This window comes from Talpa europaea, assembly GCF_964194135.1.
Source record: "Talpa europaea genome assembly, chromosome: 3".
Taxonomy (NCBI): Eukaryota; Metazoa; Chordata; class Mammalia; order Eulipotyphla; family Talpidae; genus Talpa; species Talpa europaea.
The window spans coordinates 48,943,554-49,015,642 of record NC_140069.1 but is presented as its reverse complement, the minus strand read 5'-3'; the positions used below and the strand labels follow the sequence as shown (position 1 = coordinate 49,015,642).

General features: G+C 36.4%; 2 protein-coding genes across 2 annotated transcripts in view; both read right to left on the bottom strand.

The window, feature by feature from the left end:
* The window catches only part of TRAM1 (translocation associated membrane protein 1), a gene marked incomplete at its 3' end in the record, with an annotated part of 25,225 nt that extends 1,198 nt beyond the window's left edge, over window positions 1–24,027 (bottom strand). The window contains exons 1-10 of the mRNA XM_084229554.1: window positions 23,651–24,027; window positions 16,296–16,359; window positions 14,677–14,798; window positions 14,438–14,554; window positions 12,843–12,901; window positions 11,440–11,524; window positions 6,896–6,966; window positions 6,681–6,785; window positions 5,774–5,917; window positions 5,278–5,438 (exon numbers count right to left, since the gene is read on the bottom strand). Coding sequence (XP_084085680.1) covers window positions 5,278–5,438; window positions 5,774–5,917; window positions 6,681–6,785; window positions 6,896–6,966; window positions 11,440–11,524; window positions 12,843–12,901; window positions 14,438–14,554; window positions 14,677–14,798; window positions 16,296–16,359; window positions 23,651–23,773 — 1,051 coding nt within the window. The 5' untranslated portion in view covers window positions 23,774–24,027. The remainder of the gene's footprint in view (window positions 1–5,277; window positions 5,439–5,773; window positions 5,918–6,680; window positions 6,786–6,895; window positions 6,967–11,439; window positions 11,525–12,842; window positions 12,902–14,437; window positions 14,555–14,676; window positions 14,799–16,295; window positions 16,360–23,650) is intronic.
* A 15,020-nt stretch (window positions 24,028–39,047) lies between these two features.
* LACTB2 (lactamase beta 2) lies at window positions 39,048–66,636 on the bottom strand (the record flags this gene model as incomplete). Its single annotated transcript, XM_084230027.1, has 7 exons — window positions 39,048–39,091; window positions 39,695–39,776; window positions 42,806–42,954; window positions 45,184–45,362; window positions 54,664–54,790; window positions 58,115–58,278; window positions 66,515–66,636. 7 exons carry the CDS (start codon window positions 66,634–66,636, stop codon window positions 39,048–39,050), a joined length of 867 nt encoding a protein of 288 aa, XP_084086153.1.
* Between the last annotated feature and the right edge of the window lie 5,453 nt (window positions 66,637–72,089).

The window sequence follows — 72,089 nt, the reverse complement described above, 5'->3', positions numbered from 1 at the left end:
AATATTAAAAAGTTGGTGTTTAAGACAATGGCTTTTATGTTTAAGTATATCAAGGCCACCTTTAAGCTATGATGGAATAACTGATGTCACACTAACCCTCATAGAAGGGAACTACAAAGATAATTGTTTAAAGGTACTAGAATATAACCAAGGCAGATATGTGTTATTTTTTCCCCAAGGTATTTGCTAACTACTAAATGTGCATGCACTAAGCAAGACTCAGAGAAGTCAAATCCCTAATAAACTACAAAGCTAAAGGGAGAACTGGGAAGCCTCACAATGATGGGGAGACAAAAACCTGAATTCAGGGCCTGTCAAGCAAAGAAAATCCTTATAAATGCTGTCATAGGAATGAGGGCAAGTTAGATCAGATTTGACGAAATATAAATACACCATATTAAATCCAGAGTATTTGCCAATTCATCCAGTGCCAAACTAAGACCAAAAAAAAAAAAAAAAAAAAAATCCTCCGGTGATCCAGATTGGGAGTTATCACACAGGGATGTTAAAAGAACGATGATTAATAAAAATAAGTGAAAAGAGGGCCTCCCCTGGTGGCGCAGCAGTTGAGCGCTGGGTTGCGAAGCTGCCTGCAGCCTCCGCAGCGCCAGTTCAATCCCCGGCTGCCGGAGAGGATTCCACATGGCGCGCAGACCTCTCCTGTCGCCCGCTGCTCCCCTCAGCAGTGTATTTCATCTGTCTGCCTGCTCTGCTCTCCGCTCTGACTTTGGTGAATTCTCTCACCCTCCCGCGCTTCTGACTGTACCCAGTGCTTATATAAATAAATAAATCTTAAAAAAAAAAAAAAGAAGATAATTAAATGGAGAATGGAAATCTTAAACCCTATAACTAGAAAACACAGTACCTGAAAACAAGAATGTATTATGTGAATTTAAAAGCAGATTAGGAACAATAGAAGAGATTAGTGAACTGGAAAAATTGGTAGAAATTGAGAGGAAAAAAAAGAATAGCAAATACAGAAAGCATGGAAAGCTGTGAGAGATAGTGTGTAAAAAGGCTTACCACACATATTGGAGTCCTAGAAGGACAGGAGAAAGAGAATGGAGCAGAAACAATAGTTGAGAAAATAACGGTCGAAAGTTTTCCAAAGATGATAAAAGAAAACAAACTATACAATACAGAGTAGGACGAAAACCAAGAAAATCATACCCAGGTATGTCATGGTACAACTGCCAAAAAATAAGGACAATATTATCAGGCAGGATGGAAAAAAAAAAAAAAAATCCAACCATATGGTGCTTAGAAGAGACAATTAATACTTAAGGACAAAGAAAGGTTTAAAGTAGAAAAATACAGGAAAAGATACACCATGATAACATTTTACTAAAATTAAGTTGGTATAGCTGTAAAATAAATTCAATAATAAAAAAGGACAAATTCAATAGGAATTTATGACAACCTTAAATTACTATATACCTACAACATATTTTTGAAACATTTAGAAGCAAATATGTATAAGCTACAAACATCAATACTTCTTGCAGGACCAGCTGAACAATCAAAAATCTTTTTCTACCAAATAGCAAAGATACACACACACACAAAAAAAAAAACCAGTAAAATTTTAAAAAATTTGACCTGATCCCTATTGTATATAATACCCAGGAAATGCAGAATACACATCCTTTTTAAGTCCAAATGGAACACTTAACAAAACCAAATACATCCTGAGCCAAAATGAAGTCTCAACAAATTCTGAAGAATTGAAATCATTCACAGTATGTTCATAAACCACAGTAGAATAAAGCTAGAAAGCAGCGATCAAAAAGAAAAAGAGAAAATGTCCAAATATTTGTAAATAAAGCAGAGCACTTATAAATAATCTATCAGTCAAAGAAGAAATCACAACTGGAATTAAAAAGACATCAAAACTTGTAAAATACAGCTAAAGTGGTGCTGAAAAAGCAAGTTTGCCCTAACTGCAAGTAATTTACCAAATGGAAGGAAAATCAATGATTTAAAAGCCATCTTAAGAAGATAAACCACAAATAACAAAACAGCAAATTAAACCTAAAGAAAGGGAAATAAAAACAGGAATCAATGATAAGACTGGAAAATCAACACAAAAAGAGAAATGCTGGTTTGTGGCTGGTAGAAAAAAAAAAAACCCAAAACTGAGGCATAAATCACTAATACAGGAAATGAAAAATGGAAAAATCACTAATGGTCCCCTTTTTTTTTTAATAAAAGATTGATTTATTTATACAAGAACCAGGGTACAGGGCAGATGTGCAGCAGAAGGGTGAGGGGATTCACCAGAGATAGAGTGGGAACAGAACAGGCAGACTGACTGAAATACACTGCTGAGGGGAGCAGCAGGCAAGACAAGAGAGGTCTGCCGCGTCTTGTGGGTTGCTCTGTGGCTGATGGGGATCAAATCAGCACTGCAGAGGCTGCGGACAGCTTTGGAGCGCTGCACTCAACCGCCTGCACCACCAGGGAGGTCCGAATCACTTATGTTCTATACTACAGTAAGATATTATGAAAACTTTACATCCATACATTTGCAAATTTAGGTGAAATGAACAAATTTCTTTAAAAAAGTAACTTACCAAAACAGATAAAATAGAAATGTACTTTAATAAATCCATTGTCTACTAAATAGTGTAAATCTATACTTAAAAACCTTACCATAAAGAAGACTCTAGGTGAGATGGTTTCACTGGTAAATTCTTCCAAACAAATAAGAAATAATCCTGATATTATACAAAGGACGAAACTCTGCAACACTTTTTATAAAGCTCATATAACCTTGATATCAAAATCTACCGAGGATGTTACAAATATCCATGGCCTAATTACAGGCCAATCTTTAACAAACATAGATGTAAAAATCCTAACAAAATACCCGGGAAAAAACAAACAAACAAACAAACAAACAAAAAACAAACCCCAGTTCAGCAAAAGTGATGTTTTATCATTATCTGTTTAGATTTATGCCAGGAATACAAGATTGGTATTACATTTGAAAACCAAAACATTACACACATACATACACACACAGTAAAAAAAATATTAAAAAACCTTTATGAATACAGAAGCAAAAATTCTCAAAATACTAGCAAACCAAATCAGTCAACATCTAAATAGGATTACATATATCATGACCAAGTGACATTTACGCGAGGAATGCTTTTGTTGGCCTAATAGTCAAAGATCAACTAACATAATCCATGATATCAACAGAATACAGGACAAAAACTATTTGATGATCTCAGCAGACATAGAAAAAGCCAATGACAAAATCTAATATACTTTCATGATAAAAATACAAACTAGCAATAAAAGGGAACTTTCTTAATCTGTTAAAGGCCATTTGGGAAAACCCAAGATGCTTAATGGTGAAAGACTGACTGTTTTCCCCACTAAGATCAGGAAACAAAATGAGAATGTTGCTCTCATCACTTCTATTCAACTTTGTTCTGAGTGTTTGAGCTAAGGCAATTTGAGAAGAAAATGAAATGAAAGGCATCCTGATTGGTTAGGAAGATCACTGTAGATGATCTGATCCTATACACTGAATATGCAAAGGAATCCAACACAAACAAACCATTATAAAATAAAAAATTAAAAAACAAGTTAAGTTCAGTAATGTTGAAGGATACAAGATCAAATGCAAAAATCAACTGCATTTTTATGCACTGACAACGAACAACCCAAAAATGAAATTAAGAAGGTAATTCTATTTACAAAAGCATTGAAAAATAATAAAATACTTAGGAATAAATTTAGCATCAGAAATATGACTTATACGCCGAAAACAATAAAATTTAATGGAAATAAGTAATGACACCCCAAAATGGAAAGCATACATTTTCATACTGCCCAAGGAAACCCACAGATTCAATGTAATCTGAAAAGCCCAACTGACATTTTCTCAGAAATTGACAAGCTGATTCTAAATTCATATGGAAATCTAAGCGACCTAAAACATGAAACATATTTCCTGATTTCAAAACTTATTATAAAGGTTATCATTATCAATATAGCATGGCACTGGCAAAAGAATAGACATACAGATTAACAGAACCAGGAAAATCAACAAATTTTTACTTTTTTGATCAACAGGTTTTCAATAAAAGTACCAAGTATTTTCTCAAATTGCTCAAGACTATTCATAGAGAATCTTTTCAACAAATGGTTCAGGGACAACTGGATACCAACACACAAAAGTTTAGCAGTTCCCCCCTCCCCACCAAATGTTAAAAATTATCGTATCACTTAACAAATCCATTCCTAGGTATATACCCAAGACAGAAAAAAAAAAAAACCAAAAAGAGGTGTTCAAACAAAAATGAGTACATGAAAACTTACAATAGCTTTATTCGTAACAGCGAAAAAGTAGACATAACTCAAATGTTCATAAACTAATAAAAGGATACGATGGAATATTATCTAATAGGCAAGTGGTTGTCAGGAACAGTGGGAAGGAAGGGGACAGGAAATGGCAGGACATGGGTCCTTTCTTTTTCAGGTGTTCTAGAATCACACAGTAGTTTGCCAACTTTGTGTATATACTTTAAAAACACTCAGACATACACTTTAATTCTCCCTGAATTGACCTATAGATTCAATGTGATTTCAATCTATGATCCCAGCAGGGCTATTTTTTTTTGTGGAAATTGATCAAGCTATAGTAAAACATACGGGAAGCAAAAAATCAAGAATCAGGACATAAACAATGAGATACAAAATTTAGAAGAAGCAAACCAGAATTGACATTTTTAAAAACATAACTTCCTTGTGTAATGGTTCCTAGTGTAACACTGAACAGAAGTCAAAAAAATTATCACATTGTGTTTTCAATTAAAAGTTAAAAGGAGAAAAAAGGTTACTGCAGGCTCAAAGATGAAGGATCAAACAATCAGAAGTTACCAAAAAAAGCCATTTTATTTGGGACTAAAGGAAAGATGGGAAGGGGCTGTAAAGACGTACTCTCTTCCAAATATGAGTAAGGTACTTGAAAACATAAAATTATCACCCTCTAGGTTAGCTGTTCACACAAGGACCTGCACTGGTCTACAGTGGCCCAGGGTTAATAAACACGGAAAATTTGTGAGAGAGAAATTTCGTCTAAAGCTTCTGAGAGGAGTAATTGATGCTAGGGAATCACCAGCCTGAAGAATGGGGTAAGATTACTTAACCTAATTTTTCTAAACAATAGAATAAAAATTTCTTAATAAATTGTAAATTTTAGTAAGATTATAAATTTTTTTTTTCTTACTTCACATTTTTCACAGCTTACTGGATACAAACCTGTTCCTTTTCTAGAAGCTCTGCCTTTAGTCATTGTTGGTTTCTTCTTCACAGTTGGTGCCTGAGAAGTAGAATGTTCCCTCCACCTCCGAAGCTGAAAATTAATGAACTTCCACATCATGAATGCTTGAGTAATGCAAATGGATGCCAGAACAGCAATTCTGAGAAAATTAAGAAATAAGCCAAAAATTGATTGCATCAACACAATGCCATGGAATTAAGCTTTCTATCCCGCTTTGACAATATTAACTTAGTGCTAAATTACCACTGCTAACAAGATTATGTTAACACTATCACATTAATAATTAATCCCATAAGCTAAATAAATGCTTCAGTGCTTCAATTAAACATATGGAACTGCAACCGGAATGAAATCAAATCAAGTGAATATTATTACTACCCCCCATATTTATCCCTTTTTTAGATGGTTCACACCATAAACTGAATACATACTATATATCTGTACAAATAAGAAAAAGTGTTAAATTGACTATACCTTATAGCCAACACATTGAAGTTTCCAGTACTGAAATCCAGCTTTTGATTCTCAGCTCTTGCAAGGCCAAAGCCAACAGTGAGTACCGAAAGAATTAAAGTCAGAAGTCTTCCCAAAACAAAAAGAACCGCCCACAGAGAAAACCTAAGAAAAATATCAAAAACATAAAATTGCAACGACAAGAAGAGATTCCAAGAATCAGATTCCTATCAAGTAAATGCATATTAAAACACCATTTCTTGCTATTCTGCAGAAAGGATTCTGTGAAACGCTACATATTATATCATGCTCTTGGTTATACACAACAAGGTTCCAGAAAGTCCAGTAAAGAAATGTTCTGTTTAACTGATCCCTTTTGTTTGTATAACTATTGTTAGTGATCTTCAGAACTACTGTCGAATAGAATAATTTTGAAAAATAGTAGACAAAATAAAAACTGCTCTAATCAGGACATCCAATTTCCACATAAGAATCCTAGTTCTAGTTGTTTTTAAGACTTCACACTCTTCACAAGTCATACCACCTCAATTCTGTTTTCAGTCCTGTTTTCCTATCAAAATATTTTTTGTATCTTTCAGCCTAGCTAATCAATTAGTTCACTTTCTTCTCAAAATTCACTACCACATTACTTCTTTGAAAGAAAAACATGCAATTAACCATATAGATGTTATAACATAAAAGCCCATGGAACCTTCAGTATGACAAGTACAATATAACACTTTTCTAGTAAGAAAGACTCCATTTTAGAGAATAAAACAAGCTGAATTGCTAGTTTCATTTTATCGCTAGTTTCATTTTAAAACTGCTACTAACAGTTTATAAAGTAATATAATTTCCCACATCATGGACCTTGACAACTAACGCACTGACATTAATTACACAAAAAACAAAAGGCTACTCAACTTACCCTTTCTGATACTTTTCATCACTAAAGTAAAACAGGCGGGAAATGTGGAAAAGAAATTCAACAAAATAATGCAGCACCAAAAGAACAAGTCCTAGATGATTCAAGCTGTTAACAAAAAGAACAAATTTCGAATGCAAAGATTAATTATCAAGTAAGAGAGATTAGCATACTATCCACCCAGTCCACATACACACCCAAGAAAAATCCCAACTCACTTCAAAAGATAAGCTCCAGCAATGTGAAAGAGGTAAAGCCCAATGTAGACAAGCTGACGAGGAATATCTTCCTGTAAAGAACAAATTGCATTCCAGATTAAAACATACTGAAACATGTCCGTTCCTTGAAAATAGGGTGGTAGTGTAAAAAACATACTATTTTAAAAGTAGAAGACCCAAGGGCTGGTCTGCTCCTTACATTCTACTACCCTGCTCATGTACTTCTAACTACATGGCTGTTGCAAGTCACATAACCTCTCTTAGCTTAAGTTACACCTCATCTCTACTATGTGAATAAAACTGGGTTTGCACCAAATCCCTTTTGGTGCTAAGATCTATGGTTCTGCTTATAATAAACACTTATTAAATTTATTAAATGGTACCAATTGATAATCATAATGATGTCCTTCTAATACTAAAATTGCTGTTTATAAGCAGTACTATTTTAATACTAAAGTAGTAGTCATATGTTTTAGTTGATGTTTTTAGTTGCTTTCACTGTCAGCTATAGTCATTAAGCTGTAGATGAAAATTTTATCTTCTCATTTAGCATACCACCTAATTGTACATTCTTTCTCTTAATAACCTTGTAAGCCAAGCATCCTGAAAAATACAAAAGGTAATAGGGATATTATAGCATGATTTTTAAAATGAGAAGTTTTATCTAGTGAATCATCCAGCATCCTTGCTTTTACCATCCCTGTTTTAAGTCAAATTCCTCTGACATTTTTCAACCTTCTTGGGGTTACCAGTCACACTAGAGAGGTGTTTACTTGTCAGAGGCTAACAAAAAAGACCTGTCCATTACCATGGTCTCTAGTACTTACACTTTTGCACAGAGTATGGGAACAGGGCAGAACAGAGGAGGCTGAGTGAAATCTGGCCCTCTTAAGTGGGAGTATATTGTATCAGTTTACTGGCCACATTACAGATTTCAGTTAAGAAGTTGGCATGCCATCCATGAGCAGCTCATCACTACTGGAGAATCTAAAGTCTAGATGAATATAAAAGTGGCTAAAACTTTTTATTTCTCAAGGCATTTTCATATATCACCCAATGATTTTGTTATGTAAATAAGCTTTTTCTACCAGTAGCCAGAAATGACATTTTGCTTATTTGTTTAAGATTAACAAACATTTTTTATAGCTGACTGGAAGAAAACATGTAAATGAGTTACCAGAAAAGTTTTCCCAAGTTCTTACATACATATTTTTTCAACACATTACTTGGAAGCAACCAAGTTCTCACACATTCTTAATGCTAATGTTAAAGCAGTTTATGTAAGAATGAAATCATGGGATAATGACTTAAAATTCTGGTAGTATTATTTTTAAGAAAAATCTAATAATACAGTAAACGTAAATAGATTCTAAAATTACAATTAAGTTCAACTGACATTTTTGGTTGTTATTCCTGCATCTTTTTATTAAAAAGTTCAGTCACATACTTTAGCTTGTTTTCATTAAAAAAATAAAACACAAAACTTTTCTTAACTACACTGTACTAAAAAGCAAACTTTATTTAAACTGAGTATTACATGTATGCTCAAATATAAGGCAAAGATTTCTCCCTAAACCACAGATGGAACATCTCATATTTACATCTTCTTAAAGCTCTCATATTACAGGTATCTATATTGATTGTTTTATTTTCAACAAATTAATGTGAACAAATTATTTTATTTTTGAACAAAAAATATTTGGATAAGGTATGCAGCCTGAAAAAAACCTCAATGTCTTTTCTAAATGCTTACTGAGGAATCAGTATGACAGATGTAAAGATAATATACTTGGAAAAACTAAGATGACTCAAAAAGTGGCTCCTGGTATAAATGACAGATATTAACAACTAAGGTGCATATAAAAGTGTGTTCTTATTATTTAGGGTCAAAGAAGAAAACACAATATTTATGATTTAAAATATTTTACATGATATCCAATTATATGTATGTATAATTTAAATAAACTACTAAAACTAAAATATTTGGTTACTTCATTCACAAATCCCTAAAACCCAGTAAATTCAAGAAACTATATTTTGAATCTTCTCTTCGACAAAATGGAGGGCTAATTTTCTTAACGCATAACTATTATATATAATTAAAACATTCTCCCTAAAAGAAACTTAAAAAAGTCTAACACACCTCTTAAACTGCAACTAACAGTGTTCCTTTCTTCATTTGTCTGTAGGATTGGTTCAAAACAACCACTGTACTAGTTTCTTCCAGTAAAGAGTTCTTCCAAAAATAATTCTCATAGAGTAAATTTTAAGAAACTGTTTAACACATATGCAGCTGTTACTTTCAAATTATGTTAATTACTTGAAACAGTTACTTTCAACTGTCATATGTAGGTGTTAAAAATAGTTTCAGTTAAGTTCTAAATTATGCAAATTATTCCATAAAAATTAGATTGCATTTCTGGAGAAATGCCATCTGGCAGGAATTGATAAGAGTTTTGAGAGCCAAAATGAACAATTTAAAATGCCTCTTTTACATGGCCAGTGACCAAGATATAGACATACAGATTAATAATGAAACCCAGATGTAGTGCATGTGCATGAGTATATAAATATCTAAAGGAAGCTTTACATATTTGTGCCACGGTACAAAGACATGAAGAAAATATGATACTGTCAACAGAACTTTTTGCAGTGATGGAAATGTTCTATATCACTGCTATTCAAAATGATAGACATAAGCCATATGTGGCTAACAAGCACCTGTAATATAGGTGATGTGATCAAGAAAAAGACTTTTTACTTAATTTTTACTTAAGTAAAAATTTTTACTTTTTACTTAATTTTAAACATGGTCAGTGACTACCGTTTTGTACAGCGCCGCTCTAGAACAGCTATGGCTCACATCTGATGGTTACTGAATATGGGAGAATCTAGGGATTTTCCATTATCTTAACACAGTTCAAAGTTATAGGTTTCATGAATCTTCACCCTATACCTTACAACCAACTAAACTAGAAAAACATTTCACTTTAGAAACTAAATCAACAAAAAAAGGGCTTTCAAAATCCATAGCACATGAACCCTGATTTGGTGTTGCTTTCTAATTGTAGCACACGTAAACAATGACAGACACACCGGACACAGAAAACCATGGACACAAATCATGTTTTGCAAATCAAGCACTATACCTATTAATTATTTGCAGTATTTATAGAAATAAGCGTTTGCAGCTTTTGAGAAGGTAAACTGACCACTGAAAAATTTATTACATTTTTATGATGGAAAACTTTTCATAAGGGGATTGAAAAAAACCTGAAAAATGTAAATATACAATCAACAAATATAGTATGATGAAGCCCCATGTACTCATAACCCAGCTTCAACAGCTGTCATGGCAAAACTTGTTTCAGACATATCGCCACCCACGTATCATGTCATATATGGGAATTTAAAGCAATCTCCACCTCCCTCCCACAAAGTGGGAATAAAGGCACTTGATTAATGTATGAGGTAAAAGGCACTCCAGGAAAAAGAATCGATGTGCTATGATTAGAAAATCAGAGATTACTGGTATAAATAAAGTTAAAGGAGAGAGTAAAGGGAACCAGGAAAGAGGTGGCATAAAAACCCCTCGAGCCCAGGTGAGCAGCTTGATTTTAGCTAAAGCTATAGGGTCAAAGTATTGGTTTTAAAGGCGAAAGGATTAAATACAGGAAATGAAGTTGACATTAAAGGTTACTGCAGTTTTCCAGTAGTTTTTACTTACTTGTACAATGAAACAAACATTTTTCCCACATGTTAAATAGGGAATGCTCTACCCATTTCGAGAAAAGCTTCACTGGTGAATATTAAACTATGGTTAATTTATTTAGTTTTTAAAGATTTGTTTATTTATGAATACAAGAGCTGGGGTACAGGCCAGAGAGGGGTGTGTGTGTGTGTGGGGGGGGAGAGGATTCACCAGAGACAGAGTGGGAAACAAAACAGGCAGATTGACTGAAGTACACGGCTGAGGGGAGCAGCGGGCGAGTCAGGAGAGGTCTGTTGCGCCATGTGGGTTGCTCCCTGGCGGGCTGGGGGATTGAACTCGTGCTGCAGTGGCTGCGGACAGTTTCATAGGTTATGTCTATCCCTTGCACCACCAGGGAGGCCCTGGTTTAGTTCTTTAAATACTAAACTTTTGTTTGGGATTATATATAGAACTGTCAGTTCTAAAGTAATATGACTAATTCTTTGGTCTCACTTGTGAATTTGCTAAGAATATCAATACTTAAAACCAATATTACATTTTAAAATTTGTTTAAATTTTAATTTATTTTAAATTACCACTAATATAATTTTAAAACAAGCTTAATTATGTATCAAATGTAAAAGATCCTCCTCTAATCTAAAATCATGACAAGAAGCTTCTTTTAAGAAATACTTAAGTATATTTAGTCTTCCCGGAAAGAGGAGAAAGATGTGATGGGGAAGAATTGATGTGAGAAGGAAAGAGTGAGGTTATGTACAGAAATGTTTTAGAGCGACTTCACAAAAGGAGAAAAATGCTAAGACATTTCTAAAATTATAAAATCCCAGCTTACTTTTTTGGTTTTCTGGAAGTAGAGTTCGGGAAAAGAATGAAACCAGTAAGCCAACTGTGATATGTAGAAAAACTTCATTTGAAATCTGCACAACACAAAAAAGTAAAGATTACTTTCAAAGCACACTATTTTTAAAGAATTAAGTAAAAATAAACACTGGAAATAACACTGTGTTATTTTGGGCCCCTTTATAATACTCTGTGTACCTTTAAACAACTCTCCAACAGTCATTTCCCGTTCCCCTAGGATATTCCCAACATCAGTCAGTCCCTTTGGATTGAACAGAAGCAAGGACTTTATTTGCAGAACTCTGTTAACATGCAAGGTGACTGGCAGAAACCAGAGCCCCTTTGTCTATTAGCTAACTGACACTGATTACTATGTCAAGTTAGCGACTAAAAACAAGGAATAAAACTGAGGGAGTCAAGTCAGAGATCTATAAGGTTTCAGCAAAAGGAAAATGGGAAGGGCAAAAAAGACTGACACAAAAGTGAGGGTGCAGAGATAAACAATCGCCAGAAACTGGTATAATCCTGATTTCAAATATCCCCTGCCTTTTCCTTTTTTTTTTTCCCCCCTTCCCTCCTTCTCAGCTTTTTCTTAGGGAAATCTGGTAACTCTATCTGGTTGGAACACTAAGATAGCCCCAAGTAAATGGAGGCCAACCAGAACTGAAGAGAGGAATAAGGCATAAAAGGGTTCCTCTGATAATATATCTTAACCAGTCTAGAATCAATAGTGTTCTCTTTACATCACACCCTTCTGTGCTGCTTTCTTTTTATTCTCCCTATCCCTTCTCCTCCAGAAGTCTAAAATAGAAAACAGAAACCAATCTGAAAAATTAGGGGGAGGAAGAGATGATGAATGGTGCCCCATATAAATATGATGCTTATAATGTCATTTTTAAAAAATTTATTGACTTAATATAACTTAAAAAATAAGAATGACTCAGCTGAGTGGGTATTACTTCTGGACTTAAAGATATGCCATATCAAGGGTCATGTTATCCCCTTCATATATTTTCTCTAGTTTTCATGTCATAATGCATTTACCAAATACTGTCTAGGTGATACACCTGCAGCCTGGTACAATGAGGACTAGAAAAGAGATTGAGGCAAAGAAAAAGAGCAAAAGTATGGAGATGACAGAGCAATGGAAAGAAAGGGAAAACAGTACTAAATTAAAATTGTTAAAATCAGTTTTCTTCAGCTAATCAACATGTTGAAAAAATTATATACTTGAAAAAGGTACACAGGAATTCTTTGCTTATGGAGATGGGACTGTCAAAGACATACCTAGTGTATGGATTTGTATAAGATCCCAAAGTAAATAAGAATTAATTTTACTTTTAAGTGACATGACCATGGTCCATAACTCAGAAAAATCTGCTAACAATGACTTACGTCATCAGGTTATGAGGATAAGCCCGCCACAAGATAGTTGGGTCAGATATGTAATTTTCCTAAGAAAGATGATACAAAAATTAGCCGATGAGTATGCAAACTTTCTGGAAAATCAGGCAATATTTCAATTTTTTTGAACATTTATAATTTCCCACATCAAATTCCAAAGAGCCCACTCAAGTCAAACCTTAGTTGTTTCAGTTATTTTCAATTCAACTAAACTGTTTACTTTAGCAGAGTGAAAATCAATATGAGATAGAAAGTTAAAGAAGACATAACTCCTGGTCTTCCAAATTTTTTCAGTCTAGTAAAGTGAAAAATACATGTATGCAAACAAATATAAAACAACCTAAAAACAGTAACGGTGCATAGCAGAAAATACAATAGCTACGAAGAGATGAATTTTATCTTGGATAATCAGAGAAGGATTTCTGGAAAGATGTAATGCCTGACAGGACACAAAGAAGGATCAAAGACCAAGGTTATGTCCACAAATTAACTAAATTCTTTTTTTTTACATAACCAGATCGATTCAGTGAGAATTATTGTATATGTTTAAAAGAAATCTGAACCGACCAATCTTTAATAGCACCCCAAATTTATCTATCTTTTATATCCTGGAAAATTTACTTTGCATGTTTACATATTTATTCATCTCTAACATGGTAATTTAAAAAAAAAAATATGTCTACTCTTGGGAACTCATTACATAAGAAAATTCTGTCTGCATAGTCTTTCATTTTAATATATATTTGCAAAATTATAGATCAGTTTTTCTGCCCACTTGTTTCCAACTTTCTCATCAAAACAGAAATTTCCCTTATAGTATAAATGTATTCCATAATGTATTTATTAAAAATAATGCTGATTGTATATCTGACACTAACTCCATACTCTTTTTTTTTTAAAAAAAAAAAGAGTTTTATTCTGTAACGGGTTTATAATTGAGCAATAAAGTTTCTCTGTTACCTAATAATCAAAATTTGGTCAATAAATTATCATTCTAAAAAAAAAAATATGTTTCCTGATAAACTCAAAAGTATGTAAACTATGGAGACCATATAAACTTAGTACTAACACTAAAGTAGATAATGCCACCCTTCCCTCATTACACCCTTCCCTCATTAGAATGATACACTTAAAGGTTTTGACCGCCTTAACTAAAAAGGTATACAGCATTTTAAGTTGCTTGGAAAATACCTGGCCTACTTTTAAAGGGGGAAAGCCCTATAGTGTTCATATAACTTAGTAAAAGTATCAATGACATCTTTTTGTTAATATAGACATATCAGTAAAGGACTACAAAAAATTTTAAGAAAAAGTTCATATTGACCAAAAATGAATAAAGCTCTCTGAAACATTTAACAGTTTGACATTTTTGTTGAATAAAAGCTAACAAAAAGAAATTTAATGCTGAAACCTGATTTATACTAGTTCAAGAGCAGAATTCTAATCTTAGATAAGAGAGGTAAAAGAACAGGGATTTTCTAACATTCAGGATTTGCTTATGAACATTCAAAATAGGACATCACTTTCTGTTTTTAATATAATATAAATACTTTTGAATGATGATATTTAAGTATATACATACTTACAGATATTAGAATGAAGGTGCCCCAGATACAAGAAAAAAGGTAGAATGCACTAAGCTGACCAGACTCATTAAACTTGCTGTGCTTTGTTTTGGAGAAGTGCATTCGCCTATTAATTTTCTAAAAATAAAAGCAACCATTAGTAAATAAGAATATATTATAAAATATATTTAATATGTGACTATCATAGTGTAGAGAGCTAGTATTTCACAAAGTATAAATTTCTAAGATTGAATACTTACATCCAACACATACTCTTGAATTATGGCATGAATAATTATCGCCACTAACATGTAGAAGAAAACTGTAGCCAAATCTTTGATACCATAGTAATAAAGGGACGCTGATTCAGTAGCTTGTTCTTCTGAAGGCCAAAAAGGACAGGACACACATACACAAAAATATACATAAGATTATAAAAACAGCACTAAATACAACACAGTTATGGAAACAAACAAAAGAAGACTACCTTAATAAATAAGTTCTACATAAACACAGTAGGTAATTTGCTTTTGGACATCTTGAATCTTAGGAGCAATGAAAATTGAGACTATCAATAGCTCCAGAAATTACAAAGACTTGACACATGTTAGTTACAGCCACCAAAGACCAAAAAAAACAGGGACGGGCCATACTCAGATCCCTGGGAAGACTGTAAATTTCATTATCACCCCACAAGTAGAAATTAGACTATATTTAGGTTAATCAAACTTATACTTAGCATTTTTGCATGTCTTTTCAAACAACTTTTCGAGCTTTCTACTTTTAAATGAAACACATTATGATCCTCACAGAAAAACTGATTTAACTTACATTCGATTTAACTTTAATCTATAAACAGTAAAGAGAGAAATAAATAAGCAATTAAAATTGTTTTAATCCTTGAAATTGCTGTAATTTTTTCAGAACAAATCTTAATCAAATAAGGTTTGTGAATTGTGAATTGCTGTCACTTGTTCTGAAGCTATCTTTATGAGGACTATTTGGGTAAAAGCTTCTATTTCTCTCTGGCATATACAAAATTCAAAACAACTTTGTGGTTTTGAGTAATATGATATCTAAGTCACTAAATCAAATATTTACAAAAACTAAAGCTGGAAAAAAAAAAACCCAAATGATTGTTGTATAACTGATCTTATATTCTGAATAAAGAACACATTTATCGCCTGAATGTTAATATTTTATTAAGCAAATACCCCATCCTCCACCCATGCGAGTTAACTATATATATTATTATATTCAACTATGGTCAACTTATCTTAATACCTGATTTTCACACAGCAAAATTTAGAAATAAAATTTTCTAAAATAAAACCTGTAAGTGTAGTTATGATGAGATGTCCAGATAACTCCTAGAGCTTACTCGCACACTTTCTAGTAAAAATAACTGTCAGAGGTACAGTACAAGAATGTGAAAAAAAATAGACAGCCGTCTGCAGACGCTGCAGCATGGTTCAATTCCTGGCCGGCCGGGGAGATACCCACATGGTGCGGCAGACCTCTCCTGTCTTGCCTGCTCCTCTCCTCAGCAGTGCTTTCGGTCCGTCTGCCTGTTCTGCTCCCTACTCTGTTTCTGGTGAATTCTCTCACGCTCCCACGCCTCTGGCCTGTACACTAGTTCTTGTATAAATAAACAAAATCTTTAAAAAAAAAAATTCGGTTTTCATATAATGTAAGGTGAAGTTAACCCAAAACATCAAATCTTATCTTGTACTACAAAAAAATCACCAAAATAATGTTCAGTCTAAGCACAAATGAAATCTGTGAAAATTACCAAAGAACCTGCGTTCATGAAAATTTACAAGTTAGTTTACCTTAATTCTTCTACTTAAATAGAAAATTCTGAAAGGAAACTACATACCTGTTGTAGGGAGGGTAACATTGTATTGAAGAGTAACAAAAATAATAGAAGCTTTTGCTGTTATCTAGAAAGGAAAAAAAAAAAAGAGATCAAGTCAGTTTGTGAAATTATCCCAAATCCCAGATCAGAAGATAAAACCACTACAAGGTTTTCTCTGCAAATCTAAAACCAAGGGTACCCTAAGTTCCTATGATACCCTGACATGTACAAATGGAAATCCATATCACCAAGGAGTCACTGGGAGTTAACATAATTCATCAGAGCATTCTGAAGTTTAAATGAAATTGTGTAATTCATTCTGAACTTTAAGATTTCAAGAGACACTGCAGTTTCAGGAAACAGTGACTTCACATGTAATGACTGTCTACTCTAGACCTGTACAAAGAACACAAGGATCATTATGAAGAAAAATTTTAAATAATAATAATAAAAAAAAGGAAGCACAGGGCATGTGGTCTCTGTGCATGTTAATCTCCCATACACTGCGGCAGAGTTAAATGGTCAAACAAGTGTTTAACTGACCTGACTATTGGTAAAAGTGATTGGAACAGAAAAATGGAATACTTACTCAAGAAATAAAAACAAAGATGAATGTTACAACCTCTGATGACTACAAGCTCAGGTCAGGAATACAGGTAAACAAGCTATTATAACACTGTAGAATCAGTGCCAATGTGTACTCAAGATAAGTAACAAACTTTTTTGGTTTTTGCTTTTTTCCTGGGATAGGGAATAAGGAATGTTTTGGAAAGCGTTCTCAGAGGATGTGGTATGGGAGAGGTCTCTTGTTGGAAAATAGAAGTCCCCTAGGCTCACAAAGAGGGATAGAAAGAGCAGTACAGGTAGTCGAAATAGAAAGTACACAGATCAAACAGGAGCAAACACAAGAACTGGCACAGGCTACACATCAGGAAGTGGTTTTAGAAAAGCTTAGAAAAGTTACCATGTGCTGTAAAGGGCCTGGCTTGTTGAGCTAAGTAGATTTTATTTTAGCATAACTAGAACATTTTGAGGAGGGGGAGTTCATTTGTGCTTCTTAGAAAGATGGCTGGCCATGGCCTACTAAGTGGAAGTTTCTCAAGTTCCTCATGGATCTTGTCACACTGCAATCAGACTCATGTGTGATCACATTAACTCTTTCGCTAAGCCCACCATTCCTCCACACACTCCCTGAGGGATTCCTATTCTTTATAATAAAGAACATAATCTTTAGTGTGGATCATACAACAATCCATGGTCTGACCCTTCCCCTCTGCCTCTCCAGTCTCATCTCAGACCCTTTACTCCTGCTCCCTTGCCTCTTGTAATTCCTCCCACCAGAGTCTATACACAATGAAGTTCTATCTACAACTGCTGGAAAACCTTTCCACTTCAGGCTCTCTCAGGTCAAGCATATCTTTTCAAGGAAGCCTTCCCTGAATCTTAAGAGTAGGTCGTTTGCTTTGTTAGGCCATATTCCTTTCCTTCAAAACACACACTTTGGTGTGATTGTATTCATTTCCGTCCGACTCATTAGAAAGTAAGCTCCATGAGAGCTATTTCTGCTCATCACTATATCCTTTGAGCCCAGCATGGAATCTGGCACATACTAGACAACTCATCAACGTTATCAAATAATAGATAAAATGTAGATCGGCGTAAACATGGAGCTTAAGTGTAAGATTTCTGAAGAGACAATAAGGCCTGAACTCTGAATTAAGGCAGTATTTTTGAGGCAGAATAAAAGCTTGGTGAGCAAGATGGAAGGGATAAATATTATTTATGGATGCTTATAGCTTGAACAACTAGGTGAAAAATAATACCATTAGTAAAAATGTGTAACAGTAGGTTTTGGCAAAACAACAAATGGGTTTTAGGTAAACATATTTCTGAGAGAGATATACGGTTAAAAGAACCAAAAAAGCCTGGAACACTGCAGGGAGACTTTGGTCCCTATTTTAAGAAAATATTGAAGCTGTGGAAGTAAATAAATCACCTAGAGAGAGGGTATAGTATTTGTAGAGAAGACAACATCAGAACCTTGGAGAAATAGTTGGCAGCAAAAATAAGAAATGATCAGAGAGGCAGAAAGAGAACGAAGAAAGCTTAATGTCCCTTAATTTCCCATGGGGAAATGTTTTTTTAAAAAATTCAGTGAACCAAGTCAAAGTTTCGAGAGATGTAGCAGGAAAAGAATGCAGTAGACTGTACAATTCAAGAAACCATCAGTGGTAACAATTTGTGCGATTCCAAAGAACAAGTCTTATCACAGTGACTGAAAAACATAAGAGTAATAAAGTTTCATCTAGCAGTAAATGCCAGGTCAAGATTTAAGTTGGTTTTGTGATGGGAGAGATTGAATTTGTGTGAGGCAATCAGGGAGATGCCAGGAAAAGGTAGAAGTTAAACCTATATGGGGATTATGGAGTGAAATGTAAAGATAGAAAATACCAATTAATTTTGAACAATTTTCCTTTTAGATAGGAAAGGAGGTAGTAATGGATGAGACAGAGAAGACAGAGAAGTTCAATAGGAAGAAACTGAAGAAATTCACACCTGATAAATTCTTAATTTCCCTGTGGAAAAAAGCAGCAATGTCATCTGTTACGCACAGTATGGGACCGGAAAAGTATTTACTTTCTATAGGAAAGGAGCTGGCCAGGGAAAAGTAAAAAGATCACTAGGTGTTAGTGATGTTTAAGGTTAGAAACTTTTGATTTGTACTATTATCTATCAGCACGAGTGTATGACTTTCCTGGCAATCTTGGAGATCCATCAATGGGGCGGCACAGAAAAGGCAGATGCCAGGATGGATTTTTGGATGGATAGTTGCAAGATTAATATGAAGAAAGACTAAGAGTCTCACAGCGTGAGGAGAGTGTGGACAAGAAGTTAAAGCCTACAGGAAGAAAAATAAAGAAATGAGGAGACTAATATATTGGGATAAAAAGAAAGGGACCCAAGGCATTGTGCCAGTGTAGACTAGGTAGAGAGCTACCAAGTGAGCATTAGAAAGAGGGAGGGGGAACAACATGTAGATTGTGGCTGAGCTCTGCTATACTGGATTTCAGGATTTGAAAATAAGGCAGGCCTGCATCAGAAAGTCCAGGGTATAGCCAGTAAAATGAGATGCTTACCTGAGCTAGGTAAAGATCACATAGGCCAGTAAGGCCTCTGTATCACAATTTGGGCTGTTTGGAAGGATGAATTAGAACAGAACGATTGCATAAGCTTCCAGGGTAATACTGTTTCAATTGATGATTTTAATAAAGTTTTGATCCTATATTTCCCTTTAACATCCTATTAATATATGTGTGTTTATGTATACATATAGGCGTGTACATCCACACACGTCTCCATATCCCTTTTTCTAGCTTGGAATATGATGTTACTACTACCATAACTAAGGAAATGTCTTGTTTAGAAGTCTTTTTAAACAAGAAGTGAAATTTCTGAAAGATAAATTTAATTTCAAATCCTAAAATCAACAAAAATTAAATTATCCTTTTATACTAGACTTCCAAATAAAATTCAAAGCTGGCTTCTAGTTACGTTAGCATATAACATTAAAAAGGAAACATACAAACTACATACCTCAAAAAACTTTTTAGAAAAATTAATAATCATGCTCGTAGCCATTTCCTGACCTAGCCTCACATACAGCTAGCACTGTTTTCAATCAAACTAATACTACAAGTGATTAACAGTAAGACAAACTAGTTTCAATAAAATATGCTACAGAAACATATAATGCATTCACAAAAGTAAAAATAACTGAGTTTATGACTGTTTTGGACATTTATAGCACTGCTTTTCATTTACAAGAGAAAATGAGATTTATTTAGATATATTTCAAATACGTTATTTCAAACGCTAATGAATTATCTAATTCTATGCTGGTTGTAGTATCATGTATATCACAATATTTCTTTAATTAAGCCACCAGTTAGATATTGGTATCTTTTCTTGTTATACAGATGTTAACTATTTTATGCTTGCTAGAGGAAGGTGTGACTATTACAATGACTAGATGCCTGAATGATTAAGAATGATAAGGAGAATTTCTGAATATCAAGTCCTAAGCCCCCACCAGCTTGTATTACATTCTTTAAAAAAAAGGGGTGGGGGGGAAGTGAGCATTAAGGTAAGCCACGCTTTAAAAAAAAAAAAAAAAAAAAAAAAAACCTCCAAAACTGTTCTAGGATTGTCATAAACAATTGTAATTGTTGTTAATGTACCCTAAAGCGGAATGGCACAAATAAACCTAGACTGAATATCAGAAAAGTAACTCTTCACTACTGTTGCATATCTGCATGTTCAGAAAGCTTCTGAAGCATCCTTAAATTCTTTGATTATTCACATTTTCCTAACTCAAATATGAAACCATTAATTATAAAACATGACTTGCAGTATGTGGGCAAATACTAATTATACTAAAACCATAATTTTAAAATTCAGAAGTGATTTTTGATAACACGAAGTTTTCTAGAATGAAACTCATATTTCCCCCAAACAGACTAATTCTTTGGCAAACTTTTCAGTACATATCATTTCTTTGGATGCTAAATGTTGGACAAGTTTCTCACATACAAATGTTGTTTTTTATTTTCCAACTCCAGCAAATATCTAAGATTATCGAAATATCTAATATTAGTAATAGCTACCATTTATGACATGACTCTTGAAAGTCCAGCCATGAAGTAGGCATTATTCATATTAATTTGATTCTCAGAGTAACCCAATGAACTCCATTTTACAGAAAAGGAAACAAGTTCTGGGAAGTTAGATAATATAACCTTGGTCATCTAGTTAGCAAGCTGCATAGCTCTACCTTGAACAGAGATCCCTTCAGCTCCAGCATCTATGTTTTCACTCTCTATATTGATTCTTCATTTTTGGCTAGTAATACAGTATATGTTATTGGTTTGTCAATTCACCATAAATCCTATGACATTTCCTCAATATATTTACACACAAAGGCTTAACAGTTTCGAAAAAACATCAACTCACCACTATTCTAGCACAAATGCTATAATTCTATAATTATGTTAACTTTGAGAGTTAGTAATTATTTTAAAAATCAAATAGCAAAACCATATGTAAAGAACATGCTTTCCAATCCTAAAATACTCAGAAAGCAGTTTAAAATGCTTTTTAAAACCGAAGCTTCCCTATGTGAGGTAAGCAAAACCTAAGAGATTAACATATGGCACGTAAAATGTACAACCTGCACAAACTTCCCTTTTCTGTACTATTTTAACATCATATATACTTAAACAACCCTTTTGAACTGACTTTAACCCTTTAAAACTGACTTCTATTTAAATCTTCATTATGTCTGTATAGATATTCAAATTTTACATATTTACAAAAGGCAAAAATCCACTCACTGTCACCAACGTATAGGTGGTGAACACACTAGGAGAGAACAAGTATTAAAAAACACACTAGTGAGAGAACAAATATTTTACATAAAAGCAAAGTTCTAAGATTTCTAAGTGTCAGCATTACTGATTAACATCCATTTCATTGAAAGCATTGCAACTATACCTTGCAGGTATTATTACTACTAAATTATGTTTGAAGTCAGGAATTATTATCATGTATGGATGGGTTAAGACAAGTTTAACAAAATTGTTGACTACATTGTGTATACCAAGGTATTTTAGTATGAAAGTAGAGTACAAAAATACAAAATTCAGAAAGTGAGTACCAATGTTTAGCATTGCATTTTCAGTAATATTCATATACTTTTCAATAATACATTTCAATAACACTCATGTATAGTACTTGATAAACCATTAGATGCCTTCACACCATGTTATACAACAGTGGTTGTGAGAAGAGCAGAGGTGATATTATTTCCTTACTAGAGCAGAAAAATTGAGGCTTTGACTTTGGTCACTCAGTAGATTAAGCAGCACAGGCCCAGTTTAAATGAAGCCCAGGACATATGTTACTTTCCTTCTACCTTCACTTCCTCTACCGAGGAAGTGGATACACATGACACCATAAGGAATTTTAAAAATCTCTATCTGGATCCAGAAAAGCCCATTTGAAAAGAAGCAAAAATAAACGAAACTACAAAGTTACCCAGCACTATTAAAAAACCCCAAACGGGCGCCATTAAAAAAAATTCCATCTTTTTGGCCCTTGGCAGTTTCATTCCACTAGTTTTTCAAGAATTATTAATGTCCCTCATCCAACCAATATATTTTTTAGCACTTCTACATCCCAGGCACGACTCTAAGCATTAGAAGTTAACAAAATGAAAAAAGAAAAAAAAGAAAAAAAGAAAAAGAAAAAATGAAAATTTCTGTCCCCACTGAGGTTACATTGCAGAAGGGACACAAACAATACGTAAAATTAGTATGCCTGATGGGGCAGAGGGGCTACACAGGAAAACAAAAAAAGGGTAACAAGATATGGGCGTCTGTGCTGGGGAGCGAGGGGGGGAAAAAAAACCCGTAGGTTGTTACACGTTCACCTCGCAAAGTTTATTACCCTCATTCAACAGCTGTTAAATAAGTCATCAAGATACTCCATACGTGGGAGGTGAATTTACACACTCCTGACATTTCCATCCTTTCATACTTCAAGAAACAAAAAGAAAATTACTCGACTCCTCGGCACTGCAATTCAGAACCTCGACTGACGGATCAGATCATATTTCTTGAGAAAAGGAAAAAAAAAAAAAAAAAGCAAAGAGTGAGGAGGGCAAAAGTTTGGTCACTGACGGGTAATACCCCCGCGAGGGCGCGAGCACGCGAACAATCGAGGGCGCCGAGCCCGCGGCCACCGCTCGCTGCCCGCGGCCACCGCCCTTCCAGTGGGCAGCAGGACCCAGGCTCCCGGCCCCGGCGGCTCCTCGCTGACCCCCACGCGATCCCGCCGGGGATGCCCCGGCAGGCGGCCGGCGCCCTCGGCCCCCCCGCCCCCCCCTCCAAACCGCCCGCCGCCCCAGCGGCCGCGGCCGGCCGCCCCCTCCCCGCCCACCCATCCGCGCGGAGCCAGCTCGGCGGCTCTAGGGCCGCCCCCGCCGGCCGCCGGCCCCTCGCCGGCTGCCACGTAACCCTTCGCGGGAACCAGGAACTGCGCGGCGCGGCCGGCGGGAGGGGGCGCCGGCGGGAGGAAGGTGTGCGCGCCGGGGATGGGGGCGCCCCCGGCCCCCGCGGGCGGCGGCCAGGCCCGCCCCGCCCGGGCTCCGCATCCCCAGGCCGGCGGGGCAGGGCAGGGCAGGCCGGGCGGCACCTCCTCCCGGCCGGAGTCCTCGGCGGGGCCGGGCCGCGGGGCCGCGGCCGGCGACCTGGGCCGGAGCTGGGGGGGGGGGGGGGGGACGCGGCCGGGCCGACGGTTGGGGCGCGGGGCGAGCTCACCTCGAACATGAGCCCCAGCAGGAAGACCATCGCCACGCAGGAGACGATGTCCGCGTGATTCTGCAGGATGAATTCGTGGCTCAGGACCGGGGGGCTCTTGGTGCTCTTCTTGCGAATCGCCATGGCGAGGCCGCCGCCCGTGCCCGCAGGTGCTCCGCCCGGCTCCGCGCTCTCCGGCTGCTCAGCGCCTAACTGCCGCCGCCGCCTCCCCCTGGCTGCGCCTCAGAGCCCCGCCGCGGCCGTTTGCTGGGGCTTCACTTCCCATCCCACAGCCAGTACGCAGCCGCCGGGGCCGCCCGGAAAAAAAAAAAAAAGAGAGAGAACGAAAAAAAAAAAAAAAGAGAAAACTGAGCCCACAGCGGGGACGAGCATGCGCACTGGGGAGACGGTGCTCTCTCGTGCCGCGGGCGCCTCTGTGCGCCCACAGCGCCACCTGGGGGCCGGAGGCCGCAGGCCCTCAGTCCCTCGGGTTTGGAGGCGTCTGAGCCGTGCGCCCCTGTGGCGCGTCGGAGCGGGGGTTGGGAGTCGTTTGGGGCTCGAGCGTTTTCTGCTTTCTGGGCCACTGGTTGAGTTCGTTGCGGGCCTGAGAGCGGCCACGCGCTGTGGCCTGCACGGGCTCCTCCTCGCCTTCCTGAGCACGCTGGGCTTTGGTGTCCTTACTTGCTTCCATTACTGATAGTTACTGTGGAAAACTATTGCCACCATCAAGATCATCTACACCACAGGACTGCAACCTGACTGCATAAGGGTACAACCCATTTTTTTAATTTTATCTCCTACCTTAAAAGTTAACTTCAGAGTTAAGCACTGCTGGGAACTTTTTCTTCATAGACTTGAACTGTTTGGTGGTTTTAAAGAACAATTTCTATGTGGTCCTACCTACCCATCTTCATCCCTAGCCCCACTTGCCAAATCTAGAAACAAAGTCTTCCACAATGATGCCTTTCAGCGTCTTTTCACATGAAACTATTATCAAATCCAGGCAATTCTGTCTCCCCCCCTTTCCCAGTGCCACAATCTCAAAAGGACGTTTACCTCTTACAATTTACAAATCTAGTTAACAGCTCAGTGATTAAGAACATGGTTTTTTTAATTAGAATTTTACCACTTACTACCCGTATGATCATGTACAAGTTATTTCATTTCTGTGAGGCTTGAATTCCCTTTTTTTGCCTATTCATTTATTTAAAAAATACTTATTGGATTTCTACCATGTGTTGACACTAGACGTACGGAGCTAAACATTTAATAGCAATTAAATGAAAAGATTCAAGGAGCGTGCTAAGTAGAGTTAGGGCTCCATAATTTTTAGCTAGTATTGTTTTCCTCCTTTCTGTTCAAAGGATTACTATTTTCACTTTCCTTCAAGTCACCCTTTAAGTTTTACATCAGAATGATACCTCTGGCAGGTTCAAAATTTCTCTGTCCTCATGGAAAGCGAGCATGACTGAATCCCCCTATGTGATTTTGACCCTGCCTACCCAAGGAGGTTCAAGCTCTCTCTGTAAGCTCCGGTCTCTTACCAGCATAACTGGCTTCACACAGTAAACATACTACAGTATACTGTCTTCCCATGTTTTTTCCTGGCTTTGTGCCTGCTGCTGCTTCTGTCTGCAATGTTTTCTCCTCTCCCACCATATACTCAGCAAACTCCTGTTGTTCTTTTAAGTCTCATATAACTGACCTCATCTTTGAAAACTTCCCTGACTTCCGTGACTGACCTAGGCAATCTGTTTTATGCTTTGATTGTAGTTTTAAAAACAGTTTTATCAAGATTTAATTTACATCACATAACCCACCAATTTCAAATGTACATATCAATGGTTTAAGCTATTTAAAAAGTTGTTCAACCATCACTATACACTTAACTTTAGAATATTTTTAATCATCCCCTAAGGAAACCTTGCACATTTTACTAATCACTCTCTATTAACCTTTACAGTCTTGGTATTTGTTGGCAAGTTAATCTACTTTTCTTCATTTCTAGGTTTGCTTATTCTGGGTATTTCATGTAAATAGAATTGTGCTCTTTTTTTCACTGACTTTTTTTGCCTTGCGTAATATTTTTGGGGGTTGTTCCACGTTATAGCATGTATCAGTACTTCACTTTTAATGCAAAATAATATCCTTTGTATGGATGTATCACATCTTATTTATCCATCCGTTGATGCACATTTCGTTTATTTCCATGTTTTTTGGCTATTGTGAGTAATGCTGCTATGAACAAGTTTTTATCTGAACACTTGTTTTCAAATTTTTTGGTATATATTCAATAACTAGGAATTGCTGGTCATAAGGTAACTTTATGTTTAATATCCAAAATGACTGCATCATTTTATGATCCCATCAGCAGTGTATTAGGGTTCCTATTTTTCCACAACCTTGCCAACATTTGTAATTTTCTGTTGTTTTTTTAATGTATCTCTGTTTTGCAACCATCCCAGGCCAGGTAGGTTCACTGTCAGTTCAGCCAGCTTAAAAGAGAACCTTGGAACACTTGGCATCATCCCCATGGGTTTTTTAATAGTATGCAGGAGAAACAAGACAGTAGGGAGACATCAACTTGGGCCCCTGCGAATCTCTATATGCTTCTTCCTTTGGGCTTTCTCTAGTGTTCTTTAGTAGCCTCTTCCTCTCACAGCCATTGCTTGTCTTCTCTTAGCTATTCTCCACCACACCCGATCTCTGTGTGATGCTGCCCTTATATACTTAGCCTCCAGCCCAAAGGAAGAAGCATATAGAGATTCGCAGGGGTCCCACGTTGCTGTCTCCCTACTGTCTTGTTTTTATAATAATTCAGCTGTAGCTTGTATATCATTTCATTTTTGCAATTATCATACTGTACTTTTTTTAAATTGAGGTAACCGTAGTTCATTGTATATGATTTGGAAGTATAGGATCACACCCTTCATGTTATCACACTGTATTCTAGTTGTTGGCCAGTTTGTCTTCCCACTAGTCTGTGCTCCTCAGGAACAAGAAGTGTTTTTTTTTTTCATGTTTATATTTCCAACTACTTGGCACTATGCTATCAAATTTTTAGTGCTCCATATTTACTAAGTTGATTGAAAAAAGAAAAGGTTGTACATGGTCTAGAATAAAACCTTAAATTAATTTACCTAACAAACATAAAATTGAATTGAAATATGGTTGTAAATATTTGCTTACTTTACAGATATTTAAAGAGAATTTCCAATGCTCTAAACAAGTCCTGAGTATGAGGGATAAAACTGTGAACAAGAAAAACAAGTCTTTTTTGTTGAAACTCACATACCTAGAATGGAAGACAAAGAATAAACAAGTAATTACTAATGTGGTCAGTATTTTCAAATTTTTCAAGACTTGCTTGGTGCTGGGTGCAACTTGAGGATTCAAGGTCATCTGGAAATTAATGTTCCACAAAATTGTCTTTTAAAACTGAAATTAATTCTTTCAGACCTTAACATTTAATTATTTTTCACTCTTCAATGAGAAAAGACTCCCCCCTCCCCCACTGGTCTTCTTTCAGTTACATAAACTTAACCATACTCTTTTTTCTCACAGGACTTGAGATGACCATTGAATTTGGCAAGACAGAGGTTGTGTGGTTGTGCCAGTTAATCCAGTTATCCAGGAAACAGATGCCAAGATAGAGAAGTATAAGATATTTATTGGCAATAGCATTTATAAAAAATAAAGGGGAGAGGAGTCAATAGGGAAAGACTTCAGACTATAATACAGGTTTACCACCTGTGAAAGGAAGGAAGTAGCATTGGGTAGGGAGAGCCTCAGACTGGGGTGAAATCTGAGCCAGTTTTGGCCAGTCCATTGGGAAATGTTTTCTTGGGGGTTGTAGAAGTAAATGGCTGATTGGAGAGGGTTCAAGAGAATGGGAAGTAGTAAGATGGAGGCATGATTGTAAGCAACTCATTTGAGGGGTTTTTCTTGTAAGAAGTGGCAAAAAAAATGGGTAAGTAGCTGGAAAGGGGCCTAGGGAAGGTGTTTGTTTTCTTTTTGGATGTCATCTACATGACATGTTTGCATGCAAAGGGAATGCTATATTAGAGAAGTTTCTTCTGCAGGAGATACTTGCAGAAGCAGAGTCCTTGGGTGTAGGTAAGAGGTGTTGGCATCGAATATACATAGTAACAAGGATGGGTACCCACAGAAACCACAGTTTATAGGTCAGTTGAACATGGCAAGATGAAGTTGTCCTTTTGATATTGCTTCTGTTTTCTCAGTAAAATGTGAAATGAAATCAACAGGGGATAGTATAAGAAATTTGAGGAGAGAATTGGGTAAAATTGTGGGAGAGTGAGTGGATTAGGGGTATGTAATCAGACAGCAGAGCCCACTTGAGACTTGTTGCATAAATTCAAAAACTAGTGAGCAGAGTGACATAATTGCTTCTGGTCATGTCCCCCTACTTGGATGTAAGTGAAGGCAAAGTGTTGGGTTTGCCAGAATCATGACAGAAGGGCAAGAATGTTGAGGATGTTTGTGAGGGAAGGAGTGAGGAAGGAAAGGCTGTCAAGGGGTGGTTGTGCTCCTGTCACCCTGAACTCTACAATCCACCCTTCTCTGTTGTGAAAGCAAACCTCTGCAGACTGTATCACTGAGGCACCTTTGTCCTCTGGTTTCTAGTTGAGTCTGGCCAATGAAACACACTGGCTAAAAATCAGAGGAGAGAGTTTTAAGAATTCATTCTCCTTTGATCTTCTTTGCTTTCCTATGGTTCTGGCAGTATCTGTGTTCTCCTGTGACCGTAGCCCTTGCTAGTTAAGCTTCCTCTCAGGGTTCTAGCTTGCTTTGAACTCAATGATTTTATTCTGTCCCCTATGTCTTCAGGCTGTTGTAAATAATGGCTTCTCACAATCTCTCAGGGCCTTCCTGTCTCTTGTTGGTTTCCTCAACCTGCCCATTCCTCCACTAGGCCCTTCATTAAACTCTTTCCAGTTAAATTCTTCTGAGTGTGCATTATTTGCCAGTTTTCTGATGGAGAATAGAGAAATAGTGCAAAGGCCTATTGTGAAATAGTGCTAGTTGACAGAAGAGGAAGTTGTTAGGGATAGGTTGCTGGGGATGAGTTCAGAGGTTATGGGGACATTAGTAATGAAACTGGAAAGGTATGATGGAGGACACTGAGAGTGGCTGAGATGAAGGGAGGAGGAGTACCTTGAAAGTAAGGAGTCAAGGCATCAGAGGCAAGAGTGCTCAACACACACTTTACATGGTAAGTCACCAAGAATGATCTAGGAGTAAATGACCAACCAGTGAGTGGGCCAGGTGCTCACACTGCACATGAATGGAGTCAGAGAGGTTAGCAGGTGATTGCCATGGAGAGTGGGTAGTGGGTAACATAGTTGGAGGACATAGGCTTCCAGAAAAGCTGAAGGTTTTGAGCAACAAAGGAGAACTGTTAGCAATTAAGATCATGAAAATCACCCACTCTACCCCTAAGCTCAGTGGTATATGGGGCGTGGGAAGGAGAGAACAGCTTCCTTTTAGGAAGACCATAAGGAAAGCAGGTTTTAGTTGTCAGTTAGGGCTGCTCCCAAGTTTTGGCACAGAGGGTGAAGAAAACATTTAGAAAGAGGTGGGGGGTATAGAGGATTTAGCAGATGATGCAGTTGGGGGGCTAGGTGTTCCAGTGGAAAGGTTTGGGGGAAGAGAAGGTAATGATGATGAAGGGCACTGTAGAGTCTTCTGGAGGGGACCAGGGAGGGATGGTTCTGAGGCATGGTGGAATTATCCTGATGGTCTTTTAGGGGGACATAGGGGAATCAATTCTAATTTTACCTTTCTTTTTAGGGATTACTTCTTAAGTTTCTAGGGAAGGATGACCTCCTGAGGGTGGGTCATAGTGGTGGAGAAGGTGGTCTTACAAAAGCTCTTGGGGCTCTGGAGACCTCTTTTAAGCAAATCAATTGCTTATGAGTGTCCAGCTCTGGAAGCCATTCTCTGGAAGCCATTGTGTGTCCAGCAGGGTGCTGACTGTTTTGAATAGTAACCGTTTTCCAGATGAGTGATATTTTGTAAAATGTAGCTTGGATTCTGAAATGTTGGGATTCTCAGGGCACTTTTAGTGATTTAAAAAAGAACAGACAGATTATTTGGAATTGGGTCTATTCAGGAAAATCTGTGGCATAGGGTTGCTATAATTATGAGAAAAAGGAACAGAAAGACAATCTTGGCCTTCAAAGAGATTCTTTCTAGTTGACTATACAAGATACATATAAGAAAGAAAAACCAGTTCTGAGATAATGTGAAAGTGAGTGCAAGAAAGTGCCTAATAGAAGAGTTGAAATCGAACTGTTGGATTGCAATCTCTTCTAGGAGGCAAAAGAATGAAGAAACTAATGTCTGTTTCATGCCTACCATGTTCCAGGTGTTTGCTTTCACAAGTTATATCAGTTAGTCTTTATAGAAACCCTATGAAATAGGTGTTATTATTTTAATTTAAAAATGGAGAAACTGAAGCTCAGAGATATTAATTTGCCAAAAGTCACAGGGCTAGTAATCTCTTTGTCTGCCAAACTCATTTTTGTTTCATATAAACAGTCCCCCAGGATCTTCACTTTCCAGGAAGACCCTGAACTTCTAAAGAGTGATGATTCTCAACTTAGTTCATTCAAGGGACTGGCTCCTGCCTTGATAGAAATAAAGCCCTTCCACCTCCTTATCACCTCCCAACCCCTTTTTAAAGGAAGTCATTTAGCTCTTTACATGCTATTGTTATATCATTTACAGTAAGTTTAAAAACATAAAATTGCACTCATATCATGAGGAAATTGTACTTCTATGAGGAAGCAAAACTACTCCCTGAATAATTGGATATTCTATAATTTTCCTGAGTATACATTTTACTGCTGTGGAATCTACAAACCAAATTTATAATCAATGTTGTTACTTGTAGGTAGGATTGATTGGAGATGACACATCATACTCAGGTGGACCTGGCAGTTTGAGGGAGAGCTGGTTAAGGGTCATGCAAAGTCTGTGATGCACCCAGACCACTCCTATGTCCCTCTAGGAGTCAGGCTGTGATCCCACCTCTAGAAGGATGAGGAGCCTAAGGTGGAGTTTCACTCCTTTTTTAACCTTTATTTGACTTCACTTTATTTAGCTTCTCTTTATTTAATAATCAAGGGCCTGAGTTAATACTTACAATGGATGAAAGACCAGTTTCAGAAAGTGGTGAACGCAAAATAATTAAACAGAAATAGGAAGTGTAAATGCTTTCAGGAAGTTTAGCTTTATAAAAAATGCTTAGCTTTGAAGGAGGGGAGACAGCAGGGTATGTACTAAGGAGGAATAAGGGAGTTAGGTTTGGTTTTATGTTTGCCTTTGTATGATGTGACAATTGAACATATTTAGATGATAAGGAGGGAATAGAGGAGAATGTTGAAGAAATAGGGAGAATGGGCAAAGGTGGAAAAAATTGATGAAATGATATTTCTGAGGTTTGGTATCCACCTGAACAGAACAAGAACATTAGCATTACTTAGGAGAAGATAACTCTTTTCCCACTGAAAGGAAGGAGAGAAGAAGGAAGTGCACTGGGAAAAAGGCAGTGATTTGAACTGAGAGTGGATATTCTTCCACATGGGTGAGGAGATCAGGAGGGGCAATGCAAGGAAGACTGTGAGCCAAATTCCTGTTTGAATGAATGAGTGGGGAGTAAGAGCAATAGGGGTGGAGGGAAAGATGGCTCGGCAAGGGGTTTTTCACGAGTAGGGTGACACTGTAATGTCCTTTCAACAAGGTCCTAATTCTCACGAACTCACAGGAGAATGGTGGTAGGTAGGTTCCTGGGAAGGTTGGCACATAGGAAACACAGCTACAGATTTGGAGGGTACTTTACAAGGTAATTGGGCACTTATATCCCAAGGTGGTCATCCAATAGATCACTTTCATCTGAGGAGAATGAATAATGAGAGCATTCTGTGCCCAATGCTTTCCCAAACTGCTTCTAAAACTAGATGGTTTTATGCCTCAGGGAATTTGTGATTGGTTAAACTGAGTTGATACCTTGTAGCCATCAGGGTGAGCAGACTCTCCTGACTCACCCGGTGCTCCCCTCAGCAGTGTATTTCATCAGTCTGCCTGTTCTGTTCCCTGCTTTGTCTCTGGTGAATCCTCTCACCCTCCCGTGTATCTGGCCTATACCCAGGTTCTTGTATAAATTGAAAAAAAGAAAAAGAAAAAAGAAATGGTGGCTGGCTCATGAGTAGTTTAACCAAGGTCCTGGGGAGGTGTCCAAGAATTCTTTGGAGTTGTTTTCTTGTTCACATCAGCCAATGTGTAAGATAAAGCTTACAGTTTATATCAAAACAATTAAAATGTACACAGTTCTCTGCAGTCCCCAAAGCAGTTGATATAAATTATTAGTTTATCTTCATATCAACCTAGAACATAATGTTTATTCCTATTTCAAAAAATGAAACATGCTCAGTAAAATAACTTGTTTGAAGATAAAGAATGTGAAATTAACTTACAAAAGTTATGGTAAGATTTTACACAAGAGTAACTATGATATTTTGTGGAGTTTAACTGGTATAGATCAAAGTGAACTACTCCCAAGAGAATATGTGAATGTATTCTGTTAACAAGAACAACAATGATAAATATAATAAAAATAATAGCAATTTTTTGTTTATTGGGTGCCAAGCACTGTGCTAAACACTATGAACATGTAATACTCAGAATAACTCATTGAATTAGGTACTATTATCATTCCTTTTCTATGGATGAGGAGTTGATGGGATAACTATTACTAAGCTATTACCACTATCACCACTAACACCATGATGACTGCAAACAGGATTAGACTACATACAGGGAAATCAGTTAGTGGTAGTTTAATTGGGGAAATGAGCACTATCAAGAGAAGAAAAAAGAGGGATAAATTCCTGAGACTAAGACAAATCATAGGCTTTGTCCCAAGCCACTTTCATTTCCTTGGCAATATATCACTCTGAGCATTACTCATACTGATCAGCATTTTCTTTGTTCTTCAAATTGCATCTACATCCTCAAGTTATAACATAAATATTGCTCTGCTTAGTGGAATGGAGATTAAGAGGAATAGAAGAGACCAAGGACTTATTTAGTTTGGAACATGGGAGAATGGTGATGCTGTTTACCTAAACAGTGGATTGGGACTGGAAGTAATCAGGAACATGAAATTGTGAAGTGAGCAATTTCCTCTTGTCAATGTCTGAATTTTGGGAGACATTCAAATGAAGAGTTTCTGATGATAGCAAAAAAATTTAAGCCTAGGGCTTTGGTGAACAACATTCATTTGGAAATTGTCAGCATGGTGGTAGCGGTTAACAGCACTAAAATGAATTAGTTCTTTGAGGTGGTGAATAAAAAGAAAGATCAATGTAGTCAGTCTTGGAGGTGCCCATAGGGAAGAGGGTGAAGAGGGTTTAGGAGCTTAATTATGTAGATGGCATTTTAATAACTACGATTTTCAGAGTGCTTTTCAAACAATTTTCCATGACGCCTTCATAAAATCTATGATGAAACGTATAAAAGCTCACAATATTTTTCTACTCTATAATCCTAATAACTGATTTATTTTAGCCTTAAATGTGATTGCAAGGAATGTGCTAGTCCAAAGGACAGTATTATTTTAAGTTATTTCCTCTGAGGTTGAATTCATTAAACACATATGAAATGAGACAAGTAATAAAATGGGGGGAAGAAAAGTAAAATAATTAAAGTTCTGAGTTCCAAGAAAAATTGCAAGACTCGCTTTTGAGAAGACAGGGCAAAAAGTGAACATTGTGATCTAGTTCTTTTTGATAGTTTCCAGACTGCAGTGAAACTTGAATGTTCTAGAAGTTTTTAACTCCAGTTCTCCTTAATTCTCCAGGTCCTTGATACTAGGAACAGGAATTTCTGTTAGGGAAAACTTGATGCTTGAGAATTGCATCCATTAAGAAATATGAACTTAAAAATTCTTATCCTTTGGCCTAAGAGAACATTAAAATTAGCATGTACTTCTCATTGTTTCCAACTCCTGATAATTTTTGCAGGAACAAATTCTACGACAAAAGTGCTTACTCCATTGAACTAAAAAGTTGGAATCCACTCATTGCATAATCAATATGTTGATGTAAAAATGTTTAGTTTACATCAAACTAATAAATGTATTTTATTCAAAAGTTAAATAGTAACAATAGGAAAAACATTTCCCCATTCTCTTTTTACAATATTTTTCTGGTATTAACCAATAAAATGCTTATACTTCTATTTCCTGTTTGTCAATTTTAAAGTTTATTGATGTTCTGTTCTTATAGATGATGATTTAGCATTTTCAGCCTCTCACTTCCTTTCCCTTATTATCCCTTAAAACAATTTTTAGTCAGTGTTTACGTTATTGCTTATGAAAAAATGCAGAATCAGGTAGTATTTCATAATTATTTCCTTCCTTGCAGACTTTGTTTTTGTAGAATCAATAATTGCCTCATTTTTTTCTTAAGTAGAGTTTTTTATTGACAGATCATTGTTTCAATTGCTCAGCTAGAGTTGTTGTAGGACTACCAGCATTTCCCTCCCCCCCACCCCCAGGCTCATGCCAGATCATCTATCAGTTCCATTTCCCCTCTGGAGATTTCTTTCTGAAGCTCCCACTGCCTCCTGCTCATCTGGAGCAGACTTTGGGCACACCTTGTCTTCTGGCATTTTTCTATGTTGGATTTACTATTTCAATTGTGTTTTCCTTTTTCTGGAGGACACTATTCAACAATTCACTAAAAGATGCATGGCAAATAGACTTTTTGAGTCCCTATATATTCACATAAGATTGATAGTTCGGTTGGTTGCAAACTTCTAGGATGCAAGTAATTCCCTCCTCAGAATTTTGAAGTCATTATGTATTAATACTAATTGGTACATTGAAAAAGACAGTGGCCACTTTAATTCATGCCTCCTTGTGACTCCAAACCCCCAGGTTCTACCATGACACTCACAACCTAGAATTTTTTAAAAGCTTCTTTCTAATCCCTGATGTTATAAAATTTTATAATGGTATGATGGTTTTTCATCTTTTTTATATCTTTAGACCCTAAGTAGACATTTCCAATTGAAAGACTCATGTCCTTCAATTCTGGGAAATTATCTTGTGGGTTTTTTTTTTTTTTTTTTGATAATTTCTATTTTCAATTCTATTTTCCCCTAGAAGCTGATTACTTATGGTTGTACCTTCTGGGTTTCCCTTTAAGTCTTCTATCTTTTTTCTTTCAGTGGTCTTTTTTTTTTTTTTTTGTCATTGTTGTTGTTATGGTTACTCTGTTTTCCAAAAACTCTCTCAACTTTTTCAACCTCTTTGTTTACAATGGATATATATTTTACCTTCCAAGGTTTTTTCACAGAGCCATGTTTCACAGTATCCTATTTTTGTTTTACAAATAATAGTATGTTGGGGAACAAAATTATTCATCCTGCACCCCTTGGTTACTTGAGGCTGGAAAATAATCAAACAAGCATCAGCCAGATTGCTAAGAGAAAAAGCCAAAAAGAAATTTAATAATAATATGTATACCTTCTGTATACATGTGAGAGATCCAGCATGATTAACTTGCCCACATGCTTTAGACACATCCTCAACAGCTTAGCAAAGAGGAGAGATTGGGGAAAGAAAGGGAGAATTAAGCTAGGGAGTTTATCTGGAAAGGCACATTAGACAAAAGGTATGAAGTTAATTTAAGTTCTGCCTTCATCATTGAAGAGATATAAGATTAGGTCTTCCTGGAAGAGGTCCTTAAGGAGAGAAGTTTATAGATAAAAATCAAAAGTGAAACTTCCACCAAGCCTTCAGAGCCCCTCCCATGAAATATTCCTCTTTCCAGAAAGGACTATTTTGAGTTGGCAGAATTTTGCTCTCCTACAAATACTTGCCCTTATCTGCAGGTACTAATAACTTAGGTTTTCTTTATATTGTGATTTCCCTAACTTCTGCTGGTTTCATTTCTGATTTTTGGACTTCTGTTTATAATGAGATGATGACTGGAACTTGTGTATGTGTGTGGGTGAGTAAATGGGAAGATTTGTTAAATTGTAGGTCTCATTGTAGGCAGATGTGACCATTCTCACATTTATCTGTGAGGTATTTTTAGACAATTCAATTTCTCTATAGATGACATTTCTGATCTTTTACCTGGCCTTCATTCACTGTTCTGGAGACAGTAAGGAGACTGTTCCTGTAGTGGCCTGGGGTGGCTGGTGCAGCTTTTCTGGCTGGGCACAAACTATCCTAATTTTCCCGAGGTTGAAGAAATGGACTTCACCCCTTGACAGCCAGGATGCTGCCCATGTCAGAGGGGAAAATGCCTGCTCAGTGTAGTGGTTTGAATTCTACCCTTGACATCCTGAGTGAAGGGGCTGCTGGGAAGGAGCAGAGTAGCCATTTTGGAAGCTTTTAAAAGGGAGTGATGCTTGTTCTTGCTTTTTGTCATTGGAGTTGCTGTAGAAAGCAGCCACCCTACCAGGTAGATAGATGGTGGGTCTTTGCTCCCAAGGTGGGGTGGGGGTGGGGGTGTTGGAAATCACCAGTGGCAGACTTTTGCTGCACTTTGCTGGCTTTTGTAGCTGCAGCTCCACTTTGTACCATAGGCTGATAACTGAATCTCCTCCCTCTCCCTAGTTGGTTAGAATTTTTTTCCTTTTGCTTCACCAAAGGCCCTTTTGTTTGCATTTGTGGTGGCAGGTGGCCAGGCCAGATCCAGAGCCAGTGACAGAGGTTTTGACCTGGTAACAGTTTTAGACTCTTTGATGGATAACAAACAGAGGTCTACTATTCTCTTACTTACTTTTTTCCTGCTTTTCACCTCCAAGAGTAAACTCTGGTCTCTTTTTAGAGTTATGGCTGCCTGGCTATGTAGCACCAAGGTATGTTGCAAATAGGTTTTCAATAATCCCATGTTTTAAACAGAGCAGTTGCTTGTGTTTTTCCCAGTATCTGGGTCCTCCAAGTCCTAATCTTTCAAGGTATATCTACACATACCATGCTTTAATTGTGTCTCCACAACAGACTAGGAGCCTCTTTTGACAGCAGTGATGCTGTTTGTATTCTTTTGTATTCCCAGTGCCTGGCCCAGTACGCTGCACAAAAGCAGATATTTAATGTCCTTGTTTTCATTAAAGTTTGGATTTTTAGACTCTTTCCATCACCAGCAACTCTCATAGCCTTCCGTTATCACTCCTTTTCCAGTATATCCACTTGTAGCCTGCAGCTATCATGATGCTTTAAAGACAGTGATTCCATGGCTTTGTGAGTGGTATTTCCTCAGTTCAGAATGTTGTTCTCATCCTTGTCCCCTAACTCCCTCCAAGAATGGAAATAGACTGTTTCATACAATTATAGTTCATGCATTCTTCCATTTTTAAAAACAATTTTATTGATTTTATATGTTATACAATAAACTGCACATTTTTCAAGTGTACAAAAAACAAACCAACCCAGAATGGAAATAGGAAGATGACCAGAGTTAAAGGCTAGTGCAGTGGTGGAAGCAAGAGAGCATGATGAGGCGGGAAGGCGTGATAAATTCTGGAGGTGGAACAGGCAGTACATACTTGGTGAAGAATTAAATGACATGGGGGGTGGTGATAATCAAGAATGACTACTGGGTTTTCTGGTTTGCTCAACTTAATGATGTTTTTATTCAAAGTAATAGGAAGGTATGGAAGTGAAACAAATCAAGAGTAATTAAACATTCAAATATTCAACTAATCAGATTTCTTCTTGGCTTGCTTTTATGCTATACTTAGGGAACTGGAGTACTGTTTTTTCTTTTTTTTGGTAGTGGTATTGAGAAGGATACTTAGTTATTATCATTAAATTTGCCATTTAAGTGTACTCTCTGTAAGTGTACTGCTAGTACACTTAAGTATTAAATACATTCATATTATTATGTATACCATCATGACCACTCTCCATTTCCAGAACTTTTTCACCTTACTAAATTGAAATTACTTACAGTAAACAATAACTAAACAATAATTCTCCATTTTTTCTCCTCCTCATCCCTGGCACCCACTGTTTTACTTTCTGTCTTTATGAATGTGACTAGTCTAGTTACCTCACATAAGTGGAAATATACAGTATTTATCCTTAGCTTAAATCACAAAGCATAGTGCCTGCAACTTTTCATCTATACTGTGGCAGGTATCTTGTTTTCTAAGGCAGAATAATATTCCATTGCATGTATATTCCACATTTCACTTATCCATCTACCCTTCAGTGGACACTTGAGTTGCTTCCATCTTTTGGCTATTGTAAATAATGCTGCCATCAACCTGGGTGTACATATTCTGTTCAAGTCTCTCTTTTAATCCCTTTGGATATATACAAATTGGTAGAAGCAATTCTGTTTGGTTTTTTTTGAGTATGTTTTCCATAGCAGCTGTGCCATTATACATACCCACCAGTAATGATGAAGGGCCCCAATATCTCCATATCCCCATTCTTTTCTTTTTTTTTTTTTGATAATAGCCATTCTAATGGACATGAAGAGGCATCTCATTGTAGTTTTAATTTGCATGTCTCATGATTATGATGTTGAAGATTATTTCACGTTTATTGAACACTTGTATATCTTTGAAAAAATGTCTATTCAATTCCTGTGCCTATATTTAAATTGGGTTGTTTTTTGCTTTTGAGTCACAGTTGTTTTATAATATGGTATGGCTTCAGGAATACAACAGGTTTCCAAGTTATAAAGCTAAGTATTTAGGATAGTATGCAAGTGCTAGTGACATGAGGAAAAGGGACAGAAAAAGAGAAGGATGTCCAAAAAAGACTTTTAAAAAAAAATTAAGTTTCACCCTTAGGAAATAGTGAAGTAAGTACACTCTCAAGATTCTGAGCTCATTTTCAGATCATAATTTGGCAACCTTACGGGCTAAATAAGCATTAGTGGGTGAACCTGAGAACCTAACCACTATTTAAGAACATTACTATATAAAAAAGTGCTCCATCTTATAATCTTTTAATTAAAAAAATAGCTTTTGGTATACAATTAATTTATATGATGACTAAAATCTAAACTTGGAAAGTAAGAAATAATGGATTACAGACTTAATGATTATATAATGTTTTTAATTGAGAAGTTAATGTTTTTAATTACCTAAAGGGGATTTTAAAGTAGTCATTTTACTTAGTCCATTGAAAATGGATAAATTGTTGGATTCTGAATTTTTGGTAAAATGTTATAAGATGTAGGTGAGATCATTTATTATACATGTAAAGTATAATTTAGGTATTCTAGAATAAATATGACATTTTGAAGTATTTATGTGGTTAATTTCAATGTTCTAAATGCTATATTCTCTGTGAATAATTCATAGACAACAAAACATATTATCATCTAAAAAGAAAAGAAAACAAGCTTATATTAATCTGAAACTAAAGATTAGCTTTCCATTTCTTGTCAGGTTCCGTGTTGCTAACTGTGGAGAGAAAGTTATAGAGTAAATATTCAACAACAGATTAACAAATTCACTAGATATGTTAAATTATTTTGTGGCTTGAAAAAGTGTTCATCCCTAAAATAATTTTGTCACTCAATGTAATGCTGGTAGTTTTTAAGGACTGAATTTACAAAAAGATTCTTAATTTGATGAATGAATACAGCACTAGTAAACAATTATGGAATTATTGCTTTAACATTTATCTTAAACATTCTTATCTTTATTGTTGCTAAGACTTTTGATTGTTCTCAAATCTTATACATGTGAAATTCTTCATGGTCTTGTGGTCTGGGAGAAGAAAAGTTATCTTTCCACTACACAGTTTTGGTTGTCCTTCTGGTGCGTGAGGATTGGAATCCTTAAGTGAGAGTCTAATTTCTCTGGGAGCTTTTGGTTCCAATTTGTGGCCTATGGGCCTTGCTTTTACTGACCATTCCTTGTGCCTGTCTCTACAACTTGCAGAGATATTCAAGGGATATCTCTGATGACTATTATTTTTCCTAAAGGAAAGCTAGTTCATTTTTTTAAAAAAGTGATTTAAATGCTGATAATGAAAGAATTAAGTTTTGGAATTATACTTACATATTTTTCCTTCTCTTTCCAACTTTTTCAAATGAAGCAAGAGATTATGTTCAGCCACTTTATGTAAATGCTCAGGTGTATTCTAAAAGAAAGACAAGAATGAAGAAAAATATTTCTTCTGAAGAAAAAAGAACATAGTTAATCCTTTGAAATGTCTAGTGAAAAAATGCAACAGAAGAAAATTTTAACTTAAGTGCAGTTTTATATATTAATATCCCAAATAATTTCACCTTGTGTATGTCTTTAGAGCTTTATAATTTTAATATATATATTTCTATAGATAAAATAACCCAAAGCACTACCCTAGTTACCTCACATAAGTGTAAATGTACAGTATTTATCCTTTTGTGATTAGCTTAAATCACATGGCATAGTGCCTGCAACTTTCATCTATACTGGGCAAGTATTTTGCTTTCCAAGGCAGAATAATATTCCATTGTATATATATTCCATATTTCACTTATCCATCTACCCTTCAGTATGTTTTGTTCAATGAATACCCAGTGCTTAGCATAATGGCACACAGTGGGAACTCAGTATTTTCTGAATGAATGAATAAATGTAAAAATTATTCTTCATTTTAATGATGTTCAATTGCCCCTAATAATTTATTTATAAAAGTAAGATCTTTGCACATTTTTATATTATCTGAATGACAAAGCAAACAGTCCTTTTATTCTCTAAATAAGGTTATTTCTGAAGCTAAGCTTCTTGACTCAATTCACTGTCTTCACTTACTGTTGAGCTCCCTGAAAATGTTTTGCCAAGATCCTCTAATTATCTTTTAATCAAAATCCAATGGGTTCTTTTTACCCATTTTACCTGAGATCAATTGGTTAGTCCTACCTTTTTGGAGATCTCTTCTTTTCCCCTTGGTTATCCTCTCTCATTACCATTTAGTCTTTAATCTGGATATTCTTCTTCACATTTCTCTTAAACATTTATGTTTACAATGAATTGTATCAAAGACCCTTTTTTTCCTCATCTAACTTACCACAGCAATAACAAACTGATTTCCAAATACAAAACTGCAATCCTAAACTCCCCCTTAAGCTCCACTGCCATATGCTATTACCCACCAGTGTGACCTTCTAGATCTCATTATGTGACTTACCTGCCTAAGATCCTTGAGTAGTCATCCCCTGATCATTGGCTAAAGCTACAATTTTGTAGTGTGGCAATCAAGACTTCCCATGATCTGATCATGCCTGTGTTTTCTGCATTTACTGGAACTTCTTCCTGCCCAACCACATAGGAGTTCCATTCTCCAGTCATATATTTTCTTTGTGAATTTTCAAACAAACTCAGCACTCTTTTATTACTCTTAGTGTTTTGAACATATCTTTCCTTCTATGATTACTTCTTTTTCATTTCCTTCCTATGATTACTTCTTTTCTCCTTTACTGTAACTGTGTCCTACGAAATGCTCACACCTTCTTCAAGATCCCAATTTCTGAAGCTTTTCCAGTCAAGTCTCATTATCCAACAGGTAGAATTGATTCCTCTTTCATTCCCTGAAATACTGTGTATAGGCTTTGGGAGAAGTTTGGTATGATAGAAAAACAAAATATGATATCTGACACTTGAGTATGTGATGTCTTATAGTTGGATGCCCTTGAAAAAGTTAATTAGCTCACTTTTTAAAGTCAATTTCTTTTACCTATTAAATTGGAATAATAGTATTTTTATGTAGTGACTATTTGAAGCACTTCAGTGCCTCAAATCACATTTGTAAGTGTAGAGCATTCAGTATAGTGGCCTGCACATAATATTGTGCTTAAAAAAATGGAAGTTATTATGATAGAGCCACTATGATAATTTTCTGTTGAACATGTCTATCTTTGCTAAACCATGAGTCCATGAGAGCAGGAATCTGTAACCATCTTTGTATCTCTGCACCTAGTCCAGTGTGTGGTACCTGAAAGGCATTCAGTAAATGTTGAATGAAACAAACTTCTCTATTCTACCTAATGTCATTCTATATACAACAGGTGCTTCATACCTACACACAGCAAATGAATCTCTGAATACACCTCTGAATGTTGAGTAAGCATTTTTTAGGTATGGGCAGTTATCTGAAGACTTAGCTGTGAGGGTTTTCAGAAAGTCTGTTGTCTGTACTTAGAGGAAAAAAAAACACACACACACACTCAGGTAGCAATGTATAGTCTAGAGCAGTTACAGTCTAATATTATGAGGAAACTACTTCCTTCACAGAATTTAAATATTAACATTACCCTTATGCAAATTGCACTTTTTATTTTTACCTATTTTAACCAATTATTCCCTCTTTTAAAACAATGCCCTGTGAATAGGACTGAACTATATTTTGATGACTTAGGACTATAAGGCACTAAGGTCCTTTACTAATTGGCCCCAGGTACCTTTTCAAGCTTATCTATAGTTACACTCTCATGTATTCTCTTGGCTTTACAGATAATGATAGTGGGAATTTTAAAACCCAGACGATTCTTATTCCAAAGTCTATATTCTTAACCTTTAAGCTATACTGCTACACGTCGAATAGTTAATAAATATTTGTTGAGAAACTGAAATGTACTAATCAATTGTAACAAGTGTTGTCATATAGTGATATGCTCTGAAGCACATATGAAGTGTCATACAGTAAGCGGCCATTGAAGGGAGGGGCTCTCTCTATGTACACTAAATTACTGGTGGTCTTTTAAATGAACTTTCTCCTTTCCCCCCATAGTTAGGCATAGATATTCCTTTGCACTGCTATTATCCTTGATATCTGTCTCTAGTAGAAAACGCTTCTCACTTCAGGCATGAGATACTACACAGTCCAGAATATACATAAATCGTTACAAAATACAGGCTGTTCTTAAGGTTTCTTTTATAGAGTGAAGTATATAAGGTTTAATAATGGCTCAGAATGGCTATTTCTTATTCTCTAGGCCAGTTTTTACTTAACTTTTGTGTTCTACAAAGTTGAGATTGCTGGTCTCAAAGGTATCAAGTGGAATCACTCATAAAATTAACAGACTTACTCTGTTCTGAGATGTGATAAGTTTACCATACCTAGTGTCTATTAAATAGATTATTGTAATAAAATTGTGGCTGTGTACAAGTAAGAAAAACAAAAATTACCTTGTAAATAATTTTTACAAGCTCCATTATTGTAAAAAATTTCTCGAAGTTATCACGAAATACTGTAAGAATTTGCTCTTCTCGTGTATTTCTGTGAGAAATGTATTGTAGAATTTTAGCTTCAGCATCATGGATTACTGGGCCATGTCCTAAATTAAATTATAAAAATTAGTTCAACCATATAAAATATTAAACACAACTGAATTTAATTTATTCTATTTAAAAATTATTTATATGAAATATTGAAAAGGTATATGAAATGCACAAAAAAATGAATTGCTTGGTTAACAAAACAGGTTTAAGAGATTAGAGAATACCAAAAAAATTAGAGAATTATATTAAATGACATCTAGACAAAAGATTATTTTGTATACTAAAATATAAAAATTTAAAATATAGCATTAAAAATAGTAACCACAACAGTAACAATAGATAATGTTTAGAAACTGTTCATTACTTGCCAGGCACTATGTTAAATGCCCAAAATACATTATTTTTACAAGAATCTCACATGGAAGGTATAATATTATCTCTTCTTTATAGCAGAAACTGAGGCACAGAGAGGGTGAATAGCCTGCCCACAGTTAGGCAGCTAAGGAGGAGTGGATGGAGCTGGGATTCTGACTGAGGAACTTTTAAACATTGCTCTTAACACTATGCTACTATGTTTTTAAAAGATTGAAAAGGGGAATGTTCTTGGACATGTAAGTGACCAAGAACCATTAAAAATTCACAAGGACCACAGCAGAACTCTAAGAAGCCTTTGTATAGGCTAGTAATTCAGAAATATTGACATTCTAGGTTGTTTTATTGAAATTTACTTGCTCTTTGGTGCAGCAGAGACCTCTCCTGTCTTGCCTGCTGCTCCCCTCAGCAGTGTATTTCAGTTAATCTGCCTGTTCTGTTCCCTACTCGGTCTCTGGTGAATTCTCTCGCATCCCGCACCTCTGGCCTGTACCCCAGTTCTTGTATGCGTAAATAAATAAATCTTAAAAAATTTTACTTGCTCTTTAACATAGTGCAAATTAATGTATTACACAACCCTGTGAGAGAGATGTTTACAATATTTGTGAACAAAATATGCAGAAATAGGCTAACCTAATTATCATGTAAAGAGCATGGGCTTTGGTTAGAATATTGACCATCAATACTGACTAGCTGTGTGGCCATGAAAATTCCTGAATCTCTGAGCTTGTTTCTTCGGTTGTGCAATGAGGTCACCACAATGTACTTCACTGGGTTTTTGAGGGCACAATAGCTGTAAAGGTCCCTGCAGGATACCTGAAGGGTAGCAGGCTTTAATACAGGGTAGCTATGGTGAAAGAACATAATTTACATATAAGCTCCTGCTGTGCTAATAAGCCAGTTCATTGGATTCACTAAAGCAAATGTAAGAACCTGTATGAGGCAGTCTATCATTAGCTTTGCTTGAAAATGAGTACGTCAAATATATACTCTTTTCTTTAAGAATAGCTGTTAGCATCCATTCCTTTTATGTCATAATATTAATCCAAGTGCCTGGTTTCACTGTGTATTTCCTACTCCCTCAGCAGAAGAAACTGATGAGAGAATACAGGGTTTTGTAGACACCGTATTTATGGATTTTTCCAAGGTAAGTTTTGGTTAAGAACAAGTCAGAAAGATATAAAAACTTAAGTAAACTATAGTCTCTTTTTCCTTCTGGGTGTTCATGTTGGGTCCTGTATCTTAGCTTTTAGGATGGAGGGGATATTCACAGTATTGAGCAATGTACTGTCAGTTCAGACACTAACAACAGGTTTCTTTTTCTGTAAAATCAAAAGAAATATATAATTTTACAGCTCAGGGGTAAGCTACTGTTATTTCACTAATGAGTAAAAAAAGTAAAGGGTACACAGCTGAAATGTGGTTCACAACAGAAATCTAGTTAACAATTGTGAGGACTGCATATGGGATGAAGTTTTTTCTTGTTCCAATATAAGTTTATTTCCTTTGTTTAACTAATAGTCATGTAGATGTTAGAAAATAATCCTCATATCTTCATAAAAATTATTTTTTTAATGATATTTCATTGCTTTATATCCTTGTTAATTTTTTGACAGTATAAGATTTCTCCCCTCAGGTGTGGTCACCATAGCTCTCCTGTCACCAAAGCAACCACAGTCTTCCACCATAGTCCACTGTACTCTCCCCAACCCCTCTTTATAAATAATTATTAATATAACTTTTAGCTTTCTTTCTAACCACATTGGTAGATAAGATTTAGGGTTAGAATTTAAAGGGGCAGTTTATATCTTCAAGGCTGAAAACACAAAGAACATACACACACAGACAAATCAAAATGAATTTTTCTCATTTGTTTGATGCAAATGGTTTTAAAGATTTACAAAATTACCCACCTGGATATATAATATTAGCTTTGATTTTCAATAAGTCTTTTAGGGAATTCATATAATCATAGAGATCTTCAAATACAGTTGTTCCTTCCCCTAGGATGCAATCTCCAGAAAAGAGAGCATTTTCCTCTTCTAAAAGTAGAGCCATATGATCATCAGTATGTCCAGGTGTATATATAACTCTGTTGAAAGAAGAAAGAAATAATAATGGTTATAAATTCTTAAACTTAGAAGAAATTTTGAGAAGTAAATTTTTCTCTATTGTGTCTCTGTACAAGACACAAATAAATGATGTCAAGAGTTACAGAGCTCCTTTCTTTTTGGTGGCTCAGTGAGACTTATCAGAAAATTTTCTTCTTTAAATTTCTTACTCTGAAGAAGAAATTTATATTTTCTCACTTTTTTTCCTTATTTTATGGCAAGAAACACTGATCACAATAAATCTGAAAAGGAGAATTAAAGGAGATAAAAATCATCAGTAATTTTACTCTAAGACTGTACTTTCATTATTTAAAAATATATTTTTTCAGTTTTCTAAGCAAACACACACAGCATACTTTATGACAAGGTTATGGGGATAAAAGCACTTTCATGTGTTGCTGGTGGGAGTGTAAAATGGTACAGAAATACTGGGGGGAATTTGGCATTTCCTAGCAAAATTATATAGCCATTAACATTCTCACCCATCAATCCTACTGCTAGAAATTTATCCTGAAAATATACTTTCACAAATACAGAAAAAAAATGCACAATGTATTCATGAAGTTATTTATAGTAAAGAAACATTAGGAACATCCAGATCGATGTCCTTCCATAGGCAACCATGAATAAATTAATGGGACATTGATCCAATGGAATACTATGTGGACATCAAAAAGATTGAGGATGAAGTGATATGGGATATCTACAATCTTATCTACTTATGAAGTGATAAGTGATATCCTGTACAGTAATGTACAGGATACATTACTGTCATGGGATAAAAGCACAAAAAAGTGTTCATAGTATGCTCTTCTGTATAAAAAATATGGGGGAATAAAAACTTATATATAGTCATGCATTGATTAATGATGGGGCTATGTTCTGAAAAATACCTCGTTAGGAAATTCTGTAGTTGTGTAAATGTAAGAGAGTGTAATTACGTAAACCTGGCAGTATAATCTACCAGACACCTAGGTTATATTGTATAGCCTATCAGGACCACCTTCACACAGATGGTGGTGGTTGACTTAAACATTGTTGACTTAACGTTGTTAAATGATACATGACTGTATATATTTCCTTATTTTTACACAAAGGAAGTCAGGAAAGATAAATCAAAAACTAGTGAAAATAGCTACCTATAGAGCTTAGGAAAAAGAGATACAAGGAAGATTTCTCTTAGAAATTTAAAAAAAAATAGCTTTAACTTTCAAGTTATGTAAATATTTTATATACTCTAGGCATAAAATTAAATAAAAAGAAAAAAGAAAACCTTTACATAGACTATAATAACTTACCTTATTATACACTGGATGGCTAAAATTCGTATTTTAAAATGAATTCAAAAAACTTTCAATTATAATACTAAGACTATACATCCTTAATAGAACATTATCTTGGGATCAAAAGAATTACAAAGATATTTTCAATTTAATGAGTTTATTGTTGGAAGTATATTAGTTATGCTTTTCTAAAACTTTCTTGTGTTTATTTTATGACAGTGTAAACATATAAATAAATTGATGTTTAGGACCAATGGAATATTGCAGGAAAAGGAAAAAATATACATGAAATGAGGGAGTTATGTTTTGGATTGTTTCTATCTGAGTTGAGGAATCATTATAAAATCACCATTTCATTTCTTTTTCATTTTGTTTGTTTTCTCTATAGAAGGTCCAGAAGCAATGATACTCTAGTGGTAGTGAGCACACCTCACACTCATCTCTAGAAGTTCATAATACCACTATCCACTTAAAGAAACAAGGGCTTCTTGCACACATTACTGGCTCCAGGTCTGGGGCAGGGAAAGTAAACTGTGATACTGAGACATCCTTTGTCAGATAGCAGTGAAGTGCTCAATGATTAATGGAGCTAAGTCAAAAGGACAGAATGGAAGAAAATATTCATACAATATGTAAATGTAAAGGGGTTAATATCAAAGATACGTAAAAACATGTATAATTTGACAATAGAAAATTCACCAAAGAGAATATCCAGAAGATGCATGAAAAAATGTTCATCATTACTTCCAATAAGAGATATGCAGGTTAAAATCAAAATGGATGACACCCATCAGAATGGCACATATTAAAAAGACCCTCAACAAGTGTTGGAGAAAATGCAGAGATAAAGGAAACTTACTACACTGCTAGTGGGAATGTAAAGTAGCATAGCCACTATGGAAAGGGATTAGAATTCATTGAAAAAAACAAAACAAAACAAAATACGCTTAAAAGGTCTTGGTTGGGCCTCCCTGGTGGCGCAAGGGGTTAAGCACCGCACTGTGAAGCAATCTGCAGCCTCTACAGGACGAGTTCCATCCCCGGCCGGCCAGGGAGCTACCCACATGGCACAGCAGACCTTTCCTGTCTTGCCCACTGCTCCCCTCAGCAGTGTATTTCAGTCAGTCTGCCTGTTCCCCACTCTGTCTCTGGTGAATCCTTTCACCCCCCCACCCGCCCCGCACCTCTGGCCTGTACCCCAGCTTTTGTATGCATATATAAATAAATCTTTTTTTAAAAAGGTCTTGGTTATCTGAATATAATAAAGTATTGCTTTCAGTATTTTCAAAAAAAGAAAAACAATACACAAAATACTGTATGACCCAGCAATAATTCTGGGGAATCTATCCAAAGAACATGAAAACATCAATGCAAAAACCATTTGCTGTACAATATTTATTGCAGCATGATTTGGAATAGCTAGGGCATGGAAGCAGTCTAACAGCCATCAAGCAAAGATTAGATCAAAAAGATAGTTTATCCACATTACGGAACACTATTCAAAAACAAGGAAAGACGAAATGTGGCTCTTTATACCAAAATGTAGGGAGTTAGAGGGAATAACGTGTAGAAAAGTCAGAATGACAAAAATACTGGATATTTACATAGTGGACAAGTTGACAATATAAAAAACCAGCATACATTAATAAATGCAGTGATGGCACTATTGTTAAGGGGGGAGGGAGAAAAGGACAAGGGGATATATTGTAGGGAAAAAATAGAAAAACTGAAAAAAAAACCAACTTGTTGAAAAAATAGTTAAGTCTAAATAGTTTGCTCTGTGAGAACCCTCTTGATTTCTTAGTCGCTACAGACTCAATCCTCTATACTGATCATTTTTTCCTCTGTATTCTTTTGTACTTTAGATTATATTTCTATTACTGCAGGTTTCACACTGTTTTCTTATTTGTTTACCATTTTACGTCACAAGGCTATAAATTCCTGGAAGGGAGAACTCTTGTCTTTTTCTCATCTTTATATTCCTAGTGCTTGGTATTTAGTAGAAGCTAATGTTAATATATTGTTTTCAATGTGCCAGTACCAGTCTTTTTTTCTTTTTTTTAAGATTTATTTATTTATACAAGCACTGGCTACAGTCAGAAACATGGGGGATTGAACTGGCGCTGCAGAGGCTGTGGGCAGCTTTGCAGCCCAGCGCTCAACCGCTGCACCACCAGGGGAGGCCCCAGTACCAGTCTTTAGGGATTTATAGGTATTAAACAATTAACCTTTATACCACTATGGGATGGGTAATATTAATCACTTTACATTCTAGATAACTAAATCACAGGAGATAGTAATAAATATCTGATGCAATATGGTTTAAATTGTATTTTATTTAGCTTAAGAGATTATCTTTGTCTATTCCACATAGTAGAACAGTAGCATTTTTATATGCTTGGAATTTTTTTTTTTTAAAGGTTTATTTTTTATACAAGAGCTGGGGTACAGGCCAGAGGCTCAGGAGGGTGAGAGAATTCACCAGAGAAAGAGCTGGTAGCAGAACAGGCAGACTGATGAAACACACTGCTGAGGGGAGCAGCAGGCGTGACAGGAGAGGCTGCTGCGCCATGTGGGAATCTCCCTGGTCAGCCAGGAATCGAATCCTCACTGTAGAGGCTGTGGACAGCTTCACAGTGCTGTACTCAACCCGCTGCGCCACCAGGGAGGCCCCATATGCTTGGAATATTTTATTATTTTTAAAAAGATTTATTTATTTATGTATACAAGAACCAGGGTACAGGCCAGAGGTGTAGGGGATGAGAGGACTCACCAGAGACAGAGTGGGGAGCAGAACAGGTAGATCTACTGAAATACACCGTTAAGGTAAGCAATGGACGAGGATAGCTTCATAGAACTGACTTAACCCTTTGTGCCACCAGGGAGGCCGCTGCTTGGAATATTTTAAATAAATATTCTCAATGATGGATTTTTGGGGGAAGGGCTGGGCAAGTATTTACATATTGGTATTTAATATTTAGGAATTGAGCATGAGTTTCTGGTTAAAGATAGTGATTGAATCCCAGATCTATTTTGTTTTCCTCCTAACCACCAATAAAGTTACCTTACAGGGACTTTTTTCTGTTTTTGTTTTTTTTTTTAATTATTTCACTAGTCAGTGAAATACTGGTTTGTAACATTATATAGGTTTCCCCTGTACAGCATTATAATTTGCCTTTATATAAACATGAAGGGAATTTTTAAGATATAAACCCACATGGATGAGAACAGACTATATCACTAAGATTTTAGAAGCTAGAAGGAAGACAGATGAGTGATATGTGACATATCAAACAGAAAACTGAAGCCTAAGCTTATAGCGGTGAAAACTGAGAATCAACCAGATTTATGCTGCAGAATTCTCCAATGTCTCGGGGTGCGGTACAGTAAGAATCAGGAAGCAGAGGGCAAAGTAGGGAGGGCTACCCAAAATAAGGACTAATTGATTCATTGTCTGCTCAGAAAACAGAACTTTTATTTCTGGCATAAAATACCAGGGTTGAAGTCTGTTCCAGACCAGTGAAACATAAGTTGTTGGATTAGAAAAAAGACATTTTTAGATATGTAATGTCTCAAAAAAGTACTCTTTCACAGGAAGCTATAGGAGATGGGTTGCACCAAAAAAGGAAATTATGGAGTACAGAAATAGGAGATCCCACACTGTAAAGAGCCAAAGGATCCAACACTGGAAAAAGCTGAGCTGGGAAGAAATTCAGGTCTGGAAGGAAACCAGCCCAGATTACAGCAAGTACAGAGGCAATGAGGGAAGTTAATCTGGAAGGTGGAAGTGACAGAATCCTTTACACTTACCTTACACTATTTTTCTCCTGTTCTATTGCCCACATTCACTTGATACATTTAAATATCCTGAGAGGAGAGTTATATAGTCAGAGTTGAATTAATGGTAAGTACATAGAATACTATAGAAATATAGTTTATTATATGGTTCAGCTCAAATAGCACCTATAGTCATAATAATGTAAACACTGAATACTGATCTCACCAAAATTAAGACATTACAAGATGGGGGATAAGTACAGTTCCCATAAACAGCAGAAGTGAAAAAGCCAATCCTAATTTTTTGAGAGTGTGAAATTAATAAATACCTAAAATGGAAAAAATCAAGATAGTGACAGGAATTGAACAATCCTCCAAGATTTGTTACACTTACAGCACAGGTCTGTTTATTTTTTTCTTCCTAGAGGCAACCACTTTCACTTTAGGAATTTTTATGTCACTTGCCTGCACAACAAGCGCATACTATCAAAGGTAATTCTGTGAGCCTCTCTTCTTTGCAGGCCTAATAAGCCCAGTAAAGATATCTGTGTTTTGAAATTTTGATTTTTAGATTATGGTAGTTACAATAAGAAGTAAATCTTTTTAACAAAGTAATGAGAGTGGTATCTTAGATTACACAATTTGTTTAAAGTTTAATGTTGTATTAAAAAGAGAATCCATAAAGCGAAATACACAGATATATGTTTAAAATTATTTGTGTTACTAAGGACAATGTTACTAAGCAGGAACAATGAAGCTCCAATAAAAAGATGTGCAATTGTCGCCAGAAACTAAAGGTTCAGTTTTTTCATAGGATAACTCTAGCAAACATTTTAAGGTCAGATATTTTACTATTTAACTTATCCCAGAGCACAGAAAGAGAGAGAAAACTTAACAATCCTAAGTCTGACAAAGGCTGCCCAAAATGAATAGAGTTCACTCCCCACTCCCACTAATGGATCAATACAAAAAAACTAAAGTATTAAGAGAATCCCAAAATATATTTGAAAATAGTATCACGACCCAATAAAGTTATTTAAAAAAACACAAAGTTGATTCAGTATCATAAGATTCCTGAAAATAATAAAGCTATGGAGAAAACCAGTAAGGTCATATCCACACACTGAAAGACATTTGACAAAATTCAGCTCTTAAATAACAGTATTTAAGAAAACTGAAATGGTTATAGAAGAGTTTCTCTTTTACTCTCACCATCAATCAAATCCTTGATACTAAATATTAAAACTGTAAAGTCTTTATAAGAATATGCTAAAAATGTAATAGATATAAGGAAAAAGAACAAGAGATACTGATGTAATGGGAGCAATTATTTTTGAGAGGCAGTAAAAACTGACATTAGGAACTATTATGCTTTTATGGCTTTTCAAGTGTATGCTTTCCATATTGGAAACTATTAGTATATTTTAGATGCACCAAGGGCAGGTTATTAATGAATTGTTAGAAATTGTCTCTTTTGTCTAATTAAACCTGCTGCAACCTATTAGTTCAAAGTATGCAATGTTAAATGAACATAATTCCAGGAGGTATATTTCCAGCAATATAAAATGTGTGTAGAGACTGTATCTTATCTTGTGGGTAACCATACATAAAATGCATTTACAAATGGTACCCCCAGTCTCTTTTTTTTAATTTACAAAACTTATTTGGAGAACTATTCTTTTTTAGAGCCTGCAAACTGTCTTATACACCAACGTGCCTGTAATGCTTCCTTTATTACTCCTCAGCCAGAACTCAATCATGGTTTGGATACTTTCGAGGTTGAAGGCAGTAAGATTTCTTAAATTAAGGGATCAGAAATTCCAATTCTCCAGTCACCTGGATGGCAAATGCTTGAATTTGCATAAAAAGCTGTGTTAAAATTCACCTCACATAGGCAGGAGGAGAAAAGGAAATGACATCAGAGGTGCTTTGCTAAAGATCAGAGGAACTGCAGCTGTGGCCTTCCCATTCATCAGGTAGAACATTTATCTAGTTCTGCCACTTCTGTGATAGACTTTCTAAGGATGGTGCTTTCAGAAATTTTATAACAGCCAACAAAAGCCATCAGATTGACTTCCTCAAGAAATTAAACTTAATTCACTAGAAAATTCCTGAAGGATATATCCATAGTCAAATCCTTGCTGAAAAATGCTAACTTTCTAGTTTTTACTGAAGCGTTTTTGTGGGTATTATTTGTATCTCTATTGTATTTTATTTTCTTTCAAAATTGGCACGTGGACAAGATCAATTGCACATCAATGCTTGGAGTCTTAACTAGATTTAACTTTGTGTTTATGGAACTGTGTTTAACAATGAATCTAAATGATTTTAAAACAATTAAGTTCTACTGACTTTATAAAAATGGTAATTGAAAACAATGGTCATCAGTAAATTAAATGTTTTATTCAGATTTTAGCATAACCAGAATTACATTCTTAAAAAAGATTATTTACTAAGTCATTTAAAAAGAGTATCTGTTTTTTGGGGATTATTTGTGTTTCCCCAAATCTTTAAACCAACTCTTATGCTTACCTTATTAGAACTTAGAAAAACAAAAATTAAATAGACTTCAGATAACATTAAGATCACTGGCATCAATTTGATCTATGAGTCGAACTAAGGGGTGGAGATGGTGATAAGAAGCAAGCATGAAGGAGGCTTTGGGGCACAGGTATTGTTTCTTGACTTGAGTGCTGGTCATATGGCTTATTCAGTTTGTAACAACTGACTACATTGCACACTGATATGCACACTTTTCTGTTTATATACAGAAAAGTATATAAAATTGCTAGAAAATTGCTAGAATTTTAGCAAAATTCTAGGAAAATTTTAGGAAAATTGCTAGAAAATAGCTGGTTTGTAAATTAAAATTTGCAAATCACAGGCAAAATGTAAAACAGGGAATATTGGTTTGAAAGGAGGCACAGATATCCATTACCCCATTTTCTCTTTCATCTGTTTATTCATTTCTTTGTAGATATTTAGTACATATAGGATATTCAATGCTTTATGTCAGGGACTGAGCAGATAAAGATGAATCTGGTGTCTTCCTATAGCAGAGGATGGCTAGCTTATCATAAAACTGGTTTCATTTTTTTCTTGGGTATGAAATTAAACTGTATTTCCTTGGGTTGGTTTGCTGTAGCAACTGGCATTAACTAATAAGGCGAATCTAAGGAGTTACTTGCCTTTTAAGGAGACATCTCTCTATGAACACAAAAATTACAATTAATAAGTGCTATAATAAAATAACAAAAGTCATATGAATGTAAGAGGAGGGAGTAGTAGATTTTAATCAGAAAGGATTCTAGAAGTAAGTAACACGTGAAATGAGCTTTGAAGAATGCATATATAAGAATTTACCAGAAAGAAAAGCAGTAGGAAAGTGTGAAACCTAATAAAGGGAAAGTTATGAGCAAAGGCATGAAGACACACAATGTGCCAAGAGTATCTAGAGATGGCTGATTGTGTTTGCATGGTGGGTAGTGGGAACTAAGACTATAAAAATGATTAGACCAGATTGTGACTTGGGAAACAGAATAAGTATAACTTATTAGTTATGCTAGTTTGTTATAGGTTGAATAAAGCTAACCTAATTAGATGTGGTGTGCAAGGGTATCTAGGGTGCTAAAGGCAAAGAGGAGTCAGCTTCTGTCTTACAAGAATAAATAGAATCTTAAGAACTGAGCAGATGAGTATTCTGAAATCATAAACCAAGAAGAGATTGTGGGGGAGAGAAAGAGAGTCTAATTAGTTCAGTCTCACAATTATTGAGTTAAAAACACCTTTTTGAATCCCTCAATAGGTGATGAGGGCTTAATGGTCTGATCTAAAATGTATTTACCTTAGGTATGGGTCACCTTTTGGAAGTGAGAGCATGGGAAAGCCCTAAAATGAACTGGTGGGTAGATTTCTAAATGAACCCAACTGACCTGTTTTTTAAATAATTAAAATGCTATTATTTAAAAAATGATAATCGTATAATTCAAAAAAATAATTAAAATTAAAAGAGTAGAGAGCTGTTGTTACCATTTCTCAAGCAAGTCAATTTTCTTTTTCCAGAGTAACAATTTTATCAGATCTTTTGTACCTTTCCTGAGACAATCTCAACTCAAGCAAATATGCAGAAGCCTTCTTTCTACAACCTTCATTTTAATACATATATATATAGGACTTCCCTCTATTACTGCCTTCCCTGGTGAAAGGACATTAGGACACTTACCTTAGAGTGGCACCCTCAGTTATAATCAGATCACCATCTTTCAGATACACATATTGTTGTTCTCCATTTCCTATAACTTCTTCTCTCTGAGGATTTCTTGGGAGTTTTTTAATGCAATATTCAGTGCCTAGCCACAAAACATATGAAATATATTAAGTCATGCTTTAAATGATAATGCAGTCTTTTCAGATAACATTTATGAAGGGCTGCAAAAAATATTAACACTGAGATAGTAAAAATGGTACAAATTATAGCAGTATACTCTAGGATGGTAACTTTCTTTTATCTCAACAAAAGAGCTTTCTATTCTCTTATGACCCTCTAAGTCTACATAAAAGTCTTTGTGTTCCAGTCACTCCTATTTTATACAATTTGAAAGTAGTTCTGTATAATCTAGCTAGCTTTGTTATCAAGATGGGTATTGAAGAGGCAATAACAGAGAAGATGAGAACTCTATCTAGTGCCTAACTTACAGTAAAGAAGTCATGGTGTCCTGGCAATAGTTAATAGTAAATGGATGATAGTATAAAATTCAAGCCCCAAACCTGGGACTAAGATATTAAAAATTTATAATAAATTTAATACATTCTACCTCTTAATTACATAAAGAAAAATCAATAACTAGCCAATCAATAATTGAGTGCAAATTATCTAACCAGTATCCAATGTATAGTATGACTATAAGTTCCATGACATCAAAGTAATTGAAAACTGTTTTAGTTGGGGAAATAAAACTTATAAATAAGAAATGATTGAAGAACTATATGTAGTACTGTTTAATGAATACAAAGTGAACAATTTTGATCATAAAAACAAGAGTTAGAGAAAGGGAAAAACTAAGAAAGGATTAATATGACAGAACTTGAGGTATGATATACAGGATGAGGAGGATGGGAAAGGTTACGAGAAAAGATTTGTAGATAAGAGTATTAGCAAGGGTGTGGGAATGAGAACAAGTATGGCATATGTGCGACAATATAACTGCTACCAACTTGTCTAATGCAAAACACTATCTGGGAAGATTTGAGAAAAGGTGTGATAGGTAGGAGGCGCTGAAATCATGGAGAGCCTCAAATTGCCTTTCACAGAATAGAAGAATTTAAACTTCACTGAATGTGGCCACTGTTCACTCTTCCATAAGTTAATGAAATAGTGTTAACAGGTTAATCAATATGGCAGCTTTTGGTGGGGAGACTGGAAAGTGAGAGAACAGAAAGATTAGGAAGGGACAAAGGCAATGACCCAAATAGAAGGTAAAGAGTATTAGGGATAGGATCATAGAAATAGAACTATGGTGGGAGAAAAAGACATCAGAGAAAACTGACAAGGCACATAAGTTTGGTTAGTATGGAGAGTAAAGGAGATGGAAATATTGAAGTAAATACAAAACAACTAGCACCTTCCTTCACCAACCCCAAACTACTACTTTTTATCTTAGAGGCTGAAGCAAAATAATATATTATTCTGGGAAATGGCACTACCTAATAAGTTTGTCTTCATTATTGAGTGAGTTGGTGAGGTATTTTCTGTTTTTGCTTTTAATCTTCACAATTTTGTCTTTTAGTCTTCATTAAAAAACACAGTATTTCAAGTTGTAAGCCTTTTGGCAGACAATCCTTCACCCCAAATCACATTTATCTCAAAATTACAAAAGAAATATTATACCATAAAATTACTTTGTGTCAGTTTTTAAAATTATGTATAAATATGAAAACATATATCCTATTCATAACAGCAATCTATTGGCAGGATGAAGAAGGGCATGCTGAAAGCAATCATATAATAATCATTTTAATAAAAGCTTACTGAGAAATAATTTATCCTTTTAAAGTTACAAATCAGTGTTAAAAAAATAATATTTAAAGAACTGTACAACCATCACCATGACCTAATTTTAGAACATTTTCAAAACTGCCCAAAGATACCCTGTAATCAATGGCAGTCACTTTCTATTCTCCATCTCTCAGCTCTGGCAACCACTTACCTATTTTCTGTCTCTATCAGATAATTATTTTATGAGGAGCAAACACTCAGCTATTTGTTAAGGTTTGAATAATCAATTATAACATCATTGCTAATGCTAATTATTTAAACTGATATATAGTATTGTTTACATATAATGCTTTTTAATAAAAAACATATTCTAATTGAATAGTACAGAAGCAAATATCTGAGTCCTTGGGTCTCAGTTGTGAAATATGTGGCAAAGATCCAACTTCTGCTGCAAAACAGTAATTATAAGATAACAAAATATTTTTATAGGATTTACTTAAAAAAAAAAAAAAAGAAAGAAACAAAACACCCAAAACAAAACATTCAACCAGTCTGGGGTTAAATTAACTCTCATGTCTAGTAAAATGCATGCTCCCTATAAGTCACTAGAAGTTCCTAAATTATACTCTGTGTTTTAAAATTTTTAAGCAGGTTGCTATGGAGTTACTGTATATTTCCACTACAATCTTATTAAAGGCATTCTTATTTTTGGTGTGACCTATAAAAATGCAGGTTGTTGAAAAATTTCTGCAGAAATAATAATTAAACATAATAGTAAAAATGTGGAAAAAGTGAATAACATAAAACAAAATGGAGTAAAAATGCTAATGATTAAGAATTTAGAGGATGAAGAAATACATGGAGCATTTCTGGGGGGATTCTGGAAGGCACTTGTACAATTCAGTGCTGAACAACTCCAGATCTGCATGCAGTCTATATAGTTTCAATACAGTTCAGAATGAAAGACAACAAGGCACTTCTCAAGTAAAGTATTAAAATTTTAGTGGCTATAAAGCAGTTCCAAATTTCTCCTTGATTTTCTTTAAAGCAATTGAATAGGTAATCTATTATAAAAATATTATTTTGAATGGAACCCAAAACTTAAAATTTTTAATCTAAAGAAAGTGGGTAAAATGTCCAATAGGCAAAAGATAAACAAACTGTGTTATATTCCTACCATGAATTGCTACTTAGCAATTCAAACTTCTGATCCCTTGTTTGTTTCCCCTATATTCCTCCTATAAGTGAAACCAGCTGGTATTTTCCTTTTTCCTTCTGACTTATTTCACTGAGCATAATCCTGTCTAGCTTCATCCATGTTGCTGCGAATGGCATTAGTTTATCTTTTTTGATTGCTGAATAGTATTCCAATAATGGTTAGTTTTTATTAAATCTAAAGTAGAAATTGTCATATAGACTAAATTAAAATTGGTCATCACTGGGCAAAGGTGCAAAAGAAGAGGGAGAAGAGATTTGAAATAGAAAATAGGACTTTTTCTTTGTTCCTTTGTTAAAACTGGAGATAATGGCCAAGTTATATTAATGTTTAAAAGTACCATTTAAATAGATGTTATTCAATAAATGGTTTACTAGCTTACTTAACCTGTAACTGAAACAAATTGTTCTTAAAAATCTACTTTTTCTTAATAATGAATTTAATGAGAGTTTTTTTGTTTACCATTACTGATGTTTTTACAAATATCTCCTATGCCTCCAGTGTGATCACGGTGCCAATGAGTAACTATGATTTCCTGAATTCCTGTGTTAAATTCAGTCAAAGCCTGCTTTAAACAGGTGATGTACTCTGGAATTGCTGGTTCTCCAGTGTCAATGAGGATTCTCCTGAAAAATAAATGGAAGAGAATTAACACAATTGGAACAGAGTTAATATTAGCATTTTTCCCACACAGAAAATTTATTTAAGATATTATATATATTGGGCCTTCCTGGTGGCACAGGTGGTTGAGAGCAGCACTGTGAAGCTGTCCACAGCCTATGCAGTGCCAGTTCGATCCCAGGCCGTGGAGATACCACATGGCGTGCAGACCTCTCCTGTCTCTCCTGCTGCTCCCTTCAGCAGTGTATTTCGTCAGTCTGCCTGTTCTGCTCCCTACTCTGTCTCTGGTGGATCCTCTCACCCTCCCGCACTTCTGGCCTATACCCCAGTTCTTGTATAAATAAAAATCTAAAAAAAAAAGAAATTATATATATTGCTTTATTTTCAGTATTCTTAGATACATAACTATAGCTTCACTCACCTATAAATTCTTCAAAACTTAGAGCTAAATTTAGGTCTAAACAAAGAATAGCAGTAAGAATAGATATTTACCAGCACTTAAATATGGCACTATTTGAAGGAAATGGCATATTTTAACAATCAGATTACTTATAACAACTGCTTAAGTTAGGTATTCCATCATTATATGTAGAAATTGAGTAACCTGTCCAAGGATATGGTACATTCAAGCTAGCATTCAAACTCAGGTATTCTGCACTACAAAATGTGCTTCTGTTAACTTTGCCTTTAAGGTCTTTTACAACATTCTCAAATGTCTCATAGATATGAAAGAAATTGTTTCAAAGGTATCACTAATAAATCCAGTTTCTGCAGTAGATACAAAACTCAATAGTGTTTTACATTGGTTCCTTAACACATGAAAATGAAGGTAGTAGGGAAGCACGGGAGAAATGTCTGAGCTGCTTTCTTTCTTTACTTATACAACCTTATAGTTATACTTTTTGCTTGTCGTCTTGAACCTTCCTTATACTTTGTCTGCCCTTCGTCTATTTATGGAAATGATTTTTTTTTCTCTATGAAGTTTTTCTGAACTAAAAAAGGATTATTTTCTTCTCCTCAAGAGCCAATTCTCAAACTTCTTAATTCATGTGGTTTCCACAGTAACACCTGCTTAATTCAGGCTGGGGGAGAGATTAATCTTGATGAGATTCATCATTCATTCATCTATTATCAATAACTTTTTATGAATTATCATCTTTCACACCTTTCTTGACAAAAATCCTGTTTACTTTCTAGTGAAGGATGGGAAGAGGAAGTTGTGAAAAGAAACAATAGTGACAGACAACAGAAAGCATTTTGTGGAACATTAAGAGGGTAAATATCCGGTCTCCTCTGGCAGCGCAGCGGTTGAGTGCTGGGCTGCGAAGCTGCCCGCAGCCTCTGCAGAGCTGGTTTGATCCCCAGCTGCCGGCAAGGGTCCCACATGGCGCGCAGACCTCTCCTGCCGCGTCCACTGCTCCCCTCAGCAGTGTATTTTGGTCCTTCTGCCTGTTCTGTTCCCCACTCTGGCTCTGGTGAATTCTCTCACCCTCCTGTGCTTCTGACTGTACCCAGTGCTTGTATGTATAAATAAATAAATAAATAATCTTAAAAAAAAAAAAAAGAGGGTAAATATGACAAGCTAACTGTATGGCTATTTTATATTGGATGGCTTGTTTCCTTAACACTATGCCTTGAAAGTCACCACCAATAAAAACAAACTGCTCTCTCACAGATGGCGGTGGCGTAAGGTGTGGGGACAGCAGCCTTAAGGTCCACTGGCTTATATCTACATTTTAAATTCCATAGAGCAGTAGCTCTACTTTACAGAAACAGTGTCATAACTGACTCATTTGGAGATAGGGAAACCAGATGGCTATACAGTCCCAGGGTGCATTGGAAGGTCCAATTGACAGTGGAAATGTAAGGAAGAGATGGTTTAAAGAACATTTAGGAGGTGCAATCTACAGGAGCTTTTTAAACATTTGGACATGGAAGGGAAGGGAAAGAACTGATTCTGAGGTTTCTCAGATGAGTTGATTAGTGTGTAATTAATCAAGACAGTAAACATTGAAGGGTGCAAATTTGAGAGTTTGGTTTGGGTGATGGTGAATTTTAATGACACTGCTGACTGTCTTCTTTTGTTTTTTCTACACAGCACTTATTACCACTGACATTTACATGTTTGTTTGTTTATTTATTGCCTATGTCCACACCCTCCCAAGCCCCATAGGCAACAACCTTGTCTGTTTCTGCCACAGGCTAGATACTTGCATGTACTAGATACTCAATAAATAATTGTTGGATGAATAAATAAGGCAGTATTTTTATTTTTAACTCATTTAATTACCAAAACAATCCCGAGATTTTACTCTTGTATAGATAAGGAAATCGAGGCCTTTAGAAGTTGGACAATACATGTATTAACTTGCCCAATGTCACAACCTACAACAGAAGATATATTTGAACTCATATCTTTCTCAATCCAATGCCCATTTTCTCTGGATATGAGGAATACTTCAGCAGTTTTTGATGAACAATCACAGGTAATCCTAGACTTTTTAATTTTCCGGACCCCTTTAGCAGTGTGAAACCTATAGACCAGTCTCAGAATAATATTTTGGAGTGCATAAAATACACAGGATTACAAAATAAACCAATTACACTTAAATAGTTATCAAAATAAAAGAAATTGATACAGTATTATTACATGTGCTTCCTCACTATCATGAAATATCAGGATTAGCACCAAACTTTATAATGACTCTAATTTCTAAATAATGATGTGTACACTATTTTGAGAGCTGTCATGATTGTAATATCCTATGAAAATATTAGAGAAAAAATAGGTACAGATATTACACTTTTTTTTTAAAGATTTATTTATTTATATTTTATTTATACAAGCACCGGGTACAGCCAGAAGCGCGGGAGGGTGAGAGAATTCACCAGAGCCAGAGCCAGAGCCAGAGCAGGGGAGCAGAGCAGGCAGAAGGACCGAAGCACACCGCTGAGGGGAGCAGCTGGTGGCAGGAGAGGTCTGCGTGCCATGTGGGACCCTCCTCCGGTGGCTGGGGAGCAGCCGGGCATCGAACCGGCGCCACAGAAGCCGCGGGCAGCCTCGCAAGCCAGCGCTCAACTGCTGCGCCACTGGGGAGGCCCCTACACTTTTTTTTTTTTTTAAATAACTATATTCATAATTGAACAAAGGCTAACTTTCAGTTGATGGTTAAAGGTATAATTTTTCCCCAGCCAAGATCAGACTCGCTGAAATATATCCGTTGGAGGACTACTATGAGTTTCTATGAGCTGGCCACTTATGGGTGACCTATTTGCTATCTATGAATCACAGCAGAGAATTCCTTGACTACTATAGGGTATAGCTGGTATCATGAGGCAGGCCCGGCGACTCATAAGCCGCTGTTGACCTGATTACGTGACTATCTCCATGGTGGTCTCAGGATAACTGCCTGTGATAATATCAAATACTTTACTGATGCAAATGGCTCTTGGTATAGCCATGACATTTGGTCATTACGTATGGTCATTACGCGGGACATTTCCTGTCCCTCGTAAAACTTTGTCCCCCAATCCCATCCCACGCTCCAGACTTTATTCCTCATACCATTGTCACTTGATCAGCTTTAACTAGCCTGTATGATTTCAATAAATGGCACAAGAACTTCTGCTCAAGTAGCAGAGTCTTGCCTTGCAAACCTGCTCCACGAGTGCTGTGTCCCTCTTCTCCCTCATCTCGTTCCCACTGCAAAGTGGCAATAAACTGTAAGCCTCAGGCTCAGAACTCTTGCTTCTAGTAGAGGAGAAAAGCTGATGATAAAATCAAATCTGGGATGTGATTCGTTAACTATTTTTGTTGATATATACCCTGTTGTCTAGAACAGCTCTGTCACATAATAGGCATTCAATAAATATGTTGAATAAATTTATTTTGAATTCTAATGAATGATTACCACAGATAGATACTGTGCTATATACTTTATAAAATGCAAAGCTGAGCAATACACAGACTGCATGCTCAAGGATTTTAGGGGTTTTATGGGTTCTTTTACATATCTATAACTTATGGGTTCTTTTACATATCTATAACATACTGTGTCATGTTTAGCATTGTGCACATTAGGCACACAAGATGAAAAATATACAAAACTATAATACTGTGATATTCACAACAATATTCTCTAGCTTACTATGCTAGATTTTGGTTGCTTCCATGTATTTGGGGAGATTAGGTACTTATTAACCGCACACTCTTGATGTCTGTTAAGACCTCTAAGGATATTTTGGGGGGTCTTCTGACCCTTGAGAAGGATTCATCCATGCTTCAGACTAAGATGTCTTCAATTTTTGCATAACACCTAAACCTCGCCCTTATTTTTAATTCCTTGCCTCCCCATCCTCTTAAGGAACTCTGTTTTGAAAAGCATTGTAATCTGAAACTAAATTTAAATATTGTCCTTATTTTAAAGGCCGGAGAGATCACGTCAATGTCAAGATGAAGATTAACAGGGTTAAGATGTAGATCCATAAAACCTAATAAAAAATGATTGTGCCCTCTGTGGCAAGTGTGTGACAAGTGTGAGTGATAGCATTCTGACACTAGGGTTCTGTCTTGGTCTAACATAACTGGGATGGGCAAAGTAAGGTCTTCCAAAGTGAGTAAAACAAAAAGTCCTGGAATAAACGCAATCTATTAAAAATAGAGGTGTGTCGGGCCTCCATGGTGGTGCAAGGGGTTAAGACACAACCTATGAAGCTATCCGCAGCCACTGCAGCACAAGTTTGATCCCCAGCCAGGGAGCTACCCACATGGCATAGCAGACCTCTCCTGACTCGCCCGCTGCTCCCCTCAGCAGTATATTTCCGTCAATCTGCCTGTTCTGTTCCCCACTCTGTCTCTGGTGAATCCTCTCACCCACCACACCTCTGGCCTGTACCCCAGTTCTTGTATGCATAAATAAATAAATCTTAAAAAAAATAGAGTTGTGTCCACATAAAAAAAATCTAAAAAAATAAACTGGCACCAAATATTAAACAAAAACGTTATACTGATAACCACTTACACACTGATATAACCATTTGGAGTTTTCAAATTTACTGATTTTTCATCCTCAGATCAATTCTAGGGAGGTATTATTATTTATTATTTTATTTTACTGAAAAGGAGACTAGTTTTTGGAAAGTTTAAATGATTTCTTTCAGGTCCCAGCAAGAAGCAGTGCTTTAAAGCATTATATTCAGATTCGAGGTACAGTGATTTCTCTGTTCAAGATACTTGGTGCTTCTCGGGGAGAAGATGACTGCTTAACCAAGCACGTGGAATCACTCTTCATGTGGCATAAATAAAACTGCAGTTTCAAATTAGGGAGAAAAATGTTCTGTTTCCTCCTTAACATATAGAAATTCTATTGCTATGTCTGTGAATAGTTACAGCAGAGGATTAGTATCATTTCTATGTGGGCTGGTTGACTGTTTTTCTTGACCACAGACAATACTTGATCTAGGGAGATCATTTTGAAAATGCAAATTATGCTAATGAAAGGGACAAGAAAAGAGTGCAGAAGAATCTATGACTGACTTATTCACTAGAGCACAGGGTTAGGCACTTAATAGACACAGCAACACTACTATATGAATAAAGAAAAAAATATTCAAGTAATGGAAATTAGAATCATTTTCCTCTTTTAGGTATTTTTTATCAACATTAAGACAGCTATTAAATGGTCTCTCTGTCAATTTGTGGTCACTCTTACAAATTTCTCAGGCATTTTCTGAGCACCTAGTATGAACCCAATATTGTCTGGATGTTATGAGGGAAGTGATACAAATATTAGCTAACATTATTGTATGCTTTCCACATGATAGAATTTAAATGCTTTTGAGAAGGTTTTTCAAGTAAATTTTAATGACTCCTATTTATATCCCTATGAGGCAGGTAATATACAGCCCTCATTGTATAAATAAGGAACCTGAAACTCAGGGTAACTGTCTAGTCCAAAATCCATAAATCAGAATTTGGATCCAAGTATTTGGAATCCAGAGTCTTAATTCTACTCCACTAAACTGTCTTTTCCTATTAGAAGTCAAACAATTGCCTTCAAAGTATTTACCATTTTCATAGTAAAGCGCAACTAGGATTGCATCTTCCACTCTCATACCTCTGGGCCTCTTCACAGAGCTGCCTGAGTGTCCTCAGGTAAGGAAGGCAACCGGCTTCTCCAGGAAACCCTAGTGCCTTCGATGACCTTGTCTTGGAAGCTATTTTCTACTTTATTACTCTTACTCCAGCCCACACTCAAGGGGATACTTATGCTCCACTTCTTTTCAGGGAGGTGTATCAAAGAATTTGTGGGCATATCTTAAAGCCATCACACCAAGCAAAGGAGAGTGACAAACACTTAAGATCTGGAAGAGAGTCTGATTATATACATGAAATTGAGAAAGAACAGCCACAGAGATAAGAAAAAAAAAGGAGAATGTAGTGTTAGCAAATGAAGGAGGGGGTGGTCAATGGTATCAAAAGATACCAAATGGGAATGGAAAAATGCCATTGAGTTTAGTGATATAAGATCTTAGAACTGTTTTGTGCAGCTGAACAGGTGGGTAGAGACATCAGAAATTCTTGGACTCAATTAATATTCATTTTTAGCCACCTGACTTCTACTTAATACAGTACAGTAACATCAGCTGCATATTAATTTATTGTAGCTCAACTATCTGGACCCATATCTATCTGTATGTATCTATCTAACTCATATTATACAGGAGTGATTCCACTGACCTTTTCACTCTACCAGTTTATGAGTGTAAAATGGGAGACTACAAATCTGCTCCTCCCTCAGTTTCAGGTTTTTCTGTCTCTAGCACAAGCACCTTGCTGCTCTGCATGTAATTCTAGTGTTTAAAGACAGTTATGTATTTTTCATACAACATGGTTTCTAAATGCAAGCCAATTTCTTTGGTTTTCAGATGGAACCACTCGTGTTTCAATGGTGGGGAAAAAAACAAGCTGTGTAAAACTGACATTGTTTTACAGTACATTGTTCTCCAACATAGTGTTTTCCTATGACACTTCATAGGGTAATCTTGACTATATACAATTTTCATTTTAGGTATTGACTTTAGAGCCAGTTTAAGATGACACACTGAGGAGGAAAGAGAATGCCTAAGGCTTCCCTGGGGTGATGGAGTTCCAGCCAAGGTAGACTGTGCCCCAAATAGCAGGTATTTTTTGTGCTTAAGTCTCTATTCTACTAGGTTCTGGAGGCAGTCCAAAGCTCTTGTACCTACTGACCCTGCCTTGTTTATTTTAGACTTAGCATTTTGCCTGCTTAACTTGCAGTACTTCCAGTTCCTCTATCCCACTGCTTCTAAAATTCTGATTTACTGGAAAATGCAAATACTGTAGGTATTTTAAACGAAAATTCAATAGACTATACCTACTAAACTGTTTTTAGTAGTCAACTATATTTTATTGTAACAAGACTGCACAATTAGATTCTAAGCTATACCTTAATTTCATTTTGTATTATCTAGGGTATACTAAAGACTAAGTGTACAAAATTAAAATTGCTCAATGCAAACCAATCTCATTTCTGAATATTTTCACTAAAGCAGAATGCAGCGAAAACTGAACAAGATGAAAATGTTACAAATACTGATAGATTATTCTATTCGCAAAGTAGATGAGGTAAAAAATCACGACGACGTCGACAAAATTGGTCAGTCAGCTCCTCTTTTCCAAGAGCTTGAGGATTCTCTTGGGTTTCACAGATTTGAACAATGTGGAAGCAGGGGAATCCTGCCCTCTGCTGCCTAGTTAAGAAAAGGGCCTCAGCACAACCTGCTTTTGTGAAGAGAAGTTAATGCTCAGGCAAAACACCAGTGAAAAGCCAAAGGTCAGCAGACAAAGTCAATGCTTCCCTGGATTCCTCACTCCAGCCTATCCTAATTTCTCAAATGCCCTTAACCGGCATTCAAACATCCAGCAAAGGACATCTGGTTTCAAAAACAAGGTGCTTTTTTCCCTTCTTCTGCTCATTATTTCTCCTTCCTTAGCCATTTGTAAGTTAGAGAGGTTACCCCCCCCACACACACAGTGATTTAGGGGCGACCGGGAATCGCAGAGACTGCGAGCAGTCCTGGGTAGGGGTGCCCGGCGGGCGGACACCGCGCCCGGCTGCCCGCGCGGAGCCCCTCCGCCAACGGCGGGCAGTTATCCGAGCCCCAGCTCCATGATCCCCCGGGCCGCTGTGTATGTTGGGGGGAAGGAGAGACGTTTACCTGGGGCCGGTCCCCACCAGGTAGGTGTTGGTGCCCTGCAGGGTCATGGGGCCCGGGTTACAGCCCAGGACGCGCACCACTCGACTGGACAGCCGCTCGATGCGCTGCAGGGAGGCAGCCATCTCCGCCCCAGCCGCCGTCGGGCACGCAGCGTGCCGGGCGAGCCGAGCGCGGAAGGAGCAACTAGGCCGGGGGGCGGGGCCTCGTGACGCAGCGCCAGCCCCGCGGGGGCGGGGGCGCGGGCGGGGGCGCGGGCGGGGGCGCGGGCGGGGGCGGGGGCGCGGGCGGGGGCGCGGGCGGGGGCGCGGGCGGGGGCGCGGGCGGGGGCGCGGGCGGGGGCGCGACCAGCGGTCACGTGACACCGCTCTCACCTAGCTGGCGGCGGAGCGGGGAACTTTTCTTGCGCGTGGCTGGGGCGGCGTGAGGCGAAGCTGGATTGGGCCCGCCGGGCGCCTCCCCTGGCACAGGTCCGGGTCTTTCACAGGAGTTTGAGTCCGGGCAGGCGAGTTCAAGTGGGCGAGAGAAATTTTAACTTGGGTGTGCTTGAGGCAAAGCGAGGAAGGGGCAGGCAGGTTAGGAAGGATTTGTGCTCGGGATTTTTTGGCAGTGGGGGTGTGTGTGTGTGTGTCGTCACCAGTTGCTTTTTTTTTTTTTAAATAATAGTGGTCACTAATGATTACTTAGCGCTTTTGCGCTGTGAAGTATTTTTCCCCAAGCTATCTCATTTAATCCTCACAATATTAAGAGGGAGGCGCTTTTTATGCCATTTTACAAACGAAAAACGAAGATTTGGAGACTTGCCCGCGTGAGGGAGCTGGAAGCCTTTTTCTTGGATGTTTGCACTAACATTCGCCTCCACCCAGGCCCAATTCAGGAAGCTTGCTTCTCCTTCTTTATGCTACCTGCCTGCCCAGAGAACAAAGTTGGTCTCGTGGAGGGAATATAAGGGATCTACTCTCTAAGAAGTCTTTTCTAATCTGTTGAGCTTTAACTACCCCAGTAGAAGTATTACTTACTCTCATTTAAAAAAACAACAACTGAAGTTACAATTTATCTAGAAAAAAATGCACAAGTCCTGTGATCACTCACCCAGTTATGACAACGGTGTGTAACCACAACCCCCAGAGAGATATAGAACGTATCCACTAGCCCAGCACCCCTTTCGGGTCATTAGGTGTGGTTGTTAAAAGTGAATAAGATAGTTGACTTTCTAGAGACACATCACCAGGAAGGAAACATACATCTGATGGTAAATCTAAGAGAGGTATAACTAAAATAATGGGACTGTAAGGAGGAAGAAGATAATCAATTTGGGAAGATCTGGGAAAGCTTAAAGGGGTGTGTTGTGTGCTGATTCTTAAAAGATTGCTGCTAGAACTTCATCAGGTAAATGGCGTTACAAGGTCATTCTAGACAGTACATAACCTCAAGCAAAGGCTTAGAAATAGAACTGTTTATTTTGAGAACAGAAACCAACAGTCATGTTCTTGAGGCATAGGATTTAAGAAGATTTATAGTTTGAAAAAGTAGGTAAGGCTAAGTTAATGATAAGTAATTTCTTTATCAGAGTATTTCATTTTCAAGAATCTTTAAGCATAGATTGTTACCACTTGAATATGCTGTTGGTAAATTGTATTTTCTTAGAACTTAATTGAAAAGTATAGTAAAATACACTAGTCAGTCTATTACAGGAGGCATATTGTTCCTTCCCCCAATGGAGTAGTTACAAAGGGGTGTGTTGTAGTCACAATAATAAGACTCTTATCACTAGATTAGAAAATCCCACATATGACTAATGGATGATTTCAGTTTCATTTTAGTATTCGATCTGAAAGGTTTACGTGCCCTTTAACTATGCTTGTCTTCAGTGAAGAAGAAATAAAAGATTACCAGGCTGAAGATTTTCTGGACGGGACTTTACATTAAAGAAGGCATTTTATATTGGGCAAGTAAGTCTACATTTTGTTTGTTAAATTTGGTCTACAGTTGAACATTTGCTAGTTTTTACTTCAGAGCTCTGCCGTGCTGTGAAGACATCTGTGCAGCGTGCAAAGGTTATGTATTTTGACGGCAGCCAGATAGCCAGGAAGCTGGGGTGACATCTGAATGAAATTCGGTTAAAACTGTCCTGATAAGAAGTGTCATGAGTCTCATTTTAAGTTAGATTTTTGTAGGTGGCGTAATTTCTTCTGAGATGGCATTAGAACAGTGATCATCTATAGGGGTAGGGATGAACTAACCTTTGTACATGTTATACAACTCTGAGAATTGAAAGAACTATCAGCCCTTTTCATGAGAGCCGCTTTATTTGTTACGTAGCTATGCAGGTTTCTTTCCAGTTGGCATTATGTTCTGTCTTACTAAACTAGGCATATAGACGTTGTTAGATTAGTCTATTGAGTCTGATGTTCTGCCAATAATGCAGTTTATAATTTCTTAGAGATTATTTTTTCCATCTCACAAAACATGAAAATTGCTGATGTTTCCTTGTCTATCCCAGTTAAAGGAAAATTTCTTTGTAGAGAGAATGATTAAGCACATGGAATGCCCAGGCATTACACTTTGTAATTTTAAGAAAAAATTAGTTTACTCATTGAAGATAATACACCTAATACACAATAACTGTATGTTTCAGTTTCCTGATCTGTAATAATGGGGCCAATAGTAGGGGCCAATCCCTTCTCTTAGGGATTTGTAAGAATTAAATGAAATAACATATGTAAAATATTTCACATGTAGTAAACACTTAGAAATGGTAGCTATTATTATCAATTTTCTGCTATATATGCAATTTTTTCCCTGAATTATAAAGCTTAAGAAGTTGCATTTTAAAGAATAATGTTTGACTATTACTTGAATACACTTTAAACACATCCAGCATAGCCATCTAAGGAATCTTTACTGATTATTTTGTGAAACTTTTGTTTCTAGAGGACGTAGTCAAAATGTACTCCATTAAACTTTCAAATTAGCTATTTCTTCTACTTGGGAAGCTCTTCCCTGTGATATCCATTTGACTGACTTCATTATTCAAATGCCACCTCAATGAGACCTTCCGTTGACCCTTCTAGGAAAATTACAACCCATAATGTGCCTGCACTTCAACTCTTGATCTCCTTTAATGTGCTCTGTGTTTTTCCCTGGCACTTAGCACCTTTAAATATAACATTTGATTTACTTATTTATTATTTTTATTGTCAATTGACAGTCTTTGTCTTCTAGAATGTAAGTTCCAAAAGAGCAGGGATTTTCATCTCTTTATAAAACCCAGGAGCCTAGTGGCCTCCCTGGTGGTACAGTGTGTTGAGTGCCGCGCCAGTTCAATTCCCAGCCAGCAAGGGAGATTTCCAGCACAGCAGACCTCTCCTGTCTCGCCTGCTGCTCCCTCAGCAGTGTCTTTGGTCGTCTCTCACCTTCCGCATCTCTGGCCTGTACCCCAGTTCTTGTATAAGTAAATAAATCTTTAAACAAACAAACAAAAAACCTCAGGAGCCTAAAGCAGCACATAGTGGGTTCTTAGTAAATACCCCGTGAATTCAGTAGAACAGACTTTTGACTTATCTCATCTCCCTAAACTCCTTGCTTACATTGGGCATGATATCTTTAATTTTAAGATAAGAAATCTGCTGTAGAGAAATTCATGACCTGCTAGACTGGAAAACTTGATTAAAATTTTTTTGTCCATCCTGTTCATATTCTTGACAAGGAAAAGTAGTGATTATGAACATTTTTTTTTCTGTAAGAAGAGTGAAATGACTTTTAATCTTATTCTAAAGATGAACAAAATACTTATAAATGATAAAATGACAAGAACCCCATAAATATTCTTTGTGTGTAATTTTAGTAACACTTCCCTCTGGTTCTTAAAGTAAGTAAATGTCCTTTATAGAACACATAAGGTGTGAGTCTAGTTAGGCTGATATAACAGAATACCACAGACTGATGGCTTAAACAACAGGAATTTTTTTTCTCACAGTTCTGGAGTCTGGGAGTCCAAAATCAAGGTGCCAGCAGGATTTGTTTTGGGTGAGGTTTCTCATTTGGTTGCAGATGGCTGCTTTCTTACTGTATCCACACATGGCCTTTCCTCTGTGTTAGGGCTAAGAAGGAGAGAGAGTTTTCTGGGTCACTTCCTCTTGTAAGGATACCAGTGTTAACTGGATTAGGGTGTGTTCTTTTTTTTTAACCTTAATTACCTCTTCAATGGCCTATCTCTAAACATAGTCCCACGGAGTTAGAATTTCAACATATGAATTTTGGGGGGAAACAATTTAGTCCATGCATATGGGACAGAATGAGGAAAACGAAAAAATTCATTTATAATATCATTAATTCACCTGATAAAACCATGGTTAACATTTTTCCATTTCCATTGCATTTTCAAAGCTTTGAGATTGTATCATAGTGTTTTTTACTTAACATTATCTAAAATGAAGTTGTCAGAGATTGCAAACTCAGATGCTTACAGGGACCAGGCAAGCAGACAAAGTAGTAATGATAACTAACATTTATTGAACCCCAATTGTCAGCCAAGTACTTTTCTACTTGCATTTATATGCATTATCCTTCTTAACAACCCTGTGAGGTTTATGTTATACAATTATTTTCTTTACATTTCAAATGAAGAAAACAAGGCATAGGAAGGTAAAAGAACACATTTAAGGACACCAAATTAGTAGGTAGCTGCATTAGCATTGGAATCCAGCTGTTAAGTGACTGAAGTGGGGTGACTAGTTACTGTGGTGAACTTGACAGAATGTGCCTCATCCAGGCAGTGAAAATTTTGGGGTTTTATATGAAATTTTGGCAATTAGGAAAATAAAAAAAATACTTGAGTCAGACAGGTCTTGCCTGGTGATTGCATTCGGTCCTATTCACTAAATAGGGATGATAATAGCAATAGCTATCTCCTCAATTTGATCTAAGAATAAAATGGAGGCACTTTGTAATTTTATATGCAACATTCAGTTCAGTTCCTGACACATAATGCTAAGTAAATGTTAGCTATCTTACTAGCCTAGATATTTTCTCCAGCTATTGGAAAAGGATCATTTGCAATTGCTTTAAAGAAATTATGTAATATGCCAGTATATGCATATTTTAAAACTAAACAAAAAATAGTATATTTAAAGGATAGATGTACTATAATTTATTGAATTAGACCTCTCAATTGTCTCAAGTAGTTTTTAATTTTTTACTGTTATGAAAATGGTTCTACAGAGAGCAGATATTTTTGCGAAAATTTGCATTTCTCTAGGCTTGATTTCTAAATGGAATTACTGAACCAAAAATAAAGAATATTCAAAGCTATTGCACCTTTGTCAAATATATTTTTAATAACTTTGTAATATTTTATGAATCTTCCATTATTTACTTTACCAATTCCTTATGTTGTCGAATTTAGATTTTTTCCAAATTTTTCCCTTTATAAATGATCCTGTGATAAGTATCTTTGCAAGTGGGTTCTGTTTTTTTGTTTAAGATTTATTTATTTATTTATATAAGCACTGGGTACAGTCAGAAGTCGGGAGGGTGAGAGAATTCACCAGAGCCAGAGCTGTGAGCAGAACAGGCA